A 72,089-nucleotide genomic window follows, 5' to 3' on the forward strand; every position below is an offset into this window, starting at 1 on the left:
TTATTATAGTTACTACGGAGTATATGAACAATAAAAGTCACCATGAGTGTAAAAAATATGCTAGAGAAAACTATTGATTTTGAGTCCACATTAATTTTAGTGTAGACCAGATCCACACAAGAATAATCCTCGAAAAATATTTGGAAATATTTAGTAATCAAACTAAATTTTTGTGCATCATAATTAATATTTTGAAACAAAAATATTTGGAACTAAATAACACGGAGTAATAATTAAAATTTTGCAAACTTTGACTAGAATAATGATAATTGTTTGGAAATGGACGTATTATATAGTCCACTAACAAAAGCTTAAGATAGTGACCAAAAGAGAGTTTTGATGTCCCTACAATATTTAGCTTCATTTGTAATATTCTAATAATTGGCAATATTATACAGTATAGTTTGATGGTAACAGTAATGAATTTGACAAGTTATACAAAAATACAAAGAAAAATTAGCCCAAAGTTTTTGATGTTTTTCATTTGAAATTCCTTGAGTCCCCACATTTTGTCCTCTCAAGCACCGCCCTTCCGTTACTACTCCACCTGCTATCACTTAACCCTACTATTAGACATCTTAACCAATGACCTGGTTTCTAACTAAAAATTAAAATTTACCTTCAAAAACATTCCGAAATTTATAATACTCCCAGAAAAAACAAAGAGTTATTGTTTTTTGGTAGTTAACGATTGATTAATTGTTATTGAGGGTTGATTCAGCCCCGCTAATTCGACAAGGTTAAGAAATAAGAGGATTTTGTCCGATTAGACGTTTGACCTTACCTACAAAAGAAAAGACTTATCACTTTTAAGGGTTTCTATTACTCATTGTTTACTGAGTTAAAATTCTGTTCTTTTTACTGATTTTATTATGGATTAATTATTAACTGAAAATGAATTTTTCAAATTAAAATCAATACTCCGTATTACTAATTTAATGATAATATTATTAAGTCTTGTTCGCTACTGTTTTTTGTTTTTAGTTTTCTGATTTTTGGGAAACACGAGCCAAAAAATCAGTCGTAAATGTTTTTTGCGACGGGGCTAATAACTAAATAAAGACTGGAATAACCGTCGCAAATGCCTTTTACGACGGGGTAACGAAGGGATTTTCCACCAATGGCAGCCCCTTTATTGACGGGTTCGCAACATGAATCCCGTCACTATTGGCCTTTTGCGACGGATTTTCCATCGTTAATGGAACATTTTCTTGTAGTGTAAAAACTTAATATGGAAATTAACCAAAAATGTAGGCTTGTTCGGTATTACCCCAAGTTTTTGTTTTATTTTTTTATTTTGAAAGTCATATGAGTTAGATCGAATCGCAAACCAAAGAATATTCATACCTACAGACTATAGTAATTAGTAAGTACGTTGTTTTTTAATATAACGTGAGGATCAAGGGCGGACCTATATAGCCTTTAAGGGGTCCAAAGGGATCCTCGTTAATTTTTTTTAGAAAAACCGATTAACTAATGGAGAAATAATTAATAACATTTATAAATTAAAATATATGTAATTAACTGACACCAAAACTCATGAAATGCACTTGTATAGCTAGATCTGTCAAAAGGAACGATAGGGTCGGGTTGTAAAAAATTATTTTCAGGTTCGGGTTAAATCGGATCGGTCACTTTTGGGTTCTAGTTTACAAATGTTTGTTCAAGACCCAAAACTTTCGGGTTCGGGTCGACCCAACGGGTAGAGAGATTTTAAAACGCACATTGGTATAAATATACAAAATATTGGAACAAATTAACAAATTTTCCTACACAAGTTTATATTTAGTCAAATTCAACCATAAAATGACGTATAATTCAAATTAAAATCATATTACATACAACAATAGTAAAAGCAACGTGTTTATTATGCTTAAATTTTCTCATAATCTCATTTATTACTATAAATACAACGATTTTCAATCGGTCGGGTCTACAACGGGTTCGGTCAGGTTTTGACCCATTACTTTTCGGGTTGCTCAGGTTCGGATAAAATCGGGTTACGAGTCACAAAATCTTGTTCAAGACTCAATATTTTCGGATCGGGTTCAGATCATTTTTTGGGTCGGGTCGATTTTGACAGGTCTACTTATAGCTCATGGTAGCTGGGAGTGTTTGAGAGTTATTCAGCAGTAATCCCGGGTTCGATCTGGTTTGGGACAAAACTTTTATATTTTAGACTTCTTTTTGGTTTTCTACTTGTTAGTAGGGATGGCAATGGATCGGATTCGGGTCGGATGTAGTAAACTCCAAATCCGATCCATTTAAAATTCGGACTCTAAAATTGCATCCATATCCATATCCATTTAAAATTCGGACTCCAAAATTGCATCCATATCCATATCCATTTAAAATTCGGACTCCAAAATTGCATCCATATCCATATCCATATCCATATCCATATCCAAATCCATTTAAAATTCGGACTCCAAAATTGCATCCATATAATATCCAAATTCGAATCCATATCCAAATCCAAATCCGAATAATGCGTTAACTTTACTTACATAGAACTTGTATTTCTTAATTTTAAAATAAATTAGAAATCATATTTCTCATTTACCAAAATCTAATGAGTTTCTAATAAATTAATAAATACAAATGTATGCGCTTTAATTAAATATATTAGATTAAATTGGGAACTTCCTTTAAAAAACAGTTATGTACGAAAAATAATACACTTTGAAATAATTTTGAGTCGGATTTGGATTCGGATTCGGACTCGGGTCGGAGTCGGGCCGGAGTCTCTGCAGACTCCATATCCGATCCATATCCATTCGGATTCGGATGTTTTTAATCGGATTCGGATTCGGACTTTTTTTTCTCGGATTCGGATCGGGTTTTTTCCTTCGAATCGGGTCGGACTCGGTTCGGATTCGGATGTGATTGCCATCCCTACTTGTTAGGCTTGCTTAAATTCTCATGGTTTCTTTAACTTCTTTTTTCCCCCTTTTTTACTCCCTTTGACGTCACTTACCTTTTACTTTGTAGTATAACTAGTATAGTACCCGTGCGATACACGGTTTTTATAATCTATACATAAATTTGTATGAAATATGTTAGAAAATTATCACCAAATTAGAGCTTACATATATTCTCCAAATTAAAATTAGTTAGTGATAAATTTATCATTGCTCATTTGGTGTCTTGTTTATCAAACCAATTAAAACAAATAAGAGTACATAAATAAAACGAAATTTCATGAAATACACCCGAGTTTTGCCATAATTCACCAAACACCCATCAAGTTTCAATAATTCATAAAATACGCCTCACAAATGACTTCACTAATACACTTTGATTTAATTAGGGATGATGACATCATGAAAGGCTATTTGGGCGTTTGGTGAATTATGGCAAAACTTGATGGGGTATTTCATGAAATTTCGTTTTATTTGTGAGGAGTATTTTATGAATTATTGAAACTTGATGGGCGTTTGGTAAATTATGGCAAAATTCGGGGGTATTTCATGAAATTTTCGTAGATAAAATTATTTTCATTCTCATTCCCCACTTGTGTCAATCATAAAGTTATCTCATCCACTCTTTACTTTGATAGTAATACCCACTGAATACTCGCACAATTGCCCAATCAACCTTATTACCCGATCTCTTAACACCTACACCATTTGCTTTATTAAGTTAAAGATGACTTTTAGGAGAGTCGGGGCCTGCACACCCGTACTTGCCTACAGTTCTCATACCCATCCCCTCCATCCACGATAGGAACGATACCCACCCCTCCCAATCCCCGTCTCAAAATAAAATTTATACCCTCTTCATCGCCACCATCGCGTGTATCTATACCAGTCTCAAACCCACACTTAGACTCAACTTTGGTAAGAGTTTTGAATTTTACAACTCTATTCTAGATTCTTTGACAATTAGTTTGTCTGATTAGAGTACGGAGTAATTACATTTAGTAAATAAACGAAACACTATAGTATATAAGTAAGTAGTAAATTTTATTTAATATATTCATAATCAATTAGATGAATGATTAGAGACGTATGGGGTCCGATCTAAAATTCATTCTCACCCCGTCACCTGTGACGTATACATTTTTTAACCCCCATCATCCACCAAACTTTTTTCCATCCCCGCCCACTTGGGAGCGGAACCACAAGGGATCTTCCAAAAAATCCGCCCCACTGACAATCTGACATCCCTATATTCCATAAACAATCCACTTTTTCTTTCAACTAACTTTTAAATATATTGACATAAGTTTATTATGAAGTATTATAATTGATTGTATTAGCTACAATATTTAAGATTAATTATAGGTTAGGGTCCGTCATAAAAAAAGTATGTAGCTAGAGGTCTCATTTCGTTATTTAACATTGAGCATATGAAATGTTTGAAACAATCTTGTTAACTATATTAAATCAAGAGTTATGTTTGTTATGCATATCCATATTCATTATATGACACAAATTCTTAGAAAGTTGATAGTATTATAAGAATTTAATTGATAGTACATGTTCAACTATTATAAGATTTTCTATGTTGATTGGTTATCATAAATTTCATGTAAAGATTTTTCTTTGGATTACAAATAATAAACGATCAAAGGTAAATGTTCATTATACATTATTCATATCCATTATACGTAGTATGACACAATTTCTAAACAAAAAATGATACTCGATTATTTACGTTATAAGAGAGGAAAATCAGAGAGCGACATTTTTCATCACCACGTTGATTTGCCTTTCTTTTATTATAATATGGAGTACTCCCTCCATTCTCGAATATTAGTCATATTTGGATCTTGTCACTATTCACAACTGAATAAAATCTTCTAATTTATTTCTAATACGTATTTCAAAACATATTCGTGCGAGATTTTGTTTTGTTCGTCTCAATGTTTGGTTTTAACAATATCAAATTTGTATACTTTTTTAACGTACGTATTGGGTGATATTTATGTTTAAATATTGAGTTGAAATGGTGAAAAAGTCAATAGATGACTAATATTTAAAAACAGAAGGAGTATATCTTTAAATTAAGAAATTTATTGACTTAAGTTAATAAGTACTTCGTAGTATGATCGATTATTATCATATAAATTAGAAGATTTTAGGTAAAATATATACAAATTATATTAATTATTACACTATAAAGTAGTAGATATATTAGATTACACAAGTTTTACTCATTTTTAAGAAAGTTACATAATTTGTTTAAAGTAGTAAAATATTAAAACATTACTCACTCCGTATTTTAAAAAGAAATACACTTTGACCGACACGTAGTTTTAGGATAGTGAGCTGAATTTATTAAAATAAGATGAAAGTGGGGTAATGGGTGAATTATTTATTATAGCAAAATGATTATGTGAGTAAGTATGAGGACCACAAAAAAGAGAGAATTATCTATTTTAAAAACGGCCATTTAAGAAAAGTGTATCTCGTTTTAAAATACGGAGGGAGTTGTAGATACATAGTACATGCCTAAGAAAAATGTCAGTGTATATTTTGAAAAAGCAAGTTATTTTATAGACCTAGCTATATATTTCATTTCAATTTTGTTTTTTACTTTATTTATCTAGCTTGATATACTGTTATAGGAATGATTAAGTACATGTTGGTTTACTTTGATGAATTAAATACATTTGTTTTTACTAATTGATCATTTGTTTATGTGTTATTTAGTTGTGTTAAAATAAGAATTTCTCAATTGTGTATTGAATATTATTATAAATAAATTAGTCCACATTTTATGGAATGAGTTTCCGTATTTGTTTATTTATATGATGTTATATCTAAATCGAGATTTTATATCGTTGGCTAATTGTCTAAACAATAGTAATGTTTCTTTTTATGAAAAGATAATCTTAAATTGGTTATATTTGTTATGAAAGTATAGGAAAGATGATTTACAAAATATTTCCCATGTATATAGTGCTTTTTTTTAAAGGAAAATAGAATCAAATATTCTTATGAGGTGAAAGTTAACAAAATAATTATAGAATGTTTTATTTTTTACAATTTTTTTATATCAAAAAGAGAGGTTGTCAGGCTAAAGTCGTATCACCTAGTCAAAGATAACCTAAGTACACTAACAAGATAGCAAGGGAAGTAGGGATCGTATCCACAGGGAAGCATGCGTTCTTTCTACTATTAATCAACTAGTCTAGAATATTGGGAAACAAGAGTTGGTTGGTTTGTATACTAAGACTACGACAGTAATTAAAAAATTAAGAATTCAGATATTAAAGAATCTAGGGCATAGGTTCACCAACAAATAACAATCCAGGATGATAAACAATCGGCATTAATCAATAAAGCAATTAATTAGACTAGCATGCTCTCTCGAATCGATACTAATCATAGATTTTCTCTCTCGCTACGTATTAATCCTAATTTCACCTATTGACACAAGCCTAAACATCAAATTGCATCTCTCGAATCTTAACTTGATATTGCATAACTATCACAATTAAACCTGCGCAAATCTAATTGCATAGTGAAATAAACCGATCAATAGGAATCAATCACAATACCAACAATCAACAATATTCAATCATCCCTTCATAATTATTCATGGATCCCCAAACCCTAGAAATTAGACTACTCATACATGTTACCAATAAGCAAAGTAATTAATATGATTGAAAACATGATTATAGCAAATAATAAAGCAAAGTAGAAATCAATACCTAAATGAAGAACGAAAGGATGAACGAAAAATTAAAGCTTTGATTGAAATTAAAACTAAGTGTTTTGAACAATTTAGAGAGAAAACTAAGCTTAAACAAAATAAAACTAAGTGTTCAATACTAGAAAAATAAGGTGTCCAACTAAAACACATAGGCTTAGTATTTATAGTTTGCCCAAAATAAAATTAGAAAACCGGAAACAAATCCGCGAAAAAGCGCCCAGGGTTGTCGTCGCCCGGTCGGGCAGACGGCCGCCCGCCGGGCGAAAAGCTCGAGAACCTCCCGTCGGGCGCAGGTCTGCCCGCCGGGCGGATTGTGACATTCCATGTAATTTTGACACGCGCCCGATCGGGTAGCTTTCGCCCGTCGGGCGAACGAGATTTTCTTGCCTCTTCATTTTGCTGCGCGCCCGCCAGTCACCGGGAAGAAGTTCGCCCGCCGGGCGCCCACTGGAAATGTAGCAGCTCCTCTTGCTCGCCCGGTGGGCGAAAGGAGATCAACCGGGCGAAAAGCTAAGTGTATTGTCCTTCGCCCGTAACACCGAGTCTAACTTCCGGGGCTCAACCATAAGCATCTAAGGCTCCCGCAAGTCGACGATAGTCGTCCCGAACTCCCACAGGATCATGTAGTGGCCTAAATCACCATGAAACGAGCCTAAAAAGGCCAATTTCTCACCAAGTAATCCTGAAACTCAAGGCACACTTAATAACACATATTAGTACTAAAAACGGCTCCTAAGAGCTCATTTGATGCATAAAAAGTACTAAGGGATGGAGAAAAACTCTATATAAAATGCACATATCAGAGGTCAATCAATGAGTGACATTTGTTATCACCACATTGATTACCTCTCTTTTAGTATAATATATAGATAGATAGATGATTTCATAATTTCCTTATAGAAAACATAGAAAAATTAGTAGTTTTTTTTTTTTTGCTTCAATAAATGATTTCGTAAGTTTTTGAATTTTTTAAATTTATTTGCATTTTAGACGGGCGAAATGTCTTATTGCCATGAGCCCATGATATAATACAATTGTATTTTTATACTCCATAGATTATTGTTGTTTCTTTGAATTTTTTAGGGGCCTAATCAATCAATACCTAGTATTTAAAAACTCAAACCACTCATGACATGGTGACATTTGACATCTCCTCTCTTTGTTCCTCTTTTATTTTTAAAATTCACTTATGACATGTGGCATCCTCATTTCCTTTTTTATATAAAAAAAATAAAAACTTTATGATTCTACAAAGATTTATGGAAAATGGTTCACCTCATTATCTCTCTAACTTCCTTTAACCTTCAGAATCAATGACAAAGTTAATTCATATGGTTTCATTCAAATTCATTCATTCCTTCGTTGAAAGGTTTTTAGTAATTTTAAAATCATTAATTAATTAACTAATCAATTTATAAATGGATGAATTTGAAAAGGTAGGAGTTTATGTATATAATTAGTTTTTATACCCACAACCAATTTTCATTCCGGTTCCTCCATTGCAACAATCTTAATATTCTTTTCATAAGTTTTTTCCAAGAAATTTATAAGTTGGGTGCATTTTTGTCTTCAAATCTAAAATTGTTCGAAATATGGGCAAGAGTTCTCTTAATTGATTTTATATAATCTTATTTTAGTTGAGGTAAATCTATCTTCCCTATATTTATCTTCTTTTTAATTTAATCCATTTTAAGCATAATGATATCTTTCGCTCTAATTTGTTTCTAGATTCATGCTATCTACCAATTTTTGCTATGGTTCTGATTTGAATTAAGGTTTTTTGCCTTTTCTTTGATCTGTTAGTTTAGATTCTTTCACGAACAATAATAGTGTTGTGACACATTTCTTGAAAAATATAAATTAAAGCTAAGGAGTTTATTGAGTTCATTTGCAGGTTTGTTGTTTTCCTACTATGATCTTTCTAATTACTAAGTAGTGGTTATCAAAGCCACTAAAGTATTACTTCTGAATTTTGTTCAATTGGGTTCAATATCATGTTCTGCTAAATTTAGGCAATCCATGACAGTCGGCATATTTGATGGTGAAGTAACATGAACATAATAATGCTAATGACTCGATGTGGAATACACGGAGGAATGAATGAATTGGAATGAAACTGTATGAATTGATTAGTTAATTAATTAATGATTTTCACCACATCGAGTCATTAGCATTATTATGTTCATGTTACTCACCGTGTATCCATTAATGAGTAACATATTTAATGGTGAAGTAACATGAATTTTCACCGCGATTCTCATTAATGGATACATAGTGAGTAACATGAACATAATAATGCTAATGACTCGAGGTGGTGAAAATTATTAGGTGCAACCAAGGGTATTTTTATGTTCTACGAGATGGGAATATCATTTGTCTTTAATATTAATACAACTTTAAGTGGGCAATAATGACGTCATGAAAGTCATTAAGAGTCTACATTTTGTTCAAGCATTTCATCGAACATTTTATGGACATGGTGTAAACAACCATTTTAATCGTAAAAGTGGAATACACGGAGTGACGTAAAGAATATGGAATATAAGCCGAATTTTATGACATTGAGAACGAGACAATATAACCACTTTTAGAGATTTCAGGTGCATCTAAATTCTAATGGCAAAATCAAGATTTTACAGCATGTGGAAAATGAAGGAAATATGTCCTTCACCCAAGGTGCATTAAGTCTAATACCAAGGTTCAGATTAATTGCGAACAATTAATTCAGTGAGATCAAGTGATCGGAACAGCTAGCTGGAGCAATGCTTCCGATCAGTGAGTTCTAATGGATATTGAACTCACAACTTACTCTTGACTGAACCTACAAGGTCACACCAATGGCATGTAACAGATCACCGGATTAAATGAATCGGAAATTTATTTAATAGCTTTTCGGGATTTAAGTTGGAAACGTATTATACAATACGACCTTGCATCGGAATCGTATATCGTATCGTGAATGTTCGTAAGCTAGGCGAAACGAATAAATCGTATCGTACGACGGTGATTCGTCGTATACGAAACGATAAATTATATATCGGAAATATATTAAACGCGAATACGAAGAGAGGCCCACGAGCCGAGTGCACGAAGCACTCGAGGCCCATGGGCGCGCACTAGGAGAGCAAGCAAGGGCCAAGGCAACACGGCAGCGCTGGCCCATGGCCGAGCGGAGCTGCGCGTGTGCGCGCGGGCCTATGCAGCGACACAGCCACAACAGCGAGGCCCATGGCCCAGCGCGCTGTGCTTGTCTCACGAGTGGCTTGCTGGCCGGCCTTGCCTCCGGGCTTGGTCGGTTAGTAAGGTTATGTAAATAACCTTATGACCTAAATTCCAACTTACTGCAATCACAATTCAGATTACTCAAAACCCTAGAGACACAGAGAACCCTAATTCTCTCTGTGCCTCCAAAGTGAGTTCTTCCCAAAAGGCAAAGTATCTTGATTAATTGTTTTAGCTACGATTATCAAGACGGATCTGATCGTGTCGGTGAACCAAGTAGAGGAACGATAATTGGAGTTCTTTGTTCGTTTTCGTTGACGGATTATTGTGGAAAACACGTTTCGAATGTAAGTATGCTTAATCTGTGCTTTATACATGTTTCCTGGCTTTGGGGATTGTTCCTGTAATCCCCCGTAATTTTATATATTTTGTTTATATATTTTAACGTATATTAATACATTTAAATATAATTTATGGATTTCAGAAATGAATATGTAATTAAAATATAATTATTTTATTTCATTTTGAATAATTTTAATGATTTATGAAATCAAAATGTATTTTTGAATTTTACGTTAAAACGAATTCGAATTTCGAAATCACGTTCGATTGAAATTAGCAAGCAATCCTAACCATTTTGGATTCAATAACCTAAATCCTACTCCTAGCCCAATTGGGTAAAGCCCATACCAATAAAACCCAAAACAAATACTCCCTCCCCTTTTCTTATGCACGTGAACCCAAAGAAAAAAAAAAAAAAGAAGAGAAAACCTCTTCTTGCTTCTTCACTGTTCACGTAACAAGCACCAAACCCTCAAAACCCTCCTCCTTGCTGCCGCTGCTCACGCCGCCGGACCCACCGGCACGTCACCGGCATCCCGTCGCCGCTGGTAACGCTCACCTCCCCTCTTGTCGTTCTCTTTTTCATTATTTCTTTTTCTCTTGTTCGTTTTTCTTGATCTCCTCCTCAACCGGTTCTTGTTCTCGCACAGCACCACCACCACGCTGAGCGCTCGTGGCCCTGCAATAACCGCCGTCCTCGCCGTCCACCCTTGCACGGTAGATTCCTCCTCGTTATTTCCGTTCTCCCGTCGTGCTTTTCCTTTTCTTTCGTTTCCTTTTCATGGCTCTCAAACCATGCTTTGATTGTTTTGCCAGCAACACCACCTCGCCGCACCGCCGTGTGCCGCCCAGCCCTCCTCGTCGCCGGCAGTTCTCTCCTTTCCCTTATTCGGTTAAACCCTTAAACCCTAGACTAATTGAATGTCTTAATTATATATATTTTTAGCTTAAATTATGATTCTTGAATTTAGATTATAAGTCTCATGATTTAATTTGCAAATTTCAGATTTTTACACTTGCGTAATTGAATTATTAATTTTCAGATTTGTATATTATAATTTAAACAATATTATTTTATTTTCAGATTATATAAATGCATTGAAATATTAGTTTTTGATTGTTTAAAGTATGAAATTCAAGGTTTTTATGATTGTAAATCATGGTAGGTTGAGTATGGATTATTAAATTTATTGTTTCAATGTACTAGGGACGTAGATTGACCATGGTGAAGCTTTTAAATGAATCTATATTGCTGAAAATTTAAAGTACGATGTTTGCAAAAGTTTTCAACGAATTTCAATCACTAATTCAATAATTATGATTCTAGGAAATCAAATGTTTAAGTTTTGATATTGGGGAAAGTTCTAAATATTCTTAGGATGCAATTAGAATGCTTCATTATGGTTGTCAATGATCAGAAATTGATTGAGATTATTTATTGGTTGTTTTAGGCGGAGAATTCTCTTTAGGCGACTTTTGAAAGTGTTAAAGTGGCCTATCAGTTTGTTTACACAAGGTACGTACATACCTGTGTGCTTGGAATGTGTGCTAATTGTTGAAACCATGTTGAATTGTTGATGAACTTGGTTATGTTGATATCGTTGATGAAGTTAGTCAGGTTGAATATTGCATGTTTAATATTGTTGGTTAGACATATTGAACTTATATTGCATTTTGAGGATTATAGCATGTTAGTATGGATGGTTGATACAAACATGTTTGATTGGGAACACTAGATTACTTTGTATATAATTCAGATCAGTGGATTGTTGTTCCCTTTTAGCTTTTCACTACTTTATGAGGGCCGAGGACCTCATTTAGTAAGTTGAAACCTTATACCCATATACAGGGTTGATCAGTATTAAAGGAAGATTGGAGTTAATTGGAATGAGTCTTGTTTGATGCCTTTGTGATCACTTACTTAATTCCAAGATAAAAACAGTTGTAAACAAATGTGGATTGTATGCCTTATGTGATTGTTGAGTCATAACAGGGTGTCAATTTGTGAATCATGTAAAGTGAAACTGAGTAGCAATAGCTTTAGACTGTGCACGTCTAAAGTGACGGACAAACATGAGTTGGGGTTCATGGTGGTAGCCCATGGCCTTTAATTCAGACCGGATTGATCATCGTGTCCTATTTTTATTCAAACGTTCCTCGATATCGCAGGTCACTGAGGTTACGGAGTCGCGCCCGTACCTCGTCTTCCTTAGTGAAGCATCTAGCTAGAAAACTCGGTCCATTGTCTATTTCAACTAAAATAATATTGTTGTTATAAAAGTCCAGTCCAGTCTAGCCTAGTCTAGTCAAGTATGGTCGTCAAATTATCATGTTATGTCTGCCCTTGTTTATGTTCATTAGTATCATGTTAGGGTTGTTCGTTAATAGTATCATGTTAGGATTATTATTGTTTTAGTATGTAGTACTCAGCTTTGCTGATTACGTGATTTGTTTGTGTGTGTTGATCATGGCTATGCCTTATTGATCCTGTGATGACCCAACTTTGGTGAGCAGTCTCTAAGGATCAATAAGCGTTGCCCATCTACAGGTTTGAAGATGATGCATCTTTGGGATCCGGATTAGAGAGCTTGTAGTTATATTTGCTTTATTAAGTGATTTGGTTTGTTAACTTAAATTTGAAATTGTCGTACTAGTCGTATTTCCTTATTTCAGTTAATTGGCTTTGAACCTAATATGTAATAAGATTATTTATGAACCTACAAGTTAGTTTTATATTTTCCGCTGCAAAATTCTGAATAAGCCGTTACGTTTTCACACGGGCGATAATACTTTGATAATTCCTTATAGTTATGTTTAAAAAGGGGTATTTTAGAAAATGGGAATTGTCGGGGTGTTACAAAGTGGTATTTTTGAGCTAAAGGTTTTACTGACATTTCGTGTCTACCTTTTAAATTTTAGGCGCCTAACTAACTAATTAGTTACGTAAAAAGAATTTCGTTGAAGTAAACTACAACTAGTGAATAAATTGAAAGTTATTAGTTAGAAATGTTTGAATTTATTTTAAAATTAACTCTTGAATTACGTGCTTTGAAATACGTTCTTGTTTATGTGACTTAATGTATTTCGTTTCTTTTTTTTTTGAAATTTAAATTAATATTTTCATAATTATGAAAAAAAAAAAAAAATTACTGCTGCTACAGTACCGTACAAAAAAATAAAAAAATATTGTATTTATTTATTAATTATTTGTCGTTTAAATAATTATTCGTTTAAACAAATTAATGCTTATAAATCATTCTCGTTTTATTCTTTTATGCTTCAATGTTTGATATACCATGTTTATTTTGAGAGATGGGTAGCATAGGAAAGGGCATATAGAATAGAAACATTGTGTCTGCATTATGTCAACATGATTGTACTTTTGTGCCTGCTAACTGTCGTGTCTTTCCTATGCTTTGCCATTAATACATATTCTTACTTGTTGTGTACTGTGGGATCATACGGTAAGCGAGAGTACTAATTACTAACATAGAAACTATGTTTAATTGTTATAGATCATTAATCATGTCTGGCATACAAGGAAATAGAATAGGGAGCAATTCTAACCCTATTGTTCTAAGCGATGATGAAAATGAAATGGAATACGAGTCTGACATTAACAGTTACACCAGCCATGAACTTGTTCTGCGTCAAGTTTTAAGAGCAGGAGAACCTGATAGTGATGATGAAGCCCTTCGTGAATTTGATCGTGCTAGAGGGCAAACTAGGGTCGATATTTATCAAGCTGTTTTGAGACCTGAAAGCGATTCGGAGCCTGAGTTTGAGCATGAATTTGGGTATGAGTTCGAACATGAATTTGAGTTTGAGTTCGAGCATGAATTGGAGGTTGAGCCTGAGCTTGAGTTTGAGCCTGAACCCGAGCCTGAACATGAACCTGAACCCGAGCCTGAGCCAGAGGAAGTTAATCATCAACTTCAAGGTCTACGAAGATCCTCTAGGCCAAGAAAAGAAGCTTATATAAGCTTATATATTATTTTGATATGGATGACGATGATGAACTTAAATATGAGTTATTCACCCTAGAAGGTTATAGAGAATCAAAGGACAAGTCTGATGATGTTTCCCTTTAGCTTTGCTTACATATTTAGTTGTGTGTGAGAAAAAAAAATGTTGGACAATCCGCCCAACCATAGTTTATGTTTATATCGTAGAACCTTTTTACTTTATTTTGAGGACAGGTGTGTGTTAATATTTAGGACTGTTATTGACATTCTTCTGAGGAATAAAAGTTAGATTATTGACTATCTAAAGGATCAAAGTTTATTACGGGCACGCAAGGGGAATGTTTTCTTCTTTATTCTACCTTATTATTCGTGATGATTGAAGTTATTCCTTGTCTCTTAGTTGAATGTTTTGCATGATTGTTCATTTCGTGTGCATTTTGAATGTTGATGTGATATTGCATTGCTAGAGGATAATATAAGTAAAGTTTTGAACCTGAATTAGAGTATATTAATTTCAGGTCGCGCTCTAGGATGGCCAATAATAGTGACCTAGCTGCTGCTATTCGCCTCTTGGCGGAAAAACTAACCCAGGAAAGAACTGAACGTCCCGATTCTGCAGGGGACATGTTTGAAAGGCTTGCGAAAGTTAAGCCACCATACTTTAAGGGGCAGGCAGACCCCACCTTCCTTGAAAACTGGATCAGGGAATTTGAGAAACTATTTGGGGCGGTAAACTGCCCTGAGCATATGAAAGTAGGCCAAGCTGTCCTCTACCTGAAAGATGAGGCCGACCTTTGGTGGAGGGAAAATGGGACTAGACTAAGTGCTGTTGAGGGATTCAATTGGGATTCTTTTATTGTTGCTTTGAGGGGGAAGTTTTATCCTCCTTTTATGAGGAAGCAGAAAGCACAGGAATTTATCAACCTTAGGATGGGGAATATGACCATTGCTGAATACTACAGTAAGTTTATAACTTTGTCGAGGTTTGCACCTGAGGTGGTAGCTACTGAGGAGCTAAAGGCTCAGAGGTTTGAGCAGGGGTTAACCGATGAGATCCAACTGGGATTAGGCGGGGAAACCTTTACGTCTTTAGACATTGTGTATGGGAGAACTGCTCATATTTATGGCCTGTAGACCAGGAGAGACAAGAAGAATGTTATTGTTGGGGATAAAAGGAAAGAGTTTAATGCTGGGGGAAGTCAGGGGAACTTCAAAAGGAATAGAAATGGGAATGGTAATGGTAATGGTAATTTCCAGGGAAGAAACAACCAGGGGAATAACTTCACCAACAAAAACCAGCCTAATAGAGTGCATCACTGTAAGATGTGCAACAACAATCACCCTGGGAAGGACTGTAAGGGGGAATTGGTAACTTGCAACTACTGTCGTAAGAAGGGGCATAGAGAGTATGAGTGCTTTACAAAGCAGAAGAGAGAGAGCAGAATGGTAGTGGGAGTAGTAACCAAGGGAAACCAGGGTTTAACCATTCGAGGAACCAAGGTTCGAAGCCTGCTGGGGCACCAAATAACCAGGGAAACCAAAACAAACCTGCCAATGGAAACAACAGTAACAACAAGGCTCCTGGAAAGCTGTTCATAATGAGTAGAAATGAAGCTGAACGTTCTGCAGATGTAGTTTTGGGTACTTTCTCTATCAACTCCTTACCTGTTAAAACATTGTTTGATTCAGGGGCAACATATTCTTTTATTTCGACCTCTATTGTTAAAAATTTGAAGTTAGTAGATTTTGAGGCAATTGATTTACCTGTTAGTATGCCTAATGGTGCAACAATAAGGTGTACGAAATTATTTAAGAACTTGTCTTTGAAGATAAAAGATTGCACTTTTCCATCTAATTTGATAGAATTTAGTTTGGGGGACCTAGATGTGATTCTGGGGATGGATTGGCTAAGCTTATACAAGGCCAAGATAGATTGCGAGATTCAGAAAGCAAGCCTAAAGAACCCTACTGGGAAATCAATATCATATAGACGTTTTGGGAAGTCTAGGAACTTTGGGGTGATCTCCGCATTGCAAGTGAGGAAATTGGTCACTAAAGGGTGTGAACTATTTTTCTGTAGTGTCCAAGATGTGAGTAAGGAAGTTGGGGTAAAGATAGAGGATGTCCCAATCGTAAGAGAATTCGTAGATGTATTTCCGGATGAGATCCCGGGTATGCCACCGGCTAGAGCCCTTGAATTTACCATAGAGTTAAATCCCGGAACCGCACCTATATCCAAAGCACCTTATAGGATGGCACCCCCAGAGATGAGTGAGTTAAAGACACAATTGCAGGACTTGTTCGACAAGGGGTACATTAGGCCTAGTGCATCACCGTGGGGAGCTCCAGTATTGTTTGTCAAAAAGAAAGGTGGGAGTATGCGGCTATGTATTGATTATAGGGAGTTGAACAACGTAACAATAAAAAACAAATATCCTTTGCCTAGGATAGATGACCTGTTTGACCAGTTGAATGGGGCAAGTGTATTCTCAAAGATTGATTTGCGTTCGGGATATCACCAATTGAGGGTAGCTGAGAAAGACATTCCTAAGACTGCATTTAGGACTCGTTATGGCCATTATGAGTTTACAGTAATGCCTTTTGGGTTAACCAATGCACCCGCCATATTTATGGATTTGATGAATAGGATTTTCCATGAATTCCTAGATAAGTTTGTGGTGGTATTCATTGATGATATTCTGATCTATTCGAGGAATAAAAAGGAACATGATGAGCATTTGAGGGTTATCTTGGAGACGCTTAGGAAGAACCAGTTGTATGCAAAGTTCTCTAAGTGTGAGTTTCGTCTGGAAAAGGTAGAATTTTTGGGACATTATGTGTCAAAGGAAGGAGTCTCTGTGGATCCTGCCAAGATTCAAGCGGTGAGTGAGTGGCCTACTCCGAAGAATGTGTCTGATATTCGGAGTTTCTTAGGTCTAGCTGGGTATTATAGGAGATTTGTGAGAGATTTCTCAAAAATAGCAAGACCCATGACCAACTTGATGAAGAAAGAATCAATGTTTGAGTGGAGCGAAAGATGCGAGGAAGCCTTCCGAATTCTCAAAGAGCGTTTAACCTCAGCACCTGTTTTGACCTTGCCTGATGGGAATGAAGGGTTTGAGGTATATAGTGATGCGTCGAAGAATGGGTTGGGGTGTGTGTTACAGCAAAATGGGAAGGTGATTGCGTATGCGTCGCGTCAATTAAAACCATATGAGGCTAATTACCCTACCCACGATCTAGAGCTAGCTGCGATTGTTTTCGCTTTGAAAATTTGGAGACATTACCTCTATGGGGCAACATGTAAGATCTTCACAGATCACAAAAGCCTAAAATACATTTTCACCCAGAAAGATCTCAACATGAGACAAAGAAGATGGTTAGAGTTGATCAAGGACTATGATTTGAACATTCAGTACCACGAGGGGAAAGCAAATGTAGTTGCCGATGCATTGAGTAGGAAATCTAGCCATAGTATGAATGTCTTGGTAGTACCTGAAGAGTTGTGTCGAGACATGCAGAAACTTAGCCTGTAAATAGTAAATCCTGGGGAAACCAAAGCAAAACTGAGTGCATTGTCATTGGGGTTGTCCATATTCGAGGAGATTAGAGAAAGTCAAGCTGGGGATGAGTACTTAGGGAAGATCAAAGAAAAGATGGGTCAAGGGAAGGAAGTGGATTTCAAGATTCATGAGGATGGTAGTTTGAGGTTCAAAGGGAGATGGTGTGTACCACAGAAGTGTGAAGAACTCAAGAGACGTCTTATGGATGAGGGGCATAATACTCCATATTCTGTGCACCCTGGGGGTGACAAGTTGTACAAAGACCTGAAGCAAATCTATTGGTGGCCTAATATGAAACGGGAAGTTGTTGAGTTTGTGTCTAGATGCCTAACCTGCCAGAAAGTCAAAATAGACCATAAAAGACCCATGGGGAAAGTTCAACCTTTAGAAGTGCCTGGATGGAAGTGGGATTCCATTTCTATGGATTTTGTTACTGCCTTGCCTAGATCAAAGAACGGAAATGATACCATTTGGGTTATTGTGGACCGTCTAACAAAATCAGCCGTGTTTATTCCGATTAAAGAGACATGGAAAAAGAAACAGCTTGCAAAGACTTACATTAAGCATGTAGTGAGGTTGCATGGGGTCCCAACCGATATTATCTCAGACCGTGATTCAAGATTCCTCTCGAAATTTTGGCAAAAGGTCCAGTTGAACCTTGGGACAACTTTGAAGATGAGCATTGCTTTCCACCCTTCAACCGATGGTCAGACTGAGAGAACTAACCAGACTATGGAAGATATGTTGAGGGCTTGTGCGATTGACTTTAAGGGTAGTTGGGAAGACCATCTAGACTTGATCGAATTTTCATACAACAATAGTTACCATGTAAGCATTAAGATGGCACCTTTTGAGGCACTATATGGGAGAAAATGTAGAAGTCCCACCTGCTGGAATGATTTCAGTGAAAATATAGTCTTGGGAACGGAATTCATTGAGGAGACTGTCAAGAATGTAAAAATGATTCAGGCTAGAATTCAAGCTGCCCAGGATAGGCAAAAGAGTTATGCTGATTTGAAAAGAAGAGATGATGAATTTGCAGTAGGTGATAAAGTGTTCTTGAAAGTATCACCAACCAAGGGTGTGATGAGATTCGGGAAAAAGGGGAAGCTAAGTGCCAAGTATGTAGGCCCATATGAGATTCTGCAACGAATAGGGAAAGTAGCATAAAAGTTAGCCTTGCCAATGGAGTTCGAAAAGATGCACGACGTGTTTCACATTTCCCAACTAAAGCGCTATATCCCTGATGAGCGTCATATCTTAGAGCCTGAGAAAATCCAGATCGATAGTAGCCTCACATACGAAGAAAGGCCTGTGAAAATCCTTGATAGAAAAGTGCGTAGTACATGCAATAAGGACGTCAGCATAGTGAAAGTGCTTTGGTCAAACCACGAGTACGAAGAGGCAACGTGGGAAGCCGAAGCTGAAATGAAGATCAAGTATCCAGAGTTATTTCCTGAGGTGAGTTACGAGGGCGTAACTCATTTTCTTTAAGGGGGGTAGAATGCGATAGAAATTCGCGCTTTTTACCTATTTTTATGGTATTTTTATGCATTTTATGCTTATTTTTAGCTACTTTTACATGTTGATGCAAGTAAATAGATTCTCCGCATAAGAAAATGTGTTCTTGAATATTACAAGTAACTCTTAGTTGGCAAAAGAGTGCACAAGAGTGGCACAAAGTGCTTCTACAATAAGAATAAGTTGAAAAGTTTGGAAAGATATGTGAATTTTCGTGTCAAGTTTCGGGACGAAACTTCTTTTAAGAGGGGTAGATTGTAATCCCCCGTAATTTTATATATTTTGTTTATATATTTTAACGTATATTAATACATTTAAATATAATTTACGGATTTCAGAAATGAATATGTAATTAAAATATAATTATTTTATTTCATTTTGAATAATTTTAATGATTTATGAAATCAAAATGTATTTTTGAATTTTACGTTAAAACGAATTCGAATTTCGAAATCACGTTCGATTGAAATTAGCAAGCAATCCTAACCATTTTGGATTCAATAACCTAAATCCTACTCCTAGCCCAATTGGGTAAAGCCCAAACCAATAAAACCCAAAACAAATACTCCCTCCCCTTTTCTAACGCACGTGAACCCAAAGAAAAAAAAAAAGAAGAGAAAACCTCCTCTTGCTCCTTCACTGTTCACGTAACAAGCACCAAACCCTCAACACCCTCCTCCTTGCTGCCGCTGCTCAAGCCGCCGGACCCACCGGCACGTCACCGGCATCCCGTCGCCGCTGGTAACGCTCACCTCCCCTCTTGTCGTTCTCTTTTTCATTATTTCTTTTTCTCTTGTTCGTTTTTCTTGATCTCCTCCTCAACCGGTTCTTGTTCTCGCACAGCACCACCACCACGCTGAGCGCTCGTGGCCCTGCAATAACCGCCGTCCTCGCCGTCCACCCTTGCACGGTAGATTCCTCCTCGTTATTTCCGTTCTCCCGTCGTGCTTTTCCTTTTCTTTCGTTTCCTTTTCATGGCTCTCAAACCATGCTTTGATTGTTTTGCCAGCAACACCACCTCGCCGCACCGCCGTGTGCCGCCCAGCCCTCCTCGTCGCCGGCAGTTCTCTCCTTTCCCTTATTCGGTTAAACCCTTAAACCCTAGACTAATTGAATGTCTTAATTATATATATTTTTAGCTTAAATTATGATTCTTGAATTTAGATTATAAGTCTCATGATTTAATTTGCAAATTTCAGATTTTTACACTTGCGTAATTGAATTATTAATTTTCAGATTTGTATATTATAATTTAAACAATATTATTTTATTTTCAGATTATATAAATGCATTGAAATATTAGTTTTTGATTGTTTAAAGTATGAAATTCAAGGTTTTTATGATTGTAAATCATGGTAGGTTGAGTATGGATTATTAAATTTATTGTTTCAATGTACTAGGGACGTAGATTGACCATGGTGAAGCTTTTAAATGAATCTATATTGCTGAAAATTTAAAGTACGATGTTTGCAAAAGTTTTCAACGAATTTCAATCACTAATTCAATAATTATGATTCTAGGAAATCAAATGTTTAAGTTTTGATATTGGGGAAAGTTCTAAATATGCTTAGGATGCAATTAGAATGCTTTATTATGGTTGTCAATGATCAGAAATTGATTGAGATTATTTATTGGTTGTTTTAGGCGGAGAATTCTCTTTAGGCGACTTTTGAAAGTGTTAAAGTAGCCTATCAGTTTGTTTACACAAGGTACGTACATACCTGTGTGCTTGGAATGTGTGCTAATTGTTGAAACCATGTTGAATTGTTGATGAACTTGGTTATGTTGATATCGTTGATGAATTTAGTCAGGTTGAATATTGCATGTTTAATACTGTTGGTTAGACATATTGAACTTATATTGCATTTTGAGGATTATAGCATGTTAGTATGGATGGTTGATACAAACATGTTTGATTGGGGACACTAGATTACTTTGTATATAATTCAGATCAGTGGATTGTTGTTCCCTTTTAGCTTTTCACTACTTTATGAGGGCCGAGGACCTCATTTAGTAAGTTGAAACCTTATACCCATATACAGGGTTGATCAGTATTAAAGAAAGATTGGAGTTAATTGGAATGAGTCTTGTTTGATGCCTTTGTGATCACTTACTTAATTCCAAGATAAAAACAGTTGTAAATAAATGTGGATTGTATGCCTTATGTGATTGTTGAGTCATAACAGGGTGTCAATTTGTGAATCATGTAAAGTGAAACTGAGTAGCAATAGCTTTAGACTGTGCACGTCTAAAGTGACGGACAAACATGAGTTGGGGTTCATGGTGGTAGCCCATGGCCTTTAATTCGGACCGGATTGATCACCGTGTCCTATTTTTATTCAAACGTTCCTCGATATTGCAGGTCACTTAGGTTACGGAGTCGCGCCCGTACCTCGTCTTCCTTAGTGAAGCATCTAGCTAGGAAACTCGGTCCATTGTCTATTTCAACTAAAATAATATTGTTGTTATAAAAGTCCAGTCCAGTCTAGCCTAGTCTAGTCAAGTATGGTCGTCAAATTATCATGTTATGTCTGCCCTTGTTTATGTTCATTAGTATCATGTTAGGGTTGTTCGTTAATAGTATCATGTTAGGATTATTATTGTTTTAGTATGTAGTACTCAGCTTTGCTGATTACGTGCTTTGTTTGTGTGTGTTGATCATGGCTTTGCCTTATTGATCCTGTGATGACCCATATTTGGTGAGCAGTCTCTAAGGATCAATAAGCGTTGCCCATCTACAGGTTTGAAGATGATGCATCTTTGGGATCGGGATTAGAGAGCTTGTAGTTATATTTGCTTTATTAAGTGATTTGGTTTGTTAACTTAAATTTGAAATTGTCGTACTATTCGTATTTCCTTATTTCAGTTAATTGGCTTTGAACCTAATATGTAATAAGATTATTTATGAACCTACAAGTTAGTTTTATGTTTTCCGCTGCAAAATTCTGAATAAGCCGTTACGTTTTCACACGGGCGATAATACTTTGATAATTCCCTATAGTTATGTTTAAAAAGGGGTATTTTAGAAAATGGGAATTGTCGGGGTGTTACAGTTCCGCACATGTTATTATGTTTAACTGTATTCCCTTACAGTGGTATAATTAGCCTTATGTATTCAAAGCATGAATTAGCATGATTATTATTGTTTTTGCATTGTCGAAATTCTTGGAATTTTTGTTGATTTTTCGGAATTTTTTCGAATTATGGGATTAATTGCGAAATTGGCAGTTCCGAAATCAAAAATATTCGCTTTTTCGATTTTTAAAACCCTAATCTGATGGAAAACGATTTTCTAAGATCAACTCATGTGAATAGAATTGCGAAAACTGGCCTCGAAGCATCAGTTTTTGGGCGTTTTTGTTAATTTTTATTAAAAATTAAATGTGTCGGACAGTAATTCAATTAAAAGGTCGACCTAAACTACTCGGAATTGCTTGAACTTTTGGCACAATGTTGCTGGGTACATTCTTGATCTATGGTAAAAGTTTAAGATTTTTCCGATAAGTATAAACCCTAATTTTGCCTTTCCCCAATTCGTAAAATTTACAACCCTAATTGAATTTTAATTAATTTTGGATTAATAATTCGGTTAATTGTGGAAGGGGATATAATTTCATGGGTCAGTGGCTAATTTTAAAAATTATTGGATTAAAATTTTGAATGGTTTCGTTAATTTTAATCGCACTTAAACCAAATTATTAATAATCTGAAATTTAATTGTTTATGAACGATATAAAGTTTCGGATTTTATTAATTAAAAGTTCAAACTTTAAAGTTGATTCGGTCGTTCTTAAAAGTTTGAATATTGTTAGCCCTTGATTTATTAATTTTACGAAATTGGATTGTCGTTAAAGTTTATTAAATCGTTAAAAATCGTTGTTTTTCAAAAATTAAATCATAACCTTTTTGAAAAATAAAATTAATGCAAGTTCGTGAATTAAATTTAATTTTAATTAAGTTGGTCCGTTTTACGAACCAAAAACACGAACATGGGCATGATGGAAGTATGGCTCGTCGAGCCATACGAGGCCATTGTGCTCGCCGCGCCATGCGACACGGGCAGCAGCACAAGGCTGCGTGCCTCGTGCGCGCTAGGCGAAGAGAGGGCAGGCATGTTTCTTGCGGGGCTGCGACGAAGCAAGCACAAGGCTTGCGACGTCCATCACACTCGACGCACAACACACACGCAGCGCAGGGGCAGCTAGGCTGCGGGTACGCGATGCGTGCGCGCGAGCGATGGGGCGCGAGCGATGGGGCTGGGTACGCGAGCAGTGCTCGTGTGCTCCTGGGCCTCTCGCACGATGGGCTGGGGCGCGCGGGCAGTGCTCGTGTGCTCTTGGGCCTCTCGCACGACGGGCTGGGCGCAAGCCTAGGCCGTTTAATTGAACTTTTATTGAATCGTCTAATTAGATGGGCTTCGTATATTTGCATTAATTTGGAATAACGGGATATTTAATTTAATATTTTATTTGCTTGGGCCGGGCCGCGAGTTTTAATTTAATATTTCATAATTAATTATCCGGAATAATTATTGGTTTGAGTGGGAGCCACTAAATGAAATTAAAATGAAATAATTATTTTAATTATTTCGTAGGTCGCATTATTTTAATTAAATTCAATTTTAATTAGAATAAAGTCTAAGGATTAATAATTTGGAAATTGATCAATCTTTTAGGACGCGTTTATGTGAACGTGAATTTTAATTAATTCACGTAAATACTTGCATGTTAACATGGGCCATTCGTTTTAGCATACGAATGGGTGAATGCGTAGAATATATATTTTATGCAATGCAGGTACTCCAAGTGACTAGTATGGCCAATTTAGGATAGTTAAATACGGTCTGCGCACCGTTCTATCTTTGAATGTAAAGTTTTAAATATGGTCTGCGTACCATGGAAATTTTGATGTAATTTTATTATTTTCAAGTATTTCTAAGTTTAGAACTTTAAGTTAGCATTTGAACGAAGATTCAAGACGATGCCAAGCTAACAAGGAGGTGGTGAAGATTGGATGCTTCAAGACAAAAGTTTTGGGCCATACTAGATCACCAATTATTTATGCAATTTAATATATATATTATGCGTGAATGTATGAATGTATGTATGCTTTGCATGAACAGGTTGTTTCCTATGAATCGATTAGTTTTAAGTTCACTAAATAATCGAACCAACATAGAAACAACTAGGTCCAAAGTAATATTGAGTTTAAAAATTGCCTTCCAAATCAACACTTACAAAAATCTAGGGATCTAAGATAGTAGGTTTACGCTAAAGCGAGGTGCTATTTTAGTTGACTTAGGTGGTAAGGCGTCCTAAAGGAGCACGTTGATTGTGGTTTCAACTCAAACAACAATGGCATTATGTTGTGGCAATGGGATAAATTATGGCATTAATTTATTAACCAAGAGTAATTTGGAGATTACTAGCAATAGGTTTTGCTTACCTAAAATCTTAAACTACTTAACACATGCTAAAGCTGCTTAAGGATTTAGGACTTTTGGGGTCTTGGAATCGTTTCATTCTTTTTGGACCATGTTTTTGCTTTTTGCATGAATGAAATGTTTAATAGCTTTGATGATTGCGTGAATGCTTTTATTTCAAGTTATTAAAGTATGATAAATGTTTTTCTTTGCTAGTTCATTTTGTAGAATCGTAAATCTTCAACTTTATTGCGTTCGGACAATAGAACTGCGATATTTCCTCGATCGATTGGTAACTATTTTTGAGAGCAATTCTCAAAGAAAAGGAGAGTGAGAGCGTATCTTGAATGCTATTTTCTTATAGTGATCTTCATGGTTGTTTTCAAACTAGAATTTGAATGGTAGACCAATTGGACCTCATATATTCAGAATACTGGGTAGTTTTGAAATAATGAAGTATTGAGTTAAAGACTCATGTATAACCAATGGTTAACAACCAATTTTCTTTTGATTCGACAATGAACTAGACTCGTTGGATGCGGTCATTCAAAGTGAATAAAAGAAAGGGACTTTGTACGCATAACAAAGTAAGAAGATCAAGCAAAGAGTAAAATCTTTAGGACTATAAGAAAACGTGCTAGAAAGGATAGGAAAGGGGAACAAAAGAAATGAATTCAATATTCAATTTCTTCCTAAAAGTTTGTGTTAAAGAGAAACGACTTAGCAAATAAAATCCTATGGTATTAGATTACCGCTTGAGGTTCTAACTCTTGTTAAGAACTCAAATTCCGGGAGCTAAGTCTGGTAATTGACCTACATTAACTGTACGGTCATCATGTTTGTTTTAAAGTCCTTCTAAAGGCTGGAACTTAATGGTATTATGTTCCATTAATCATCATAATCAATTTCTGTTTGGACAACGGAAAGACTCACATTCAAAGTAAACAAAAACATTCGTTAAGTGTTTATTTGAATGAAATGGTCATTTAAGGGTTGAGTCATATTATTGATTAATAAACAAACGAATCTCTTCACACTCAAACTTCAGAAGGTTCAAATCAAACATTTGATTTGTGTTCCACATATCTTTGGCAATGTCATACGACCATATCAACAAGTCAACATTCTAAGATTCCATGGCATGGATTTCTGAAAGTTGGTTAATTTAAGACACATGGGTCTTGCTTGTTGAACATGACATAGAAATGAACTATTGTTAGAAGTTTCTAGACAATGAAGTTCATGGGCCAATGATGGATTTTATGACTTACCTATTTCACAAGAATTTGAGAAAAATATGGCTATATTTACTCAAAGTGAAATGTGTGAAATGCTTCAATGTAATTCACAAAAGGGTATAAAATCAACTTGGAAAGAATTTTGGAACATCTAGGCTGGGTCAAGGTGATGTTTGCATGAGCCAAGAAAGATTATCTAGATTGTTTATATGGCAATATGATAATTGAAGCTCCATAAGAATATGGTATGTCCAAATGGAGAAATCGGAATCTATTTCGATTAACGATAATCACAACTATTTTCCTATATAGTTTCTAAATGATACTCTCAAGGGACTTTCACACTAAACAAATTTGTCAAAGCTAAGGATAAGATGTAATAAGGATTGAACTTCGGTTCAGTACATCTTTTCAGTACATATATATCTAGGGTTGTCGAACCCAGTGGGAGTTAGTGTTTACATCAAACAAACTCAAGAATAGATATATATTTCTTTATGAGCGACTCATGGAAACAAAAGGTATTGATTCTACCACAAATCTGAGAACATATGGTTGTTGCTTAAGATAATGTCTTTTAGGAAACCATCATATTTCCAAAAAGGCAAGTGGGAGAAAAATGACCTCGAATGGACTTCGAGTCAAGCAACAAACAAATGTAGGATACTTAGGAGTCTTTGGAAAGGCTCCGTACTTAGAAGCCTTTGGAAGAGCTTCATGAAGACTTTAGAAGTGCTTCAAGAGAATCCTAATACTCAAAGGACTTGAGTAATGTCTTTATAGACACTAACGTTTGATGTGCAGTACCTAAGTAAATCGTATAAGGAATAGAATTCAACCAAGATAGATACATAGATATCTTGAGGAATGAAAACTATGAAGACTTTGGAAAGTGCTTCAAAAACATACGACTTACAGGTTAGCTACGACGAATTAAAATTCCCAAGTATGGTTCGAGGCCATACAAAATGGTTTGAGGCCATTTCATCCAAAGTACCTTCATCTTGAAGAATCAAATCTATGATTTGGTTGATTTGCATAAAGGGTTCACTCCCATTAATTGCAAACATGTTTTCTAAACATAGAACGTTGATTTGCATAAAGGGTTCACTCCCATTGGTTGCAAACATGTTTTCTAAACATACAACGTTGATTTGCATAAAGGATTTACTCCCATTGGTTGCAAACATGTTTTCAAAACATGCAAAGATGATATTGTATACACATACAAAAGAGAAGCTAGATTGGTGGTTAAAGATTGTAAACAACTTCACGGCGTTGATAATGTTGAAATCTTTTTCACCAAGACGGAATGCTTGAACTATTTTGGATAAATCTAGCAATCATTGCATATGGAAATATGGCAATTGGAAAACAAAACACCTTACTCAATTGGACTTGTAGAAAGGAATTGTGTACATCACACAATGTAAAAGTTTTGGATGCTAGATAAAAGAGCAAGCTTAAGAAATCTATTCGTAGATTAAAGCATGCAAGTGGGAATTGGACCATATTTGTCTAAAAGGCTATTGAGCAATCATAGCTTTATGAAAATATGGATCATCTTATAGATGAGGAGTTTAGTAGGAGCTAAGTCAAGTTTATTGGTTCTATATATGAGATACATGTCTCTCTATTGAAAATGACATTCAAATTCTAAATGGTTAGATTTGAAAGTATTTGTCAATATTAGAACCATGGCGAAACTTAGAACATACTGGGTTAAAGATCTATTGGATAGGATCTAAAGAATTGTTTGGATTCTGTAAAAGTGATTACTAAATCAAACACAATGGAGATACTCAAAAGAGACTCTCAACCCATATGAGCAAGTCTAAGTTATGAATGCCTTAACTAAGTATAAAGCTAGGCTGTTATCACTAGAGTTAAGCATGAAGGACCTTGAAGAGGTTCCTTCACCTTATGTCACATGACAATGCCAAGATTTTAGCAAAAATTCAGTATCTCTTGAAACAGAATAAAGCTAAAAGTTACATGGATGGATTTTAAAATGCGAATGGTTTTTGCATTACAATCAATCATGTATAATGTGATATATAGATCGCCAAGATAACTCGTGAACATTGGATCGTGACGAGTTTATACCAATCTCTATTGATCTGGATCAAAGATCATTGGAACAGTATCAAGAACATCCAATACATTTGGAGATGTAGGATGAGCACTTGATAAGAGGAAGTGAAGATGACTAAAGTTTTGATGCTACATGCATTTGCCTAAGCAAAAGTTGAACCTTGTTGTTAGGCAAACCACAAAAATACACGGGCAATCAGGCGTCGTGATTAAAAGGTGGTAACATAGGTTCTAAACCATATGTGATGCATGGGAAACTGAATCAATGATTAGTTTCCAAGTTCTCAGTTGAAAGATGTATCTCCCACATCTATGTGAACTGGTTGGAGCATTCCAAAAGGAAGCATCATTTGAAATTCTACATAATTGAAATAAATTCATTATTGCCTAAGAAGCAATGAAAGGGAATTATTTTTAGTGGGAGTTCTTCAATGAACTCAGGTTGATCACAAGTCTGCTACCTGGATGATTTTCTATTTTAGATATGATTATCATTCTAAACAGCAACGAAAGACTAGATCATTCTAGAAACATATTCAAAGATCTTTTCATCTTACATCGAAAGGCTTTCGATAGAAAAGATGCTAAGGATAGCAAAGTATGATAAACTAAACCTCTGCATTGAATGATACACAACATTTATATGCATTGAAAAGTTCCATGAATGTTTTAAGTATTGGGTGAAAGGCCTATATCTGTAAAACATTAAATTCTTGATTTTGGGTTAGAGGCCCACAAATTGGTAAGCATTTGGTTTAAATATTTATCATTTATGAAATTATATTTCATAGTTCATTTAATCTTGGTTTAGTATTAAATGATAAGTCCATGTGATTCAAATCATTCAAATGGGATGTCAAGATGGATTCTTCGACAAAGAAACAACCATAAGTGAACTTTAATATTGAAGTCACAAAGGATCCCTAATCCAGGTCATTGAAAGGTGGACGACCAATGACTAATGAAGATTAGATTGCAAGTAGATTACTTAGTTCTGTTTCTTGAACTAGAGTGACTGGATGTCAGAATCTTTTGCATAGATACTTATTGGATCTTGTATCGGATTGACCATGAGAACACTTTAAGAGATTAAAGTCATGTTATAGGTAGTTCTCATTAATGGTGATTAGAAACCGTTCCTCAGAACATGAGCGATTATGTCTGCTCGTTTGAGAATTAGTTCGCTTTGATACTAGCTAAACGTCGCACCGTAAAAGGAGGCTATAAAAGCAATTATTGGGCGTACTATGAATCAAAGTGAGTGTTCATAGATTGCAAGAATGGATTGTCCTCCTATCTTTGATAGGATATGGTGTTGTTGTGTAACAAGGCCTCTTGGAGAGTTAGATACTGTAAAATGCATGGCCGTGCTCAGAATGGTTAGGCTTAACCTTCTGCAAAAGTTTGACAGTTGAACTATGTAATCCGAGAAACACTTCTGGACCTAATAAGGATGGCTTGGATCTTACCTTATGTTAAGTAAGTAACACTAAGCGACAAAGGAATGTGGATGCACACTTGTCTGAATGACAAGTGGGAGATTAAAGGAAATATGTCCTTCACCCAAGGTGCATTAAGTCTAATACCAAGGTTCAGATTAATTGCGAACAATTAATTCAGTGAGATCAAGTGATCGGAACAGCTAGCTGGAGCAATGCTTCCGATCAGTGAGTTCTAATGGATATTGAACTCACAACTTACTCTTGACTGAACCTACAAGGTCACACCAATGACAAGTAACAGATCACTGGATTAAATGAATCGGAAATTCATTTAATAGCTTTTCGGGATTTAAGTTGGAAACGTATTATACGATACGACCTTGCATCGGAATCGTATATCGTATCGCGAATATTCGTAAGCTAGGCGAAACGAATAAATCGTATCGTACGACGGTGATTCGTCGTATACGAAACGATAAATAATATATCGGAAATATATTAAACGCGAATACGAAGAGCGGCCCACGAGCCGAGTGCACGAAGCACTCGAGGCCCATGGGCACGCACTAGGCGAGCAAGCAAGGGCCAAGGCAACACGGCAGCGCTGGCCCATGGCCGAGCGGAGCTGCGCGTGTGCGCGCGGGACTATGCAGCGACACAGCCACAGCAGCGAGGCCCATGGCCCAGCGCGCTGTGCTTGTCTCACGCGTGGCTTGCTGGCCGGCCTTGCCTCCGGGCTTGGTCGGTTAGTAAGGTTATGTAAATAACCTTATGACCTAAATTCCAACTTACTGCAATCACAATTCAGATTACTCAAAACCCTAGAGACACAGAGAACCCTAATTCTCTCTGTGCCTCCAAAGTGAGTTCTTCCCAAAAGGCAAAGTATCTTGATTAATTGTCTAAGCTACGATTATCAAGACGGATCTGATCGTGTCGGTGAACCAAGTAGAGGAACGACAATTGGAGTTCTTTGTTCGTGTTCGTTGACGGATTATTGTGGAAAACACGCTTCGAATGTAAGTATGCTTAATCTGTGCTTTATACATGTTTCCTGGCTTTGGGGATTGTTCCGCACATGTTATTATGTTTAACTGTATTCCCCTACAGAAAATATGAGCATGAACTTCTTTTCGTGACCAAAACGTCTCAATTTTTATTTACGAATTTATGGTTTTTGATATACGAAGTATTTAGTTTTTATTCGAGACATAGTAGATGCTCTATTGGCATAATTTTTATGTAATATACGTAGTAGCATGTGCGATTAACTATGTTTTCATCGTACTATTAAAAAAAACTATGTTTTTTTTTAAAAAAAAAATACACATTGATGGGAAACATACCCAACGCTTTCGAAGCCTCCCTTGAAAAATAGGGTTTTTCTCTCTACCCCCGATAGACGTATCCCTACCGCACCATTGCCGGTTCTTATCAATCTCGTTACTTTGAATTGCATTAATGGCCGAGGAGATCGTATCCTAGTGTGCTACTCTATGTTTGGATGATGAGGACGATGAGGTAGTATATTTAGGCGCTGTGGTTTCGAACGATTCGAAGGAAAAAATCAGCTTGCTGTTAATCGGAAAACTAATCACGGAAAGACCGTTTGACGTGGAGGCGTTCAAACGAACAATGACCTGAAGGAAATAATGCCCTTGGTCCAAGTATGCATTCTATGTTAAGTCTAATAAATGCGGTTCAGTATTAATTAACAAGTTAATAATTCAGTGAGATCAAGTGAGCTGAATGCCTAGCTAGAGGCCGCTTCAGTTCAAGTGGAATTAATGATATTAATCCACAGCTTACTCTTGACTGAACCCGTAGGGTCACACAAATAGTACGTAAACGGATCAAGTATTTAATGGCATTAAATACTCCATCTATGGATATTCGGAATCGACGGATCTTGGTTTCAGTGGGAGCTGAGATCGTCACAGGCAAGAAATGAATACTCCTGAAACGATGATATTGCCGGAAACGGAAATATGGATCGTATCGGAAATATAAATATTATCCAAGTCGTAGATGTTGCCGGAAACGGAAACATGGTACGTATCGGAAAATATTATCGGAAATGGAAATATTGCCGGAATCGGAAATATTGCCGGAAACGGAAATATTGTCGGAATCGGAAAATAATTCCGGAAACGGGAATATTAAATATTTGTTCGAAACGGAAATTAATTCCGGAATCGGAAATATTAAATGTTGTTCGTATCGGAAATGAATTCCAGAATCGGGAATTTAATCGAAAGCGTATCGTACGAATTAGCATCGGACGAGGCCCGCTAGACGAAGGCCCAGCACGAAGCCAGGCCATCGCCCAGCGAGCCGCACGCAGAAACGCACGCCTCGACCAGGCCCAGCGCAAGGCCAGGCCCAGCCAAGGGCGCGCGCGCGCAGCACCGCACATGGGCTGTGCGCTTGTCGTGGGCCGCAAGGCCTGCGCGGGTGCACGGCTTGTACGATGCGTGTGCGGGAAATCCTAATCCTATTAGGATTCGTGCGAAGATTTAAATCCTAATCCTATTAGATTTGCTTTGTTGTTTAGAGTCCTAATAAAGTTCTAATTAACAAATCCACATCCTAGTAGGATTACAATTCCTTTTCCATACCTCTATAAATAAGGGCCTAGGGTCATTATTTGTATACACGATTCAAGTATTCAAAGTGATTTTTGAGAGCAAAAATTCAGTCATATAATTGCCTACAATAGCCGAAAATTCTAAGTACCTTAAGGGCGATCCTAGTTGGTCAAGCTTAAGGCGGATCCGGACGTGCTGTGGACTATCTACGGAGGGACGACATTTGGAGTCCTAAAGACTTGTTCTTGTTCGGTTCGGGCGCAGCTAGGGAAGGCACGCAACAAAGTGTATGCATCTAAACTATGCTAAATGATTATGTGTAAATAATATGCTTTCCTGGCTTTATGGTTTTTCCGCATGATTTATGAATTGTCATATGTATCATAACCTAACATGACCTCCGTCTGGAACCCTGAGCATGGATTGGTAATTAGGGTTCTTAGCCCTAATCTTTTTGCTTTCCAGTTCTTTCATTGGAAGGACAAAGATAGGGTTTATCTAGGTCGACCATGGTGTTTCGAGAATAACCTTATTCTGCTAAAGGAGGTGGAGGAGAATGAACAGCCAGATAAACTTTGCCTGACAACCTCGCCCTTCTGGGTCCACGTTAAGAACTTACCATTCAATTGCAGGTTTGATGCGGATGTGGAGGCGCTGGTGGCCGGCATGGAGTGTTGGTTGAGATTGAGCCCGACATACTAGGCCTGGATCGAATTCGTCGAGTGAGCATCAATGTAGATGTGACAAAGCCGCTGAGAAGAATGAAGCACATGCTTGATAAAGGAGGGAGGGAGGTCAAGGTGGAGTTCGCATACGAGAGGCTGCCCTTTTTGTGCTTCGCGTGTGGCATTCTAGGGCATTCGGAGAGGGACTGTAGTAGTGTATCTAAAGAAGACAAACGGAAAAAGCTGAAATGGGGTCTCTTCTTAAGAGCATCCCCAATTAAGGGGAGACCAAAAAATGCAAAGGAAGTGGAGTCGATTGCCGCAGGAAAGGAGGTGCTCTTTGTGACAAAAGAGGAGGAGATGATCAAAGAGAAGAAGGGTGAAGCAAGAAGAATTTTGTTTGGGGAAAAACAACAGCCTACACCAAAACCGTCCCTGGAGGAGTTGACCCCTGATATCCGTTCACCACAGTCAGGGGAGGAGGAGGTTACCGGAGCGAAGGGGGTGAGGGAGGAAGTAGTGGTCAAGTCAACAGTTGAAATTTTTTCGGGGGAGAACTCCACTTCGGAGATAGCTAGTGTGGAACAGAATGTATTAACTAAGGAGGCAGAGTGCTTGCAGCCTATATTGGAGGTGCCCACTTCCATTCAGTTCTCTGTGGGGGTGGGGACAACTAAGGGAGGTAGTGCAAGTAAGGGCGGCAAAACATGGACTAGGGTGAAAGGTGGTTTGAGAAACGTTGAGCAAAGTAGTGTGGCTGAGGCAATAGAAGCAGTTAGTAAAGGCAAGCGTGTTAGAGTAGAGGACAAGGAGATGGTTGATGCGGAAAGTGATGGTAAGCGGGCTAATTTGGATAATGATTTCCTTGGTTGGCGAAAGGCGGAGGCTGCATTACAGCAGCCCCGCCAAGCCCAATGAGCATCCTTAGTATCAACTGCATAAGGCTGGGCAATCCCAATGAAGTTGATGGTCTCCGGGATCTAATCCGGAGAGAGGCCCCGACTGTAGTGTTTTTAGCTGAGACAAAGCTAAGTAGTGGTGAATTCGGGAGGATTCGTGACAGATTGGGTGAGTTTGATGGTCTTGTAGTGGACTCGAGGGGTTTAGCATTGTTTTGGAGAAAAAATTTAGAGGTCGAGTTGCGAACCATGTCTCTACATCACATTGATGTGGAAGTAAAAGGAGGCTTAGGAGAGGAATTATGGAGACTCACGGGATTTTAGGGGTGGCCGGAGGTGCACAATAGAAATTTATCTTGGGAACTTTTGGCGGAGCTAGCTACCCAATCCACCATTCCATGGGTGTGTTTAGGCGATTTTAATGAGATTTTGTTTCCGACATAGAAGAACGGCGGGAGTGATCGTGCTGAATGGCAGATGACCAATTTTCGGAACGTAGTGGATGCTTGTGGGTTTCGCGACGTCCCTTTCTCTGGATATGCCTTTACTTATGACAACAGCAGGATGGCGACGATAATATCCAATTTCGTCTCGATAGGGCATTGGCGACCATATCTTGGTTTGATTTGTTTCCGTCCTCGCACCTGGTTCACATCGATAGGGAATGGTCGGACCACGCTCCCATCAACCTTGTTTTATGGAGGAAAGGGGAATGGGGGGAGCTTGGTGATAGACCTTTCCGTTTCGAACATTTGTGGATGGAGGATGATGAATGTGAAGGGATTGTAGAGAACGCGTGGTTGGGAGAAAGGGATATGGAGTCGAAGCTAGGCATGTGTGCGGAGGATCTTAAATCTTGGAGTGGAGAGAAGTTTGGAGTTGTGTTTCGAGAACTGAAGTCGAAGAGGAAAAAGTTGAGAAGGTTTAACAAGGGTGGGTTAACAGCCACTCAACCCGAGCAAAGACGCAGCTTGGTACGAGATATAGCTGGTCTGGTGGCTCACGAGGAGGTTTATTGGAAGCAGCGTTTCCGCGTTCTTTGGCTAAATGAAGGTGACAAGAATACAAAATTCTTCCACCAAAGGGCTTCGAGCAGAAAGCGGAGGAACACAATTCGTGGTATTAAGGACTATAGTGACGTAATGCATACTGGTGATGAGGCCATTAGCAAGCTAGAAATTGACTATTTTAAAGGGCTATTTACCTCATCTAATCCGCCCTTAATTTTGCAAGCTCTGCAGGGGTTTCATGAAAGAGTTTCTGTAATACCCCGAAATTTTTAAACTCGATTTATTAAAATTAATAATATTTTATTAACGTAATTTCGTTTTAATTATTAGGAATAATTTAAAAATTTCGTTATTTTAAACGTTTTTACTATTTATTTTAAACGATAAATTTATAAACGAAAATTTATTTATTTTTCGTTAACGATATATTTTACGAGACTTTGTTTTAATTAAACATTTCTATTTTTAGTAGTTTCCTAAAATAGCAATTAAAATTCAGAAATTTGGCCTAACTACTTGAAATTACTAAAATGTCCCTAAAGGACAAAATTTTCAATTAGCTTCTTCCTCCCTTGCCTTCCACGTACATGGAAGAAGGAAGCCATTCTTTCCTTCCTCTCTTCCCTTATTTCAGTCTACATTCATTGCCTTGGAGACCAAGAACTTTTATTCTTCTAGAAATCTACCTAATTACAAATTCAACCCAATTTCAGAATTATTTCAATACAAAAACCAAATTAACAAAATTTGAAAATTTTCTCCCTTGTTCCTCCTTATTCGAACCACCACAACCGGCATCCATCTGCCACCACCATAACCACCACTGCCGACCACCAACTACCCAGACTCGACCACCCGCTTCGCCGACCGACCACCTACTCTCACCATACCTCCCTTCGCTCTCCCTCCTCATTCGAAATACTCCCCTGCCTCCCTTCCCTCTCCTCTTCGTTGCACCACCAAAGCAACACCACCACTCCGTCAGTCACCAATCACCAACCCCACGAACCACCAGCCACCACGTCGACCACTCAGAACCACCCTTGCTTCTCCCCTGCTTCGCAACTCTCCTCCCCTGATTTCTCCCCTGTTCGTGCCCCTCTCCCCCTTCCCTCGCCTGTTTCTGCCGCCTCAAACCACCATCAACGTCGCCTCTCGGCGCGGTTCCGCCGCCCAGGCTGAGCCCCCAGCCTCCCTCCTCTCTTCCTCCTCCTCGTGTTTCTCCTGTTCGTGTTCCCCCTGCTGCTCGTGTCCTTCAATTTCAGAAACAAAGTTTCTGAAATTGAAACTTTGTTTTATTCCTCCTTATTCAAGTTGGGCCAAAACAATTGGGCTTTGGGTAAGACAAATCTGAATTTCAGATTATCAATTCCTTAATATTCATGTTTTAATAAATTTTATGATATAATTATTTACTAATGAATTGTTATTATTTTCAGGAAATAAATAAATTTGATTATCGAGTTTACGAAAATAAATTACCGTACTAAATTTATCAAGGACATAAATTAAATAAATCTTGTGTAATTGATTTGGAATATATATATATATATATATATATATATATATATATATATATATATATATATATATATATATATATATATACTTCGATTGAAATTTCCATAAATTATATTTATCACTAAAATTGGTGTTTAATTATATTTTCATTAAAACTATGAAATTATATATTTGTAACATTATCATTAAAATTCGTTATTTATAAATTCATTACATATATAAGGTTATTATTAAAATATCGATTTTAGATTATTTATCGTTTTGATACTAATTCAACAATTAATATTTTGAAGGAAATCGGACTTGGAGCTCCTTAAGAACGGTCCATCGAACAGGAAGTATAAACTACGGTTGAGGTAACATCTATTGCTAACACCCGCAATCCCTTTATGAAATGTGTTTTATGAGATTATGAAATATGTTTATAATGGTATGTTTTTATTGGATTGTGGGATATGAAATGTATTTATAAAGTGTGTTTTATGAATGATGATATTTAAATGTGTTTATGAATGATTTTATAAGAATGATGTTTATGAGTTACGAATAAGATACGAAACATGATAAATAAAAGTGTAACCGGTTCTACCAGTTAGTGGGGTTACTATTTCTAGGTCGTGCACGTACCGCCGTACCGTGGGATACCCAACAAGGGAGAGTGCTCCTTGAGGGTTACCGCAAGCTAAAAGAGAAACTATTTAGGTACGGGCGTATGTCCAACAAGGGAGAGTGCTCCTTGAGGACTATCGCAAGGTGGGAGACGTCCCGCAAGGCTAACTTGTCAGTTACCAAGTAAAAGGGATGTTTTATGAAAGATAATGGGAACTATTAAAGTTTCAAGTTATAAATGATGTTTTATTATAATGATTTTATGAAAGTGATTTACTATATTCTATTCTCCCTGATTGCAAAGTAAATAAAATGAATTGAAATGAATTTACGTTGTTAGGGTAGTATGTTACTGGGCCTCGGCTCACGATGTTGCTTTTGTCTTAGGTACAAAGAAGATCATGGGATGCCTTAGAGCGAGGATGCAACCATCAAATTCACGATCGATGTTTAGTAAAGATAACTATGTCTCACTAGTAATAATGGATGTATTAACTAAACTCTAAGTTTAATTTCAAGTATTGAGTTAGATTTTAATATTAATGTTTAATCAATGCCAGAAGTATTTATTATTAAAGTTTATTTAGTAATTTAAAAAGATTATGTCGCCTTGTATTTCCCACGAGGGAGATACGGCATGTGACGCTCCGACTAAATTAGGATTTCCGCTGCTAATTAAAGATAATTAACCTAATTAATGGTGTTTAGAAGTCGGGGTGTTACAGTTTCTAACGAGATGAATGCTACTCTAGGGGCTGAATATTCAGAGGAAGAGATAAAGGTAGCTTTGAGCCAAATGCACCCTATAAAGGCGCCTGGCCCGGATGGTATGTGCCCGTTATTTTTTCAATCATATTGGCATATTGTGGGCCCTTCGGTGACGGCCACGGTTTTGGTTATTTTGAGAGGTAATGCGATGCCTCAGTATTTAAATAGAACTTTTATATCCTTAATCCCAAAAAAGAGCAATGTGGACCGTATGTGTGACTTTCGGCCAATCTCTTTGTGCAATGTTGTTTATAAGTTGGTCTCTAAAGTGCTGACAAACCGTCTGAAGGTGTTCCTTGACAAAATTATATCGGTTAACCAAAGCGCCTTTACTCCGGGGCGCTTGATTACCGATAATATCTTGGTGGCGTTTGAAGTCTTTCACTATATGAAGAATTTGCAGCAGGTTGAGGGGTGTATGGCATTGAAGCTTGATATGTCGAAGGCGTATGATAGGATTGAGTGGTCATTTTTGGAGGCAGTATTGGCTAAGTTCGGCTTTGATCAGGATTGGAGTAGAAGGGTAATGGATTGTGTTTCATCGGTCACCTTTTCGGTTTTGATTAATGGCCGACCATCCAAGGAGTTCTCCCCGGGGCGTGGAATAAGACAAGGGGACCCCATTTCACCCTACCTCTTCATTCTTTGTGCGGAGGTGTTCTCTCACCTTATTAGGAGGGCGGAGGAAAGCAACGCCCTTCATGGTATTAGGATCGCTGCTACTACTCCTTCTATTACCCACTTGTTGTTTGCTGACGACTGTATTATTTTTTCGAAAGCTTCTATGCAAGATGTGTGTGCAATCCAAGACGCTCTAAACTTGTATGAGTCCGCGTCTGGCCAAAAGGTGAACTTTGATAAGACGACCGTTTCATTTAGTAAGGGTGTCTCCAACCCAAGGAGAGCAGTGTTGGCGGACAGCTAGCTTGGGAGTCCGGTTAGTAGATGTTCATGACCGATATCTTGGGCTACCTACTACGGTGGGGAGGTCCAAGAAAGGTATTACGAAAGGGGTTAAAGAGAAGTTGTAGAAAAAGCTTCAAGGGTGGAAGGGGATGGTTCTATCTAAGGCGGGTAGGGAGGTCATGATAAAGGCGGTGGCCCAATCACTCCCTACGTACGCGATGAGTGTGTTTAAGTTTCCATCCTCTTTCTGTGATGAGCTTCGGTCATTGGTATCGCAGTTTTGGTGGGGACAAAAACAAGGGGAACGGAAAATACATTGGTTGGCTTGGAAAAAACTTTGTAGGCCAAAGGGAGAGGGGGGGTCGGATTTCATGATTTTAAGCTTTTTAATTGGGCTTTAATTGGCAAGCAAGCATGGAGGCTTGTCACGCATACTGGCAGCCTACTGGAGCAACTGTTAAAAGCTCGTTACTATCCGAATTCTTCTTTCATGGAGGCTGAACTGGGAAAGATGCCGAGTTATTCTTGGAGAGGCATATGGGAGGCTAGGTGGGTCCTAAGACGAGGTGTAAGGTGGCGTGTAGGAAATGGCTAGAGCATTTGAATTTGGAAGGACCCCTGGATTCCGGGGACTCAATCGAGACGGGTTATTTCCCCTCGTGGGAACTCTCCTACAAATATGGAAGTTGGGGCATTGATCAATCCCATTACACGGTCATGGAACGCAGAGTTGGTGGCCCAGTGCTTCGTTCCCTTCGAACAAGAGCGGATTCTGAGTATACCCCTCAGTAGTAGAATGCCAAGTGATCGTATATGCTGGGACCTAGAGAACAACGGTGAGTATTCAGTACGGTCAGCATATAAAGCTCTCTGTGATGACGAATGACGAGAGACAGAGGTAGCGACTTCAGACCCCAAAACGCTGTGGAATAAAATATGGAAGGTTCGTGTTCTACCTAGAGTGAAGGTCTTTATTTGGAGAGCATGTCAATATTCTCTTCCCACGAGAAAGGGGCTCAGCAGTAGGATACCTGATTTTGATGCACAGTGTGGGGTGTGTAGGGCGGAGGAAGAGACGTGTCTGCATGCTATAAAGGAGTGCCCATTGGCTCGGAGTGTCTGGTGCGAGTCGAAGTGGGAGCTGATGTCTCAATGGAAGTGCAGGAATGTCCTTGATTGGTTTGATAAATGCATCGATGATCTTGAACAAGAGGAGGTGGAGGAAGTATTCACACTAAGTTTGGCTATATAGAGTGCGCGTAATAAGTGTGTCATTGAAAAAATCATACATGAACCGGATAAAATAGTGCAGTATGCTAACAAAATTTTTGGCGAGGTTCGCGAGGAAGCACAGAAAAATAGTAAGGGTTCGAGCCTGCCGAGTGCGGCCCATCCAGTAGCATGGAAGTTCCCCAATACAGATTGGTCGAAGGTGAACGTGGATGCTGGGGTCCTAGGGGAGATTGGTTCAGGAATTGGTGTGGTGGTTCGTGACAGCAATGGGGTGATGCAGGCCTGTGCAGTACATCAGTTTGTGGAGAGGTGGGAACCAAACATTGCCGAAGCGAAGGCGATTCTCTGGGGGCTGAAAGTAAGTATCACTACTAGAATTTGATTATTTAACGACCGCATTTTAACGATGAACTGAAATATTGGAAGTAAATCAGTAATTATAACGACAACTAAAATTTATCCTCGTTATTGGTTCCCCCGAATATTCGGTACAATATCATCCTTTCTAAAACTGAAGGCCAAAACCGTCGTTAAACAAAAGCCAAAGCAATTAGGGCGGTCACTTCTTTTATCGCAAAATTTCAATGGGAAGCGTAGAAGCATTAGGGTTCTAGCGTATGTCTTTGGCTTTTGTTTCTCACCAACAAAATGAAAAGGTCTAGTTTTTCCCAATTTTCCATTCAATTTCAATATAATACTTGTATTTCAATACTCTGATAAACTTTTTCATTTATTTTTCAGATTGTTTCTAATTAAATTCTTGATGGTTTTCGGCAGTTGTTGCAGATTTATGATGTTGTATGATAATCAATTTCTTCGAATTTGGATCCAACGAAGGTTTATTCCTTTTCAGTCCAATAATTTATTGTTTTATTATGCTTTTATTCTTGATGTTTGCAGTTAATTGGGATTTTTATTATTGGGTTCTATCTTCTATAATTCTCTATAAATTTGATTACTCAAATAGGTTGATTCAAATATTAAATGATTCGGTAATCTACAAATTGATATTTTGTGATTAAAATTATCATATGTAGGCATAATAGTCATTAATGTTATCTTAATAATAATTATTTTTTGAATAGTTTCACTTCATTTTTTTGGAGTAATGGAAGTCCGCCATTGTAGACCACTTTTTGGTAAATGAGGCTGCTAAGGTTGTGAAGCATAAATTGGTGCCATCAGAACTCTCACTTACAAACCAAGGTCAACACTTTTTCTCTTAATTAGTTACAACTTTTAAAGTTGTGAAATTAGCCTACTTCATTTTCTTTGGTAGTTCATCAAATTAAAATCAATTATTCTTTTGACTATTTAACCACTATAATACTCCAACGTGATGTGTTATTATTCTGGAATTTGAAGTTTTTGATTTTCATACCTTTTAATGACAAAGCTATAGTTATGGCTTAATATTTTAATTACCTAGGGTCCAATTTACTAAAGCTTTGTTTCATCAGTACTGTTTCTCCTCTGTGATATTTCTCATGGTAACATTTCCAATTCCAAAGAGTTTTGAAAGTAGTGTTACTGAGAACATAACACTTATTTTTCATGCTATTATGTCTTTGCTAGCCGATGAGGGAGGTGATAGTGATGATGTTGTAGAAATTATTGCAGCATATGAAAACCTTATTATTTCACTTTTTGATTAAGATTGTGTGAAACTGTACCTCTTAGACTAACCACATTAGACTTTACAGTTTAGGTTACTGGTTTTTCACTTATGTACTTTTCAGGTTTCCATTTAGCACCAGCCAATGTTTACCTTGTATATCTTATAACTTCTTTAGTTTATTCAAATTGGAAACGAAAAAGGATGTTCTGCATTTAGGTATATACTTATCCTTTATGGTTTTGGGAATAGTAATAAAATGAGTTTTCTTTTTGTTTGTAATCGTTAATTTATTCCTTTTTCTATGTATCAATCATGTATCTCGCAATGAGAGAGGAAATTATTGGGAGATAATCACTTAATATGCTCCCTTCTATCTTTATAATTTGATTGTCCATGTTAATTATTTCTTCAATGGCTAGTCATTGTCCACTTGGTAGAGTTTATACCAGTGATCCTCATTGAATTGTGTCGTTGTCGCATCATGTACCTAATAATCAGGTATAGTTTAAGGACTTTTTTTCAAAAAATCATTATAACTCTAGTATAGCAATGTGTAAAAATCTGTAATATGCAGTCATGTTGATGTTATGAAAGGCCGTGTCAACATTAAAAATAAGGTTTGGGACTTGCTAAGTAAAATATTTTTCCTAATGCCTTCCTTACTTGAAACTTCAGATTGGTCCACAGTAGAAAAAATAGATATAAATAGTTTTGATCATCTTTAATTACTTTAATCTTCAGTGCAGAAAATTCTATAAGCATCCAGCACTGATAAAGTAGGGAGGCACCGGCACGATAGTAATTTGTCCTAGAGGGAAAATCGAAACACACGATTCCACGGTAGTTTTCTCACTCTTATAAATATTGATGACAGCTAAGTACTTGTTATATTAACTAGGAGAAGCATAAGTTATATTTTGCTCTCCTATTTCTGAACTATTGGGCATGTTACTGGATTGACATAGAAATTAACTTGAGTTTATATATTTGGCTCAAACTAGTTGGCTATTTGGAATGTATTTACCTGCCTAATTCTTAGGCTACTTTAATTCCAGTAAGTCATACAATGTAGTTTATTTTTGTTCACATTGTTAGTGTAGGGTCACCAATTTTACTAGTGATCTCGCCAAGTACTCTTAACTGTAAAGTCCTAAATAAATCTGGTTACTATTTTCTTGAATGCATTTAGATATAATCTTATTGAAACCCAGGCTCCGTGTGACTAACGCTAGCTTTTGATGAAATAAACTGTTTTTAATTCAGTGTCTGGTGTAGAGTTCGGGAGCACTGTTGTGTAGAGTTTAGGAGAACTGTTAGGGGGATTTTGTTTCAATAAACTGATAAAAACTTTATCTACAATGTACCTACTGAGGAAGCTTTTAAATACCTACTTGTAGATGTAAGGATATGATAAGCACCAAATTTTGCTAGTAAAAAATTCTTCCGTTTAGAGTTTCTTTAGATGTAGTGATAGTGATAGGCACCTAATTCTTTTTTATGTAATTGTGTCTTGCGCTTTTACCCTTCATAGAAGGTGGGAATTGTGTGATTAATGTAAGAAACACAACCCTTCATAGAAGGTCGAATTTCTAGGGGTGGGGTTTGTGGTGTTTTGGTGTTTCGTTGGCTGCTGCAGTTTACTATGCAGTTTGTTTTTACTTCTTCTACTTAAACATAATCTGTCAAGAATCTGTCCGGAAATACCTCTGTAGTCTTTAAGCTTATTTTTGTGAAACTTAATTATGAGATTAAAACTGGATAGTTGGTTGAAGCTAGAGCTTTTTGTGTAAGATATTGATTTTGTCACAGTTATACATGTAGGATGAACTTCAGGAAAATAGTGGAAGAAAAACCAACAATTTATCATGTCAATTAACTTTATTTTACTTCTTCTACGTTCAAGTGACAACTTTTCTTCATCTATGTCCAGGTAATAAAATCACATTCTTACCAATCTCGTGGACACGGAAAAAAAAGAGAATAATGCACTTATAAGCCGAGTTCAGTTGAAGATGAGCTTAAAGTTATGGATGTGTTGCTACAACAACTCAATGTCTCTATTTTAAGAAGGACGCGCCACCTCATATTTGATGTAGATTTTTTTTTTTTTTAGATCAAACAAGAGTTCCTTATCTTTCAATTTTAGAATTTAATGACAAGATGAGGGGATGTGATTGTTGGTTTCACATAACTTGAAATTCTATAAGCGATGTCAATTTTCTTTTTTGTAATCAAATTTCCATTTGTTTCAATTGATTAATTTATAGATTTTTTTATATCATTGGATAAAATAGTTGCTTCGAAAAATGTTGTCATAAGATTTTGATTATATGATGTTTAATATTACTGACAAAATACTAAGTCGTTGGAACGTTATTTCTGATCAATTTGTTTTCAATAAGTATCTATTAGCGACGAATTATGGCTTCGTCGAATTTTGGCTTCGTCGTTAAATATTAACGACGAAATTGTAAATTCGTCGTTGATTGTTAACGATGAAACCGTAACCCGTCGTTAATTGTTAACGATGAAACCATAATCCGTCGTTAATTGTTAACGACGAAACCATAATCCGTCGTTAAATATTAACGACGAACATCGTCGTTAAAACCAATAACGACGGAACCTGTTACAACGAACATTTTTTCCATCGTTTAAAGTGTTAACGACGAAATTTGGGGCCTTTAACGACGAAATTGTCCGTCGTTAAATGTCATTTTTCTAGTAGTGTATGGAGCTAGGGTTGCAGAAGGTGGAAATGGAGAGCGACTGTCTGCAGATTATCCAAGCAATTCGGAGTAATTCAAAGGGCAGCAACAACATGTTTTTAGTTATTGATGATATAGTTGATTTATGTAGAAATTTTATCGAGGTTAGATGGTCGTTTGTAAAACGGAGCGGAAATAAGGTAGCCCACAAGTTAGCTCATTTCCAACCTTGGGAGATTGGGCAACGAATGTGGGTTGAGGATTTTCCGCCTGATATTATGATTGTAGCTGCTTCTGATTTATTAATATAACTCCCCCTGAAGGGTTCCCTTAAAAAAATAAAATAAAAAAAATCTATGTTTTCATCAATGGTAAATATTATGAATGTGAAGACTAATAATGAGGTGTGAGAAAGAAAGGAAAATACAACCACAAAAAAACACATAAAAGGAGTTCATTGCTTTAAAAAAAAAGGGAAATTCTCAATGGTAACCTATACTATTGCACTTTCTCAATGGTAGCAAAATAAATTACTTATTATCTTTGGTAGCCTTTTATTCTTGATTTTTCTAAATCATGACATTACTAATGATTTTTGTTGATACATTTGTTAAACATTTAACCGTGGTTAGTAGTTTATAAAAATGTAACAATTAATAATAACTTTTACAGAAATAAAATCCCCAAAAAATGTTCATTATTAGAACATCGATCTCCAAAATCCAATTATTTTGACCTCAAAATCCCTGTCAAATTGTACAGATTCGTTATACTTAGAACTAGGATTGAGGTTTACCAGATTTAATGATTCAATTCGACCATGAATACGAAGTAATTCAGGTTTGGAGTTTTCATGGTCAATTTGACCATGAATTCCAGAGATGATGGAGAGGCCTCACATGTCCAATACTACAATGGCAAGGGGGAAATTGGCTTCCACAATTAGTGTTTGTAGACTTCCATTTCGGAGACAGCGGTGCCATTTCCGGTATGATTGCCGTACGGTGGCGCACATTATTAATGCGATGCTGAATGACGGAAGTTACGTTGCAGCAGTGGTGTTTAGTGTATCGAGAAAGTGGTTTATGAGAAAAATTATTGTTTATTATAGGGGGGAGAGTGAATTGAGGAGAGAAAACCAAGGTGGAGGAGATTGAGAAGAAACCATCGCCATTGTTGAGCATCTTGAGCTTGAAGAGGATAGACTAAAGTTTTCCATAATAATTACAGATTAAACTCTTAAGTTTACGAATATTTTGAAATAAAAGTGATTTTAGGGATATTTGAGTAATTTTATTTACTTTTTATTGAACCATGATTAGCTAAACTAAAGAATTTAACACTAAACCCTTCTTATAATGTCATTGTTGATAATTAACACTCATACAGGGTTACCAATGATATTAAGTTATTTTTTTTGCTACCATTGATAATGAACAATAGTATAGGGTTACCATTGAGAATTTCCCAAAAAAATATATATATATTCCTCTTCCTATAATCAGCACGTTCATCGAACGGGCCAAAAAGCTAGTTATATATAGCACAATGCTCCCTAAGCGTGCAAATAAGAGAAATTATAAAGATAATTATACGGAGTAAAATTTTTGGGACCCCCATTTATGAATTCCTAGATCCGCCACTGGTGAAGATATCGACATATTAATAGGTCTATTTACTATTTAGGGTTATTAGTTTACGTTTTTAGTAATCGGATTTTGATCTTAGACTGAAAATCACGGTAAGAAGGAGAAAAGGGGATAGTAGACCTGATCAAATGGCGGGCCGAGCGTAAAAAATCAGCCCGTTATGTTGGGCCGGGCCGGGCTAAGATTCGGGCCAAAATTTTGTGTCCAAATCCGTTATTTTCGGGCCGGGCTTTTCGGGCCATTTTCGGGTCGGGCCAAATTTATAACTAAAAAGTGTATTTTTGTGTTTCCCAAACCCGCCCAAAAAAATAAAATTTCCGGGCCGGGCCGAGCCGGAAAATTCTGCCCAAACCCGCGAAAATTTCGGGCGGGCCGGGCTCATCTTGATCAGGTTTAGGGGATAGTTTGATTGGAAAGCTATAACTGATATTTTCTTATGCTATGCTTACATTGCATCATGCAAGTGCATTATGGACTTGTTATACAATATCCTCTATAGTTTTCCGCTACCATCTTTAATTTGCACCTAGTTTAGTGTTTACATTTTTACATATTTCTCCCTTATAGCACCTAGACTCTTTGACATGTTATAAGATCGATATTCCTAATTAAAAACTAGAATGTACTCGTGTTAACATATTTGACATTACGTACTCCGTATTAGAATGGTATAACTTATAAGAATAGAGAGATACCAATTGTTTGTTGGTTTAGTACGTGGTGATTGAGGCTGAACTTGGTAGGGAGGACCGCGTGCACGATCCCCCATAACAACAAGCAGGATCCCCTATAGGAGTATAATTATCAAGGATATCAATTCAACTAATTAAGAAGATTTGCATTGAATTGGTGTATCAGACTAAGTGAAGCCTGATTTATCGCTAACACTCCCCGCGGAGGACTCTCGTAGAGACATGCCAATCTCGTAGAATAAATCGGAAAAACGTGTCTTGGCTAGAGGTTTGGTGAGAGCATCGACTAGTTGATCAGAACCAGCCATGTGCTGAACATGTAGTGCACCTTGTTGGACTTGTTCGCGAACAAAATGGAAGGCCAGAGAAAGGTGCTTCATTCTTGAGTGAAAATCGGGATTTGCAGAGTAGTGAGTTGCACTAAAATTGTCAAAGTAGATGTTGGGCTTGAGCTCAAGTTTCACATTAAGTTTAAAGACAAGAGATTGCAGCTAATAAATTTCAGAAGTGGTGGAAGCTACTGCGCGAAATTCTGCTTTAGTTGAAGACCGAGCCAATCCTTATTTCTTCTTCGAGCTCCAAGATAAATATTTGCGGCCAAGGTACACAATGTACCTTGTGGTGAATAGGTAGGTGTCTCTGTCACCTGCCCAGTCTGCATCAGAGTATGCGCGTAAGCGTAAAGGTGAGTTGTGATGCAGTGTAATACTATTGTGTGATGTGCCCTTCAGATATCTAAGTAGGCGTTTGAGAGCAGCCCAGTGAGCAATCATAGGGGTGGAGACAGGCTTGGAAATAGCCATGTTGGTATTGAAAAGGAGATATTCAATGTATTTGTGTTGACTGAGAAACAACCCTTGCTTGTGGGGCAGTAATTCTACGCCCAAGAAATAAGATAGGGAGCCAAGGTCCTTGAGGGAAGAGTGAGTAGCTAGTTGAGAGATGAAGTCTTGAAGCGTTGTAGTAGAAGGTCCTGTGATTATGATGTCGTTAATATAAACCAATAAATAAATGTTAGTTATATTACTATACATATAAAGAGGGAAGAGTCAGCCAACGAGTTTCGAAATCCATACGACATGAGAAAACTTTGAAACTTTAAATATCATGCTCTTGGGGATTGTTTAAGACCATATATTGCTTGCATAGTTTGCATACATGAGAAGGGTGATCTTTGTCAAGAAATACAGGAGGCTGAGAGATATTGACATCTTCTTTCAAGGAACCTTGCAATAAGGTGTTGTTGATGTCGAGTTGGACAAGAGACCAGTTATTTGTGATGGCTAGAGAGATTAGAGCATGAGACGCACTGTGGTTGGTTTGATAATTGGACAAAAAGTTTCCGAGTAATCAATACTCGACCTTTGATGAAAACCTTTGGCCACAAGGCGAGTTTGAACCTTTCGATTGCACCATCACCTTTATATTTAATCCAATAAACCCCATTACAACCAACCAAGTCTTGAGTAGGAGAATGAGGGACAAGTTCCCATGTGTTATTTCTGGTGAGGGCACTAAGCTCTTCTGTCATGGTAGCTCGCCATTTAGTGTCTTTTAGAGCCTGAGTAATGTTAGAAGGCTTAGTGGGGTAAGAAGGAAGAGTGACATGGTGGGCATACTTGGGGTTTAGTTTTACAATATTATCTAAATCTTGTTGTGATGGTGCGGGTTGGAGGGGGTGGTGGGGGAGTGCTTGGGGAAGAGGCAGTAGGCTAAACAGGGGGTGTAGCAGGGGAAACTGTTGTAGGTCAGTGGAGGCGTAGGGGTGGCGAGGGGAGGATGGGAAGTGGCACGCGCGGTACGCCACTCATCAATAGAGGCTGTTGGAGTGGGAGTGTAATTTGAGCATAAGGTAGGATAGGGGAAGATGTCTTCAACAAACTTTACGTGCCTTGAACAGTAGGTGTGTTTGGTTGACATGTGAAAACAATAGTATGCATGCACTTTGCGTGAGTGAGTAGCCAACAAAGATGCAAGGCAAGGATCGAGAGTCAAGTTTATGAGAGGTGTAGGGTCGTAACCATGGGTAGGACAAACAACCAAAACTTTGTAGTTTGTGGTAGTTTGGTGCTATGTCAAATAGTTTAAGGTAAGGAGAAGCATTGCCTAGAGAAACAGTAGGTAGGCGTGATTGATTAATACGTAGTAGTAGCAAATGCATGTGGCCAAAATGCTAGAGGAAGGTGAGCATGGGAGAGACGGGCAAGGCCAGTTTCAACAATGTGGCGATGACGTACGTCGCTCCGCATAACCTTTTTGTTCAAGTGTATGGGGGGAGGAGAAGTGAGATGAGAGATTCCATGAGATAGATAGGGGGTTAACTTACATACTCACCACCATTATCAGAGAAAACACGAACAATAGGACGCCTAAAATATTTTTCGACGATGGCTCTGAATCATAGAAAAATATCAAAAGTGTCTAACTTATTTTTCAGAGGGTAGAACCATATATATATTTTGTAAAATGGTCCAAAAAAAATAATATTATACTTAAATTCATCATAATTAATTAATATGTAAGGGTGATGTCCAAACATCAGTAAATATTAATTCTAGTGGAGCATTGTAAGTAATAGTAGATGAAGAGAAAGGTAACCTGTGGCTCTTATTCATATTGCAAGAGTTACAATGAGAAATAGAAAAATAAAAAATCGCTAGATTGAAGCCGGAACTCAAAACTTTAAGTATCGAGGAAGCAGGATACCAAGGCTATGGTGCCACCCATGCTTGGGTAATTTGTGGGATGCAAAATCGATAAGAGGACTGGAAGGATGCCATTCATAGGTTCCAGCCTTAGTTGAACCTTGGAGGAGTGTTTTGTGAAGGAAATAATGCCCTTGGTCCAAGTATGCATATAATGTTAAGTCTAATAAATGCGGTTCAGTATTAATTAACAAGTTAATAATTCAGTGAGATCAAGTGAGCTGAATGCCTAGCTAGAGGTCGCTTCAGTTCAAGTGGAATTAATGATATTAATCCACAGCTTACTCTTGACTGAACCCGTAGGGTCACACAAATAGTACGTAAACGGATCAAGTATTTAATGGAATGAAATGCTCCATCTATGGATATTCGGAATCGACGGATCTTGGTTTCAGTGGGAGCTGAGATCGTCAAAGGCAAGAAATGAATACTCCGGAAAAGATGATATTGCCGGAAACGGAAATATGGATCGTATCGGAAATATAAATATTATCCAAGTCGTAGATGTTGCCGGAAACGGAAACATGGTACGTATCGGAAAATATTATTGGAAATGGAAATATTGCCGGAATCGGAAATATTGCTGGAAACGAAAATATTGTCAGAATCGGAAATATTATCGAAATCGGAAAATAATTCCGGAAACGGAAATATTAAATATTTGTTCGAAACGAAAATTAATTCCGGAATCGGAAATATTAAATATTGTTCGTATCGGAAATGAATTCCGGAATCGGGAATTTAATCGGAAGCGTTGTACGAATTAGCATCGGACGAGGCTCGCTAGACGAAGGCCTAGCACGAAGCCAGGCCATCGCCCAGCAAGCCAAACGCAACAAACCACACGCCAAGCCTCGACCAGGCCCAGCCAAGGCCTGTGGCGCGCGCGGAGCAGTCGTGGGTTGCGACATGGGCTGCGAGCAAGAGCAGCTCGCGTGGGCCGCGAGGCTTGCGCGGGCTGTGCTCGTGCTCGTGCTCGTGTGCGGTTGTGTGCAATACAAATCCTAAGGCTATTAGAATTTGTTCTATGATTAAATCCTAATCCTAATAAAGATAGAATTTGTTTAATAGAGTTTTAATAAGATTCTAATTAAATAAATTAGTATCCTAATAGGATTATAATTCCTTTCCATAAAATCTATAAATAGGTGCCTAGGGTCACATATTTACATCGAGATTTAAAGTATTCAAAAGGTAAGATTTTCAAGCAAAAATCAGCCAAACACTTGCAACCCATATTAGCCGAAAATCCTAGAACCTTAAGGGCGATTTTAGTTGGTCAAGCTTAAGGCGGATCCGGACGTGCTGTGGACTATCTACGGAGGGACGACACTTGGAGTCCTAAAGACTTGTTCTTGTTCGGTTCGGGCGCAGCTAGGGACGGCACGCTACAAAGTGTATGCATCTGAATTATACTAAATGATTATGTGTAAATAATATGTTTCCTGGCTTTATGGTTTTTCCGCATGATTTATGTTTATTCATATGTATCATAACCTAACAGTGGTATCACGAGCCTCTTATTATTTTCATAATCTAAATTGCATGAACGTGGTTAAATTTTACAAATTTGCAAAGAATTAAACGGGTGATTAATTTTCGTAATTAATTGCAAATTGCGTTTATTTAATTATATGTACGCAGTTTTTCGGCAGTTTCTTCGTTACTCATCCAAATCGAGTGATGTTTGTGTCAATTCCGTATGTAAAAGGCATTCTAAAATTTTGACAAAATTAGTATTTTTCGGCCGAACCCAGAATTCCCAAATTCGAAGCCTAACTATGACTTTTCGGAGGTTTTAGTTTTTCGAACGCAAAAGTTTGTAAATTTAAGATGTTAAATTAAGTATTTGCGATTCTTGTTGATAAATCTTGAGTTTTTGATTGACCTACAGTATATGTTTGTGAGGGGGTCGAAAAAGCGCGAGGCTAATGCGTGACCTTGTCCCTCGTGGGTGTGACGATTATTTTTATTCAATTAAGTGTAATTGGATTTCCTGTGAGTATACACCCAATTGACTAGTAATATAGGAGTCGTCATTCAGTTTTTAACAACAATGAGAAAAACTGACAAAACCCGGTTATCGTGACATAAAGGGAGTGCAATTATGTTTGACCACGACGGCCGTAGGTTCCCTTGTGATCCCTGGTGTGGGGATCTCTCAATATACACCCGCAAGGTAGAGATTGAGGGTTCGGGGGACTGTAACTACCGAGAGGAGTAATTCGCTCGTCGATAACTCCAGAGGTAGGATATCCTTACTAGCTCAGCATAAATAATTGAAGGGACATGCGTTAACTATTAAACTAATCCGAATTGGTTTTAGCAATATGCAGCATATAATACTAATTCGATCGTGATTATCTGATTTAAATAGCATTAAGGGACCTAGCATGATAATCCGATTTCCTAAAAATATTATATTTATTAGGCGTGATAGAACAATCATATTAGGTTAGTTTAACAGTTCATAAAAAGGGAGAGGAAAGCAGTTAAATCATCGAAAAGGGACACATTACGACGCACCCTTGAGAGGTGCGTCACGGTTCTCAGAAAACTAACCACTTTGACTTTGCTATTTCTCCTTTTTATTTAACGAATCTCGATTATGGGACAGGATACGTTCTGTTCGATTTATGGATCGATTGCGACAGAACGCGTGAACAGTTTCGCAGCGAGAGGCTTAGGCTAAGGGGTTTAGAGTCAATACTCAGAGTATATTATGTGTTGTTGTGTGTTGTTTCACGTCGAAACTAGGGGCCTATTTATAGGGAAGAGTTCGTGGAAAGATAGAATTGCAGAGTTCTAATCCGCAAAGAATTAGGAAAAGAAACGTACCCAGGTATTTTCAGCGCCCAGGCCTGGGCGCCGAAGATTTCGGCGCCCAGAGCCAGGCGTTGAAAATAGGATCTGGGCAGTTTTTTGTTTAGTCAGATTCGGATTCTAAAATCCGTAGAGTTTGAGATTAATTTGAGTCTTTTAGCGCGTATCAATTTGTGACGGAATGCGTCTGGGCCCGTTACGAACTCTAGGCTCGTTAGGATTTAAATTAATACGTAACTCTTATTTCCGAATCCTATTAGGAATAAGATTCTCGCAGTTTTTCTATCTCATTTAGGATTTATGTTGGAATGCAACAACTAATTCTGACAGGTTTCTATCTTTTATGATTTGCCACTTTTAGAAGCTACCTTTTACGGCAGTTACTATTTTTAGTAGGTTTCCATAAATAGCAGGTTTCGGGTGAAATGAAATAGGGAATCGAGATTCGTTTATTTTATAGGAGATGCGTTGTCAAGTGGAGTTTTTATGCTTTCATCATCGAACCTTTCCCTTGCGGGAATGGGGACAAAAGTAGGTGTCATTGGGATTTGTCAACTGATAGTATAGAAACTTCCTCACTTTGTCATTGGAAGAATCTAAAGACGCGTAGAAACTCCCTCACTTTGTCATTGGTAGTAACTACAGATGTTTTCGAAATTAAAGCTGTAAAGTGTAATTGGGCCTGGCCAAGCCCAATCACGAGGTAAAACGTTTTTAAAGATTCTCATTTTCAGGGCTAGCTAAACGAGAAAACCCCCTTGTTTTTATAGGATGTAAAACGAAGGAAAATCCAACAAACCAATCCTTTAATTTTTGGAAAAAGGGAAAACCAATAAAAGTTATCGCTGCAGCGACTAAGGACCTGCGCTGTTAGTGACGCAGACCCCGCGCGCTGAAGGTGGGCGAGCCTGTCCTTTGAGGGTGGACCCCCCGTCCGATAGAAGCGGACGAATCTGTTTGATATTTTTGAAAATAAGGACCTACGCGGTTTGTGACGTAGACCCCGCCCGCTGAAGGTGGCGAACCTTGTCCGCTGAGGGTGGATACCCCGTCCGATAGAAGTGGACGAATCTGTTTAAATTTTTTTTTGAAAATAAGGACCTACGCGGTTTGTGACGTAGACCCCGCCCGCTGAAGGTGGCGAACCCTGTCCGCTGAGGGTGGACACCCCGTCCGATAGAAGTGGACGAATCTGTTTGAATTTTTTTTTTTTTTTTTTTGAAAATAAGGACCTACGTGGTTTGCGCCGTAGACCCCGCCGGCTGAAGATGGCGAGCCTATTTTAAATTTGAAGACTTTATTCTTTGAAAAACTAAGGACCTGCGCGGCTAGTAATGCAGACCCCGCCCGCTGAGGGTGGGCGAGCCCATTTTGAATTTCTTATTTTGCCTATGTAGAAGAGCTTTTGGTGATTACAACCTGTTGGTGGGTCGTAATATTTCCTGATTAGATGTGTCCTATAAGTGGGTCCACACTGTGTATATTTAACAATATATTTTTTTTGAGATATCCAAACATGATATGGTGCGTGGCGCAGTTTGGGAATGTGACTTTGATTGCGCGCTCTTTGTTGGAGTCCACTTTTCGCGAGCCCCCAAGTGTTGGGGCTCGTCGGTTGTTTTTCGCGTCTTGTAATCATGTTTGGGGTCACGCTCGTATGTGCGAGCGACCTCCTATAGTAGTGTGCTATTTTAGTGAAGCCGTGGAGTGCGACTTTAGCTTTCAGGCGACATCCGATTTTGGCTTGGCCCGGGTGATCCCTTTGACAGACAGACATTTCCTATTTGGAAAACCAATGACTTGATGACACATATTTTTGGTGTTTCGAAGAATGACCATGATATTTAACTTGCTTTTTTTTGAAAAGTGTACATGAGCGTTTTCTGAGATGAGTCTAAGTTTCGACCAAGTTTTACTGTTATTTTTTTTGCTTATTTGGGAGCTAAAGGTGCTTTGGGCTTGATCTTACTTGTAATAGGGCCTCGTGTTTTAGCAACACGGTCTTAAGCCCTTTCCTATTCCGTGTTTTTGTGAAATATGGGCCTTGGGCTGCATTTTCAGCGCCCCAGCTCAGGCGTTAAAAATTCCGGCGCCCAAAGGTGGGCGCTGAAAGTTCTTTCCTGGTAATATTTGATTTTTGGATTTCTAAACACGTTTCCGAATGGGATCAGGATGTTTATTGGGTGCGTTCAGCTATATATAGGGGCTAGATACGTCCTTATTTTCCACCACTCTCAAATTCTTTCTCTCTTTTTGCTGTGCTCTAATTTATTTACTGCTTTTGCCATGTCGACCCCTACTTTCTCACTCCAACGGACTGTTAGGCGTTGGCTACGAGCCCTTACTCCCCCAGAAAAAGCTTTGTTAAAAGAATACCACTTAGAGGCACTTTTAGGCTTACAACAAATTAATATTGATTATAATTTTCTGCATGCTGCCCTAAACTTTTGGGACTCCGATCATCATGTTTTTTCCTTTCGGGGCAATGAAATATGTCCTTTTCCTAATGAATTTGCTGCGATCCTTGGTTATCCTACTAATGCTACTCCTGTTACCCCTGGCACTATTGAAAAGGGTAAAACAACCATAAGGGCTTTCCTAGGGCTAGATGATAACATGTTTGCTGAACTTGTTGTAGACGATAAGGTTAACTTGGCAAAACTTGTAAAACATCATTTTAGGCCTAGTAAGAATATGACCGAACAAAAATTGAACATTCGAGCCCTTGTATTTTGCTTGTTGAATCATTATTTGATGTCGAATAATAATGGTGAGTTCGGTGACATAAGGCTGATTCCCTTGATTAGCCAGATGGAATGTTGCTATTCTATTATGCCGTTGGTTGTTGCTGAGACTTTGCTGAGTGCGGATGAGCTGAAGAAGGATGCGAAATCCGAGATTTTTAAGGGAAGCCCCCTATTACTGCAGGTAATCTATTTTTCTTTGCGCACACATACGCCACTTTTATATATTTCTTTTTGCCTGGAACTGAGTTTCAGCGCCCAGGGCTGGGCGCTCGAATATTCGGTGCCTGGTCCTGGGCGTTGAAACTGCGCCCCAGGAACCTTTTTTCTTTCTTTTCATTCTTTTGATTCGATCGTACCTGTTTTTGCAGATTTGGCTTGCGGAACGGCTTAGACTTTTAGAAGCTCCTGCCGATCCTAAACATTATCGCCCTATAGCTTTGGGTAACCGAAAATACTTGCACCAAGGCCAGGACGAGGCCGAATGGACCTCCTTTTTTACTTACGGCATTTGTTCTATTAAGTGGGTGGTACCATGGTGGGGTTTGACTACTATGACAGGGGGGTCTGATGTATCGGTTTATATTTCTTTGTTGGGGCTATCTTGTCCCATTTATATTTTCCCTTACCGAGTCATGCGTCAATATGGTTTAAGGCAGACTATCCCCTTTTCTGATACGGTACCACCTAAGGTAGCGACTTTTGCACAAACACGGGTCTTAGCGTGGGCTAGGTATTATGATGGTCTCCCGCGTTGGGCTGTAGCTACAAATGGGTTTGTGGGTCTTTCTGAAAACTATAAGTTGTGGATGAGTTCCGATGACAAGGATGTGAGGACCGAGGCTCGTAATGGGGAGCCGGCTGAGCTTTTGATACCTCGTATTCGTGTTAAGTATGAGGGTCCTAATTCTGCCAGACCTCGTACCTATAGTTTTAAGACTGTGAAAGCTCGTCCTGATCGAAAGCGAAATGAAGTTCTTCCCCGTTCCAGTGTCAAGCCTAAAAAGGTGCCTATCATGAAGGGGCCTGCTGTTGTTAAAAGAAATGCAAGCTCTCGCGGAGATCATCGCCGGAACAATGTATGGGTTAGGAAGTCTCAGCCGCCTGTAGAAACAGTGGCTAGTCCGGTTGATGATAGTAATCCTTCTCCCACCACTGTTTGTGCCCTTGAGGCTGAGCGGGCTATAACTGAGAATGTTTCTAAAGCTTTGGCATCTTTGGAAGTTAGTGTCCAGGAGCCAGTTCTTATGGAGATTGATATTGGGGCAGCGCAGAAGACTATGGGGGTGGATCCTGCGAACATTGCTCTCTTCAAGACTTTATTTGATGATCCGGAAGAACTAGAGTAGTGTAGTTCTTTGCTAGGGTGTAGGTGCCCTCTATTTACTTCAGTTGTGTTTGTTTTTATTCCTAGCACTTTGTTTTCCTTCTTATTATATTTTAATAAAGGCGTATTTTTAGTTCCCATTCAATTTTGTTTATATGTCTAACACTTTTTACACAAAGAATATAATTTTTTATTATTATTTGGACCGAATCCTTGGTAAGGATTGCCTACGTATCTTGTCAGAATCAGGTCGCGCGTAGTTCTTAGTTTTAGAATAAGTTCTAGTATGCCGGATTTTGGTAGATATGTCCCGTAGTGGAAACATATTACTTAATCGGTCAAATGAGTGAAGTATTTGCCATTATTTTCATCTGCCGTTTTCCATAGGTTGCGCAAAATTCGACCAACTTGTTGGTAAACCTATTTGGATACGTACTGTACCCCCCAAGTGTTCGTTATTTTTCCGTTGTGTGCGGATAAAATGGCGAGCACTTTCGAAAAAAGGAAAACTTTTGGCAGGCAGAGAGTTTCAACGCCCAGGCTGGGGCGTCAGAAATTTCGGCGCCCAGCCCTGGGCGCTGAAAATAACTTGGGCGGTCAATTTTGACGTTTTTTGCTTCACATGTTCTTGCGTTTATTTCTATTTCGTTTTTTGTGCCTTGATATTTTGCTTCGTAGTTAAAGTTAATTTTGAGGCTATTTTGGAGGCTTTTTTGACTGTTAGCGTGAAACGCATTTTTGTCCAGATTAATTTTTCTATTGGTGACTCAAAACAGTTTTGAAAATGGAGTTAGGGTGCGGAACTTATGAAGATATTTGTGGAGGGTATGATGGAATCTATGTGAAAGCTGTTGGTGGATTCTATGTTTTATGAATTTATTTTTTTGGTAATATTTGCATTTGTTTTAAATTTTTGATTTCTTTTTGATTTTGGGTTGCATGGATTGGCTCTCATGATGACATTGGTTGGCTTTTTAGGTTTTGAGGATGGGATAGTGTGGTTTATTTTGTGGGTTTCGGGAACTGGTTCACATGGCATTATTTCAAAACCGAGTGGGCTTTGTTTGTTGGGCCTATAGTGGGCCGCTTCTTTATTATTTTTTATTTTGCAAGTACATTTGGTGTTTATTTAGTGTTAGAATAAAATTTTTAGGAGAAATATTACGCCTTTATTGATTTGGAAAGTAAGGAAAACATACTGAAATAAAACTGACCCATATTCTAAAGGGCCTTAGGACCATCTAAAGTCTCTATTATTTTTTTCTGTCAATCTAAAGAACTACTAGGCGTTTTTTTACTAATGGTGCTCTATATGGCTCAAGCCTGGGGTTTAGTCTCATAAAACTTTGGTCCTTCACCGGTACTCATCTTGAATTCCATTCCTTTTGCGTTGACCCACTGATATGTCTTCACCCATCCGTTCTCGACCTCTTCTAGTGTTGATGCAGGAGAGATTAACCGGGTTGGATCGAAACCTTCATCTTGTAAAGCTAGGGTAGTCATCACAATCTCGTTCTCCATAGGCCTCGATTCGTTAAACAATGTCCATAGAGCCTGGTTGTCCAATATTTCAGCTGTTTTAGTCTTGGTGAGGTGGGGTGCCTCATCCAAGGTGTGACAATCATGGAAAATTTCAAATCCGGGTTTTAGCAAGCCATCCTGAACGAAGGGTTCAGAGAAATCACAGCATGGGTGTTCTTCTCCTTCCCGAACAAACATCCCGTTAAGGGTCCTTTGATATGGGGGAAGGAGGGTGGTTTGTTTGGCTTTGTTAAGGCGTAGCCTAGATAGGCGGTCAGCAATATCTTCCTCCGTTGGTTCATAACCTAAGCCAAAGGGAGTAGATTTGTCGGGAAAAGGATGGAATGTGCATTCCTTCTTCCTTATGCCCAATGGGGTTCCTGGGAAATAACCTTGAGCTAACAACATTCTAGGGATGACTCGGGATGCATGCGGGTCTAGGAATGCTGGATCATAATCTTCGATGAACTGGATTGTTTCTTCCATTTGAAACCCATAAAGGTCATCTGCAGTTTCGGCCGTTCCAACCATAGTACAACTGACGTCGAGAGGAGGGGCGCGGATTTCTAGTATTACCCCGTTATGGTTAAGTTTAACCATTTGGTGCAAGGTTGAAGCCACACCTCCTAAGTCATGGAGCCAAGGTCGCCCCAAGAGGAGGTTGAAAGTGGGCTTGATGTCGATTATTTGAAACTCCGTGGTGCGTGCCACAGGCCCAGTTTGTATGGTAAGGTTGATTTTTCCCAATACAGGCCTTCGGGAGTTATCATAAGCTTGTACCCCTTGCGTGGAGGTTTGGAAGTCGTTGTTTCCCAGCCCCAAGCAATGGGCGGTTCGCAATGGGCAGACATTAACCGCCGAACCATTATCTACGAGCGCTAGGTGGGTGTTTTGTCCTTTGCATCCAACCACTAAGTAAAGGGCTTTATTGTGAGCACCCCCCTCTTTGGGTAAGTCTTTATCAGTGAAAACTATGGCCTTTTCTCCGGCATCCCTCGTGACATGGCTAACCAATGAGTCAGGTGTGATATCTGTGGGTACTGAGATGAGGTCAAGTGAGCGAATAAGCTTTTCGCGATGTTCCTTTGAAGTACACATAAGATCCCAGATGGTAATCTCAGCCTTGGTTCTTTTCAGTTGTTTCAGGAGAGGATTTTCAGTGACTTCCGCGACGGTGGCGTGCCGCCCGTTCTCAGGAGTTTGCCTAACCGGGATGTCGTCCATAGGAGGTGGGTGAATATCCGGTTGGTATATCTTTCCGGATCGGGTGAGGTTGTCGACCTCGGGCTCCTGAGGGGTGGTGTCAATGAGAGCATTCCCGGGCCAAGTTTCAGTGAAGAGGTCCTGGCCCGAGACTTGAGATAGGTAAATATCTTCGGCATCATCGTTCCACACACCGCATACTTCCCCCTCGATTCGATCCATAGGTACCACAGCGAGTGGTGCACCTTGAGGTGTAATATACACCGTGGGGTCGAAATTCTCTGGTTGGTCGAGGGAGATGTGACAAGAGCCGAGTGGGCTATTGTTGTTGTTGGGTTTGCCAACGTTAGGGAGAGGTATTACTTCATCCTCTATCATGTCCTGGATCGTATGTTTTAGATGCCAGCAGTTTTCAGTGTCATGCCCATTTCCTTGATGGAATTTGCAGTAAGTACCTTCAACCCAATATTTGTTTTTGACAGGAGGGTCACGGGTGGGGCCTATAGGTCTCAACTTTCCTTGATTGGTTAGTCTTTCAAAGGCTTGTACCAAAGTTGACCCGAGTGGGGCAAACTTTCGGTCTCGGACCCATCTTACAGGGTATCTTCGGGCGGGAGCCTCTTCTACAGCATGGACTTCTTGGGCTTGGGGTGTGTTACCCCGATTATAGGTGTTGGTCTTATATGTAGGTTTGCTCTGTATGGTTTTGGCGAGGTCGTCCTCGATTTTTATTCCCACATCATAAACCCTTTTGAAAGTGTCGAGTCCCAGGTACCTAAGGTGTTGTCTGTAAGCCGGGTCCAAGTTGTCAATGAATTTTTGGACCAATTCTGTTTTGGGAGGCCTATTGATTAGCTGGGCCGCCTGGTCCCTCCATCTAGCAAAGTAGGTTGTGAAACCCTCATTTTTCTTTTGGAAGAGAACTTCCAGCTCGCGCATGGTGACTTGGAAATCCATGTTCGACGAGTATTGCTTGATGAAGACATTGACAAAGTCTTCCCAAGTGGGGAAGAGCTTAGGGTCCTGGTGATAGTACCATTTGAGCAGCACAGGTTCCAAGGACAAAGGAAAGGCAGGTAGGTACATGGACTTGTCCACGCCTTTCAAATTCATGGTATTCACAAAGCTCAGTAGATGATCACGGGGGTTATCCGTGGCCTTGAACTTTGGTAAGTCAGATGAACTGAACTTTTCTGGTAATTTGCCAGAAAAAGGTTCAGGCTCGAGGGAGAAGTATTTTCTCCCCATGGTTTGCTGTAGGACCATTTTTTCAATCCTCTTCTCATTTTCGAGGTCATTTTTGGCTTGCGCAGCCGCTAAGGCTTCATTTTCCATTTTCAGTTGGCCCATGAGTTGGGTCATTTGGACCATCTGGTCTCGCAAATCTTCGATGGACATGTTTGGAGGTGCGAATCGAGGTTGGGGAAGCGGAAATCCTTGAAATGAGGGACGACGGACGGAGCTTGGAGCTACTAAACCTGATGTTGGTGATGTATCTTCGAGACGCACTAGCCGTTGATTCCCTGATCGGCACCAAGTGGCAGGACCGGTCCTAGGCATAAGATAAGATAAAGTTTAGGTTCCCAAAGTTTCAAGCATTACTTAGTCTAGACTTCGACTCTCTAAATTGGTTTTTCACTTTTTCGCTCTTTCTTCTGTCGGTACACTTTTTGGGGGTTTTTTTTTTAATATTTTGGTCATTCTTTGGATTTTCGAAACACTTGCCTGTGTGACATTCATAGTTGTTAGCATGTTCGATTTTGGTGCCGAGCATTGCCGTCGTAGGAGGCCTAACGACGACACAAAGAGTTATTAATTTTTCGCGAGTCGCCTTTTGAAATCGAGTTCTTTTCTTACGCCCTCGTAGCAATTCTTTTGATGAACATTTTTTTGTGCTACGTACTTTCTTTTTGCTTGGGCACCGAGGCTGCTGCGCCTGACCAGAAAGTCAAGCAGCAACTTCAGCGCCCAGCAGTGGGCGTGAGAAATTTTGGCGCCCAGCCAGGGGCGTTGAAAATGCGTCCCTGGCTGGTTCTCGTTTTCTGTTTTCTGTTTATGCGACTTCGATTTGCGTGCTTGCCTAATAACGTCCTTTACGCGTAACAGCGTTCGTGGGATTCGTTACAGGCCATCCCTAGCGTCGCTTATTTTGTGGCGATCATTCGGGTTTGCGGAACACGTGTTTCGGTATAACTCTTTGGCAAATTAGTCCATGAATGTTTGGGCAATTTTTAAGGTCATTGGTTTTCTAGGATAGTTTGTCACACACAATCACATATTTCGCTACACATAACTACAATACAAACATGGATTTGAAAATTAAATATGCCACGTAGTTTATGATAGGCTTCTATGGGTAGTTTATTTACGCCTGGCTTGTTACCGCTTCTATCGTAGATCCAACACATGCCCCGGTCGAGGTAGTATCTTCAACAGACGAATTTCGCCCAAGAGGCCAACCCGCAAGTGCAAGCCAAGGGGGCATGCAGGCGAGAGGGACCTAATGGGCGAGCGATTGGGTTCGGGATAGGTGTACTACCTGCACAAGTACCGAGTGGGAAACATGTGCGGCGAATGCACCCCCCTATTGGCGAAAAAAGGTATCCTCAGTCCCAACTCCCGAGGGAGCCGAGATTCGTTATGATGTTCTGCCCGTTCACATTAATATGTTTTCAGGTCGTCCCAACTTGATGGGGAAATAAACGCGGGGTAGGATTGTTTCACCCTTCGGCTATTTTGATTACCTACAAGCATGAGTATTTCCTTCACTATCCCCAGTGGAGTCGCCACTGTGAGGGGGTCGAAAAAGCGCGAGGCTAATGCGTGACCTTGTCCCTCGTGGGTGTGACGATTATTTTTATTCAATCAAGTGTAATTGGATTTCCTGTGAGTATACACCCAATTGACTAGTAATATAGGAGTCGCCATTCAGTTTTCAACAAAAATGAGAAAAACTGACAAAACCCGGTTATCGTGACATAAAGGGAGTGCAATTATGTTTGACCACGACGGCCGTAGGTTCCCTTGTGATCCCTGGTGTGGGGATCTCTTAATATACACCCGCAAGGTAGAGATTGAGGGTTCGGGGGACTGTAACTACCGAGAGGAGTAATTCGCTCGTCGATAACTCCAGAGGCAGGATATCCTTACTAGCTCAGCATAAATAATTGAAGGGACATGCGTTAACTATTAAACTAATCTGAATTGATTTTAGCAATATGCAGCATATAATACTAATTCGATCGTGATTATCTGATTTAAATAGCATTAAGGGACCTAGCATGATAATCCGATTTCCCAAAAATATTATATTTATTAGGCGTGATAGAACAATCATATTAGGTTAGTTTAACAGTTTATAAAAAGGGAGAGGAAAGCAGTTAAATCATCGAAAAGGGACACATTACGACGCACCCTTGAGAGGTGCGTCACGGTTATCAGAAAACTAACCACTTTGACTTTGCTATTTCTCCTTTTTATTTAACGAATCTCGATTATGGGACAGGATACGTTCTGTTCGATTTATGGATCGATTGCGACAGAACGCGTGAACAGTTTCGCAGCGAGAGGCTTAGGCTAAGGGGTTTAGAGTCAATACTCAGAGTATATTATGTGTTGTTGTGTGTTGTTTCACGTCGAAACTAGGAGCCTATTTATAGGGAAGAGTTCGTGGAAAGATAGAATTGCAGAGTTCTAATCCGCAAAGAATTAGGAAAAGAAACGTACCCAGGTATTTTCAGCGCCCAGGCCTGGGCGCCGAAGATTTCGGCGCCCAGAGCCAGGCGTTGAAAATAGGGTCTGGGCAGTTTTTTTTTTAGTCAGATTCGGATTCTAAAATCCGTAGAGTTTGAGATTAATTTGAGTCTTTTAGCGCGTATCAATTTGTGACGGAATGCGTCTGGGCCCGTTACAAACTCTAGGCTCGTTAGGATTTTAATTAATACGTAACTCTTATTTCCGAATCCTATTTGGAATAGGATTCTCGCAGTTTTCTATCTCATTTAGGATTTATGTTGGAATGCAACAACTAATTCTGACAGGTTTCTATCTTTTATGATTTGCCACTTTTAGACGCTACCTTTTACGGCAGTTACTATTTTTAGCAGGTTTCCATAAATAGCAGGTTTCGGGTGAAATGAAATGGGGAATCGAGATTCGTTTATTTTATAGGAGATGCATTGTCAAGTGGAGTTTTTATGCTTTCATCATCGAACCTTTCCCTTGCGGGAATGGGGACAAAAGTAGGTGTCTACAATGTTTAACAATTATGAATGCCTAGACTTGTTAATTATACAACCTAATTTGTAATTATGTTTAATTTGTTGAAATTCGAATAATTTAGAATTGATTTGTTTTTCATAATTAATTAATAATTTAATTAGGTATCCATGATTAAAATCCACCATAAAAATTGTTAATTTATGTTAAAATTTTAATTTTTATGACCTAGATTTGAATCCATGTTAATCGGAAATTAATTGATTAATAAATTTTCGATTTTTCGCCCTAAAATTATGAAATTAATATGATTTATTAATTTTTCGTTAATTTTAAATTAAATTTTTTTTAATTTTTATATAGTTCGCTCATAAAAAGTTGCACGCACAAAGCAAAGGACGCTACGTGTTACCCTTAAGGAGTGTTGTATAGTGCGGGCATGCGACGACGAGCAAGGGAGCTCGTTGCCCATGCGGTACGAATGCAGCGAGCAACGAGCGTGGCATGCACAAGGCAATGGCTGCCTAGGGGATGTGTGCTACACGCATGGGGTGATGGGGCTGCAAGCAAGTGCAGCGAGCGAGGCAAGCACGCTTGGGCAGCGATGGATGCTGCACCACAACGTGCGTTGCCTTGCCCAGCAGCACGCCAAGGCAGTAGCCGAGGCAGCGACAAGCGCAGCACAACGTGCACGCGGGCAGCGTTGGCTGGCCTGTCCAGGAAGCGTTGCCCAGCAGCGCGCCAAGGCGATGGGCGAGTGGGCTGCGCGCAAGCGTGGCTCGCTGGGCCTGACGCATTGGTGCTTTGTTGCTTGGGCTTTGCGGTACGATCAATCGAGTGACAAGGGGTTGGTTGCTTGTTGGACTTGACGAGGTATGGGCGCAAGCCCATGGCCTTGTCTTGACCCGATTGGTTCGTTTTAATTTTAATTTGAATTTTTCAGTTCGGAAATAATTTTAATTAACGCTGAAATTAATAATTTAAATTGTTTTCTCGGGATTGAATTTTGATTATTATAATTATTATAAATTTTAATTTATACTAATTATTTTACTAAAATTAAACCTTGAATTAATTTAAATTCGTTTAATTCAACTGAAATAAATTAAATTAATGGATTCGATTATAATTTTATATGATATTTAAATTTTAATTAAACTTGTATGTTTCCGGTTAGACTAGAAATACATTTTTATGTTTAAAATTAGTAAAGCATATAAAGTTATTGGTTTAAGTGGGAGCCTTTAGTCATAAACTCTTGATTAGGTCTACAAATCCTTTAAGGTTAAACAACTTGATTAGAATTAATAAGGACTGAATAATTGGTAGATTAGTGGTGCCCTTAATTAATTGCTGCAAATATTTATGTGATGCATACAATGTGTTTTAACTAACCAATTATGTGGGCCATTCATGATAATGAATGGATGAATGGCATATATTCTATATGTACTGTTTTGCAGGTTATGAAGTGACTAGTATGGCCCAAATAGGATAGAAAATATGGTCTGCGTACCATTAATTTGAATGTAATTGGTCTAAAGCACCAATTTTTTTTTCAATTCAAATATGGTCTGCGTACCATCAAATAGTTGTAATTAGTTTAATTATAGCTTATCCTATTTGAAGAAAAATGGCGCCTCCCACGGTGAAATTCAAGATGAAGTTTCCAATCCATTTTCAAGACGGACTTTGAAGTTGAAGCTTCATGATGAAGTCGGGCCATACTAGATCACATTTATCTTATGCATGCTTTAAGTTATTTATTGCTTTTAAATATGTCTTAAATATGCATGAGATCAAAGCTTGATTATGTTGCATGATTAAGGATTTTAGTTCACTTAAAATCTAACCAACATAGTAAGAGCCTTAAGTTCCAAACTTAAAAATTGAGTTAAAAGGTACCATGCCAAAATAACACTTACTTGGATATCCTTTACATCGATCTTAGTAATAGTTTTCCGCCATAGCGAGGTGTTACTTATCGATACTAAAGGGGTAAGGTACAAAAATAATTGTGAGTACATGTTAGTTTTGGTGAAACTCAACGATATAAGTAATGAGTCCTTTTATGTCGTGGCAAAATCGATAGGTTTACCTAATAAGTTCTTGGACGTACCTATCAACCAAGAATAGTTTCTAGACTATTAGCAAAAGGTTTTTGCTTACCTAAAAGATTTTAGAATTAAGTCTAAATACATAATGTGCTTAATTCTTCAATGGATTTTAGGATCTTGGAATCATTTTATTCACACCTGCCGGAACACATAACTTGAATAAAATTCTTAATGAACATTGAATTATGCATGTATGCTAGAATTTAAGTTTATTAAGAGAAACTGTGAATGATTATTTATTTGTTTGTTTATTCTTTTTCAATTGTAGTTTTAATTATGGCAAACAACAATTCATTCAACATTCGATCAATTCTCGAAAAGGAGAAGTTGAACGGGAAAAACTTCCTTGAATGGCAAAGGAACTTGCAAATAGTTCTTATGCAGGAAGAAAAGGAGTATGTCCTGGAAGAGGCGATGCCCAAAGCCGCAGGCGAAGGGGTCACTCAGGCAGCCCTCAATCGTTGGATTGATGCCAACAAGGATGTGAAATGTTTAATGCTTGCAACCATGAGTGCAGATCTACAGAAAACGTTCATCAACTCAGATGCTTTCACGATCATCAGTGAGTTAAAGAACATGTTCCAAGATCTGGCTCGGGTCGAAAGATTCGAGACTCATAGGCAAATTCTTGAGACCAAGCTTAAGAAAGGCGAGCCCGTAAGTCCACATGTTCTCAAAATGATTGGACTCATTGAGAATATGAATCGGCTGGATCAACAGTTCTCTCAGGAAATGGCTGTAGACACCATCCTCCATTCTCTTCATAACGGGTATGATCAGTTCAAGCTGAACTACAGTATGAATAGTCTGGACAAAACGCTCACTAAGCTTCACGGTATGCTGAAGACCGCTGAAAAGACGCTCAAAAGTGATAAGAAAGATGTGCTTATGGTGCGTGAGGGCAAGTTCAAGAAATCTGGAAAGAAGAGGAATGCTAAGAAAGGTGGCAAAAAGGCCAGGCCAACTAAGCAAACTGGCGCCAAGTCTGAAAAGAGGAAGGTTAGTCAACCCACTTCTGAATCCGAATGCTTCTATTGCAAGAAGAAGGGGCATTGGAAGAGAGATTGCTTGAAGCTAAAGGAAGATCAGAAGAACGGAACAGTCGTTCCATCTTCAGGTATTTTCGTTATAGACTGTATACTTGGTAATTCAACTTCTTGGGTATTAGATACAGGTTGTGGCTCACACTTATGTTCCAATTCACAGGGACTAAGAAGAAGTAGAAAGTTAAGCAAGGGTGAAGTCGACCTACGAGTGGGAAATGGAGCAGGGATTGCTGCATTAGCTGTAGGAACTTATTATTTGTCGTTGCCCTCTGGGCTAGTTTTGGAACTGGAAGAATGTTTCCATGTTCCAAGTCTTACTAAAAACATCATTTCTGTTTCTTGCTTAGATGCTAAGGGATTTTCCTTTTTAATAAAAGACAATAGTTGTTCGTTTTATTTCAAAGAGATGTTTTATGGATCTGCTAGATTAGTCAATGGACTTTATTTATTAGATCACGACAAACAAGTTTATAACATAAATACCAAAAAGGCCAAAAAGGATGATTCAGATCTCACCTATCTGTGGCATTGTCGATTAGGCCATATTAACTTGAAACGCCTGGAAAGACTTCAAAAGAAAGGAATTCTAGAACCATTTGACTTAGAGGATTATGGTAAGTGCGAATCATGTTTACTTGGCAAAATGATAAAGCAACCTTTCTCTAAAGTTGGAGAAAGAGCAACTGAACAATTGGGTTTAATCCATACAGATGTATGTGGACCAATGAGTACAAATGCTAGGGGTGGTTTCAGCTACTTTATCACTTTCACTGATGACTTCAGTAGAAGTGGTTATGTCTACCTAATGAAGCATAAGTCTGAATCCTTTGACAAATTCAAGGAATTTCAGAGTGAAGTAGAGAATCAATTAGGCAAGAAGATTAAGGCAGTGCGGTCTGATAGAGGCGGTGAATATCTAAGCTATGAATTTGATGACCATTGAAAGAATGTGGAATTCTATCAGAATTGGCTCCTCCTGGAACACCACAATGGAACGGTGTGTCGGAACGGAGGAACAGAACCTAGCTAGACATGGTTAGATCAATGATGGGTCAGGCCGAACTTCCAATAGAATTTTGGGGACATGCACTAAATACAACCGCACTCACTATAAATAGAGCTCCGTCTAAAGCTGTTGAAAAGACTCCATATGAGTTATGGTTTGGAAAGCCTCCAAAAGTGTCTTTTCTTAAGATTTGGGGATGTGAAGTATTCGTCAAACGATTAATTTCAGACAAACTTCATCCAAAATCTGACAAATGTATCCTTGTGGGCTATCCAAAGGAAACAAAGGGGTATTACTTCTACAATACATCTGAGAACAAGGTGTTTGTTGCTCGAGATGGTATATTTTTGGAAAAGAATCACATTTCCAAAATGACAAGTGAGAGAAAAGTAGACCTCGAAGAAATTTGAGTCCAGCAACAAACTCTAGAGAATGCTCAAGATGACATTCAGGATGAAACTCAGAGATCTTTAGAAGTTTCTAGTGAGAATCATGGACAATCTAGAGATGTAACCCCGCGTAGATCGCAGAGATATAGATCTCAACCGGAAAGGTACTTAGGTATTTTGACGAACGAGAGCTATGATGTTCTATTACTTAAAAGTGATGAACCTGCGACTTACAAACAAGCTATGACGAGCCCTAGCTCCAAGCAATGGCAAGAAGCCATGCAATCTGAATTAGACTCCATGTCTGAAAACAAAGTATGGGATTTGGTCGATTTGCCAGATGGTTACCAAGCCATTGGAAGCAAATGGGTTTTCAAACTGAAAAAGGACAAGGATGGGAAACTTGAAGTTTTTAAAGCTAGATTAGTTGCAAAAGGATACAGGCAAGTCCACGGTGTGGATTACGATGAAACCTTTTAACCAGTTGCAATGCTAAAGTCTATTCGGATAATGTTAGCAATCGCTGCATATTACGATTACGAAATATGGCAGATGGATGTCAAAACCGCTTTCTTAAACGGCGTTTTAACAGAAACTGTGTTTATGACACAGCCTGAGGGTTTTGAGGATCCAAAGAATGCTAAAAAGGTATGCAAGCTAAAGAAATCAATCTACGGATTAAAGCAGGCATCAAGGAGCTGGAATATACGTTTTGATGAAGCAGTCAGTGACTTTGGTTTCATCAAGAACGCAGACGAATCTTGTGTATACAAGAAGGTCAGTGGGAGCAAAATTGCTTTTCTAGTATTATATGTCGACGACATATTGCTTATCGAAAATGACATTCCTATGTTGAACTCTGTCAAGATTTGGCTAAGGAGATGTTTTTCGATGAAGGATCTAGGAGAAGCACAGTACATATTGGGCATCAAGATTTACAGAGATAGATCTAAAAAGATGATTGGACTTAGTCAAAGCACTTATATCAATAAAGTGCTTGATAGGTTCAAGATGGCAGACTCCAAGCGAGGCTACCTACCCATGTCTCATGGAATGACTCTAAGCAAGACTCAGTGCCCAAAAACACTTGATGAGCGTAGACGAATGAATGGGATTCCGTATGCATCATTGATTGGTTCAATAATTTATGCTATGATATGTACACGCCCGGATGTTGCGTACGCACTCAGTGCTACGAGCAGATACCAAACAGACCCAGGAGAGGCACATTGGACGTACTGCTGCCAAGAATATTCTGAAGTACCTGAAAAGGCACAAAGATGACTTCCTGGTCTATGGTGGAGATGATGAATTAAAGGCTATACGGACGCAAGTTTCCAAACCGACAAAGATGATTTCAGATCACAGTCTGGGTTTGTCTTCTGCCTCAACGGAGGAGCAGTAAGCTGGAAAAGTGCTAAGCAAAGCACCATTGCGGATTCTACAACTGAAGCGGAGTACATTGCTGCACATGAAGCAGCAAAGGAAGCTATATGGCTAAGGAAGTTCATAGGTGAACTTGGTGTAGTCCCCTCCATTAAAGGACCAATAGCCCTGTATTGTGATAATAACGGAGCTATTGCACAGGCAAAGGAGCCTAGACACCACCAAAGAGTCAAGCCTGTACTTCGTAGATTTCACCTTCTACGAGAGTTCGTTGAAAGAAAAGAAGTCGAGATAAGCAAGATTGGAACTGATGACAACATATCAGATCCATTGACTAAACCTCTGCCGCAGGCGAAGCACAACTCGCACACTGCAGCTATGGGAATCAAGCATATTGGAGAATGGCTTTGATGTCCTTGATTAATGTTTTAAAGTTTTAGAGTTTAATACTTTGTAAAACATTATTGGTTAATCATTCACAATAAATGAATAGAATTCATTTTTCCATTTAATTTGTGGTTTATTAAATGATGAGTCCCTTCAATTTGACGATATATTCAAGATAGACTGTCAGGACCAGTCCTGTGACTAAGAAATATCTATCAAGTGAACTTGAATGTCAAAAGTTGAAAATGGTCCCTGGTCGGAGTTTTCTATAAAGATGGACGCATAGAAAACGTTAGACGACTAGAATGTAAGATGACTAGTAGTTCTGTTTCTTGAACTATGTGGACATGGCAATGTCGTAATCATTTGCATAGATACTTACTTTGGGAAGACTAGTATCGGACAGACCTATGAAACTTTACTGTAAGAAATGAAAATCTGTCATAAGTAAATTTCATTAAAATTATTAGACACTAAATCATCAATACCTGAGTGATTTGAGATTACTTGTTTGACAACTGGTTACTTTGACGTTGACTAACCGTCGCAGCGTAAAAGGAGGCTATAAAGGCAACGCTCAGGTAATCACCTATCAAACGAAGTCTAATCTCAAGATCACAAGATTGGGATTGTCCTCCCATAAATCGGGATGAGATGCTTAGAAGTTGTACAAGGCCACTCGGAGAGCTAGAAACTGTAAAATGCATGGTCGTGCTCGGATGAATCATAGGCTATGATTATCTGTTTATTTGATCAGTTGAACTCTGAAACCGAGAAAAACCTCTAGACATAATAAGAATGACAACTCTTACCTTATGTTCAAGAGCAAGCATCAAGCGACAAAGGAATTAGGAAATGCACACTTGTCCCTAAGGACAAGTGGGAGACTGAAGGAAATAATGCCCTTGGTCCAAGTATGCATATAATGTTAAGTCTAATAAATACGGTTCAGTATTAATTAACAAGTTAATAATTCAGTGAGATCAAGTGAGTTGAATGCCTAGCTAGAGGCCGCTTCGGTTCAAGTGGAATTAATGATATTAATCCACAGCTTACTCTTGACTGAACCCGTAGGGTCACACAAATAGTACGTAAACGGATCAAGTATTTAATGGAATTAAATGCTCCATCTATGGATATTCGGAATCGACGGATCTTGGTTTCAGTGGGAACTGAGATCGTCAAAGGCAAGAAATGAATACTCCGGAAACGATGATATTGCCGGAAACGAAAATATGGATCGTATCGGAAATATAAATATTATCCAAGTCGTAGATGTTGCCGGAAACGGAAACATGGTACGTATCGGAAAATATTATTGGAAATGGAAATATTGCCGGAATCGGAAATATTGCCGGAAACGGAAATATTGTCAGAATCGGAAATATTATCGAAATCGGAAAATAATTCCGGAAACGGAAATATTAAATATTTGTTCGAAACGGAAATTAATTCCGGAATCGGAAATATTAAATATTGTTCGTATCGGAAATGAATTCCGGAATCGGGAATTTAATCGGAAGCGTATCGTACGAATTAGCATCGGACGAGGCTCGCTAGACGAAGGCCTAGGACGAAGCCAGGCCATCGCCCCGCAAGCCATACGCAACAAACCACACGCCAAGCCTCGGCCAGGCCCAGCGCAATGCCAGGCCCAGCCAAGGCCTGTGGCGCGCGCGGAGCAGTCGTGGGCTGCGACATGGGCTGCGAGCAAGAGCAGCTCGCGTGGGTCGCGAGGCTTGCGCGGGCTGTGCTCGTGCTCGTGCTCGTGTGCGGTTGTGTGCAATACAAATCCTAAGGCTATTAGAATTTGTTCTATGATTAAATCCTAATCCTAATAAAGATAGAATTTGTTTAATAGAGTTTTAATAAGATTCTAATTAAATAAATTAGTATCCTAATAGGATTATAATTCCTTTCCATAAAATCTATAAATAGGTGCCTAGGGTCACATATTTACATCGAGATTTGAAGTATTCAAAAGGTAAGATTTTCTAGCAAAAATCAGCCAAACACTTGCAACCCATATTAGCCGAAAATCCTAGAACCTTAAGGGCGATTCTAGTTGGTCAAGCTTAAGGCAGATCCGGACGTGCTGTGGACTATCTACGGAGGGACGACACTTGGAGTCCTAAAGAATTGTTCTTGTTCGATTCGGGCGCAGCTAGGGAGGGCAGGCTACAAAGTGTATGCATCTGAATTATGCTAAATGATTATGTGTAAATAATATGTTTCCTGGCTTTATGGTTTTTCCGCATGATTTATGTTTATTTTGAAGGAAATAATGCCCTTGGTCCAAGTATGCATTCTATGTTAAGTCTAATAAATGCGGTTCAGTATTAATTAACAAGTTAATAATTCAGTGAGATCAAGTGAGCTGAATGCCTAGCTAGAGGCCGCTTCAGTTCAAGTGGAATTAATGATATTAATCCACAGCTTACTCTTGACTGAACCCGTAGGGTCACACAAATAGTACGTAAACGGATCAAGTATTTAATAGCATTAAATACTCCATCTATGAATATTCGGAACCGACGGATCTTGGTTTCAGTGGGAGCTAAGATCGTCACAGGCAAGGAATGAATACTCCGGAAACGATGATATTGCCGGAAACGGAAATATGGATCGTATCGGAAATATAAATATTATCCAAGTCGTAGATGTTGCCGGAAACGGAAACATGGTACGTGTCGGAAAATATTATCGGAAATGGAAATATTTCCAGAATCGGAAATATTGCCGGAAACGGAAATATTGTCAGAATCGGAAATATTACCGGAATCGGAAAATAATTCCGGAAACGGAAATATTAAATATTTGTTCGAAACGGAAATTAATTCCGGAATCGGAAATATTGAATATTGTTCGTATCGGAA

Source organism: Spinacia oleracea, chromosome 1 (assembly GCF_020520425.1).
Source record: "Spinacia oleracea cultivar Varoflay chromosome 1, BTI_SOV_V1, whole genome shotgun sequence".
Classification (NCBI taxonomy): domain Eukaryota; kingdom Viridiplantae; phylum Streptophyta; class Magnoliopsida; order Caryophyllales; family Amaranthaceae; genus Spinacia; species Spinacia oleracea.